Source organism: Coptis chinensis, chromosome 1, assembly GCF_015680905.1.
Source record: "Coptis chinensis isolate HL-2020 chromosome 1, ASM1568090v1, whole genome shotgun sequence".
Taxonomy (NCBI): Eukaryota; Viridiplantae; Streptophyta; class Magnoliopsida; order Ranunculales; family Ranunculaceae; genus Coptis; species Coptis chinensis.
This window is the reverse complement of record NC_141456.1, coordinates 50,736,861-50,808,949: the sequence shown is the minus strand read 5'-3', so window position 1 is coordinate 50,808,949 and position 72,089 is coordinate 50,736,861. Positions and strand designations below refer to the sequence as shown.

The 72,089-nt window shown below is 41.1% G+C and overlaps 2 protein-coding genes and 1 pseudogene across 4 annotated transcripts; all 3 read left to right on the top strand.

Annotated features, from left to right (window-relative positions):
* Nucleotides 1-1,184: 1,184 nt before the first annotated feature.
* On the top strand, nt 1,185-3,711 carry LOC147524450 (squamosa promoter-binding-like protein 17; annotated as a pseudogene).
* A 30,324-nt stretch (nt 3,712-34,035) lies between these two features.
* Nucleotides 34,036-50,770, top strand: LOC147524448 (uncharacterized). Of its 3 annotated transcripts, none has more exons than XR_015196963.1 (5): nt 34,036-34,812; nt 34,976-35,062; nt 35,160-35,275; nt 36,602-36,691; nt 50,539-50,770. XR_015196963.1 is itself a non-coding variant. In XM_086563340.1 (4 exons), the coding sequence occupies exons 1-3, from the start codon at nt 34,648-34,650 to the stop codon at nt 35,232-35,234; spliced, it is 327 nt and encodes a 108-aa protein (XP_086419466.1). In that variant the 5' UTR covers nt 34,036-34,647; the 3' UTR covers nt 35,235-35,275; nt 35,885-36,059. The 3 variants fall into 3 exon arrangements, 1 of the variants encoding a protein (XP_086419466.1); XR_015196962.1 differs by lacking the exon at nt 50,539-50,770 and adding an exon at nt 36,922-37,184; XM_086563340.1 differs by lacking the exons at nt 36,602-36,691; nt 50,539-50,770 and adding an exon at nt 35,885-36,059.
* On the top strand, nt 39,976-40,902 carry LOC147524449 (uncharacterized). The gene has a single exon (XM_086574857.1). The coding sequence runs from the start codon at nt 39,976-39,978 to the stop codon at nt 40,900-40,902; it is 927 nt and encodes a 308-aa protein (XP_086430983.1).
* Nucleotides 50,771-72,089: the final 21,319 nt, after the last annotated feature.

The window sequence follows — 72,089 nt, the reverse complement described above, 5'->3', positions numbered from 1 at the left end:
TTTCTGAGGGGAAAGAGGATATCCCTCGTAAAGACCGATAGATAATAATTTGGGTTGTTGTTGATGTTTTGAGGAGAAGATCACCATTAGTCCTTAAACTAGAGGGACATATATTGACAAAAGGTAAGATTGCTTTCATACTTAGACTTTCTCTGTTCATACATTGCTTTCATTATTTAAAATTTGGACAATAATTTATTAAAATTTGGTAAAGAGAAATAATATCCTTAGAAAGGGATGTGTATGTATTTTATTCATTTTCTCTATATCCTTGATTATTTTTGCTGGTTTAATATATATTAAATAAAATTGGGGGACTTATGTGAGGGTGCATCATGCGAGTTAAACACCCATGACTTTTAATCTTGACTCAATGCTTTTAAGGCATGCATGGACTTGTTCCAAAAGGTAAGACAACAAGGAATCGAGCCAAAGGTAAGAATGTACAAGAGCTTGATTAATATTATCTTTCGGTTTTGTAATCTGGTAGGTTATATAATCTAGATTGCAAGTTATTTCTTGATTCATTTCAGTTAGAATCACCATTAAAACCGGTGTTCTTTGTCTCGAAAGTTTGACATTGAATTAAGGAGGTGTGTTACTAAATTTGGAAATATACAAGACTTGTCTTTGCTTGATGCGCTTCAAAGCGGAGACTTGCCGGGTCTAACTTTAGCTAGAATTTGTCTTAGTTAGAGTGGGTTTTGGGATATAGTGACGTAGAATGAAAAGTTAGTTCTCTGAATCTATTTCTAAAGGTTCGGTTTCATAGTATTTGGATATCCGAAGTCGGGGAGTTACGCGATGTCCAAAGATGGCATTCTAGCTGCCGGGGAAAAGCTGCTTATTTGGTCGGATTCGCTCGATTTTGTAGTAGTTAGAGTTAGATTTGTGTTTTAGTGATCTTGTCAATAAAGTTAGTGCTTTGTATCTACTTTCTAACGGCTCTAATTTCATGGTATTTGGATTTTTCGATTTTGGGAGTTCTGATTATCGAAGGTGGATTCGTTCCAACTGAAATTTCAATTATCTTGGACTGATTTTGAGTTAAATTTAGACATAGTTAGAGTCAAATTTAGGTATCCTCTACGTATGCAGAAAAGATAGTTCAATGTGTCTGTTTTCTAATGCACCAAGTTTCATTGTATTTAGACATCTGTGTGAGAAGTTATGTTTTATGAAATATGGCCTGTAACAAGCAAACAAGTGCTATACGCATAATCTTCACTTGTGTCGAGCAAGTTACTTGCTTTGAACGGGTGTACAAGGGGAAGGTAAGTGGTTACTCTAATATATTCATATACACGGTTTATTAATTGTAGGCTTGTTAGAATGTTGAGTACACTAGGGATAAAAGCCTTCAATAGTTTGGTATGATATATGTCGAATTTCGAATGAACCGAGATGTAGTCTTAAAATTTTATATATAACCCACATAAAATATATCAAACAGGAATACGATTGCAAGAATTGTTTTCTGAATGTGTTTTTTCTTTTAAGGGTCTTAATATTCTTAATGTGTATAAGTTCTATAAGGTATACAACTAGTTTTTTTAGTGTGATTATTTTATTGGATTTAGATTCTGGATCCATAATCACCGGGTTCAAAAAGAAGGTGAATATCTTACTCTTTGGATTTGGTTCTATACCTTGGAAAGTGAAGGTGAATATCTTACTCTTTGGATTGGTTCTATAGCTTTTCATTTGTATTTTAGCGATATGTTTTAATTTTCTGCCGTTACTTTGTTTACTGGTGTCATAGTGTTTTTTGGTACACCAAGTTTATATATCCATTTTTTCTTTGGCTGACTTCTATTTCCATTTTGATATGTAGTGTTCCTTTTCTTATGACTTACTCGGCATGTTTGCTCTTGCTTGTAAATTGTAATGGATCTTTGATATTCAAGGAATCATTGAACCCAATCAGCATGGATGTGTTGTTTATCATTTTTTGCGCTAATCTGATTAGGAAATCTTGATGTTTGAAAGCCCCAATTCACACCCTCATTCATTAGACTAATAATCTTACTCAATGAATATGCTCTTAATATGCTCTTACAATAAACCTTCACAAATCACAGATTTACTCTCTCAATCGCAAATTACTTAATATGTTGTTATCTGCGAATGATACTTAATCGCGGAAATTGCATTTACTTAATAATCATAGATTTACTCTTAATCATAGTTTAAGGAACATAATGCTACAATGAACTATGAATTCGGACTTTAAATTAGTGGTGTTTTTTTTTTTAAAGCTCCTCAATCGAGAAATAGCAAATCAAGTGGCTATTTGTTTTGTCTAATCACCTAAAGCCGCCGTTTGTTTTTGCATGTTCTATAGATGCTTTCAATCTCGATGCAAAAAGTACTACTTGGTTTATATTTTCCTGTCATTTGGAGTTTGTATTACCTTTCTTGAATTCAGAATTTTCACACATGCAATAATAAATGGTATAGTCTACAAAGTTTTGGATGTCTATGTTAATTACTTTCCCTTTTCTTCTCTAAAATTATCTTTCCTGCTAGTATGCATTTGTTCCCTTAAGTTTTCAGTTGACTTTTTGTACCCTTTTTCACTAAAAAGAAACCTTTACTTTTGGATAAGTGTATTCAATTGATTACAATACCCTAGCCATGAGACATGGAGATATTTGGAGAATTTGTTGGTATCATGTGTTCCTATATTGGTGCACTTATTTTACTGGTCAACTTTCATATTTTGTATATCAACTTATTTATCTATTTATTTACTATTATTTATAATATTCTGAATTGAGTTATTCTTATTGCTAGCGTGTGTTTGTTTACAAGTATGAAGTATGTGGGAAAAAAATTTACTTTGAAGATGTTGGTATTGGAGTTTCAGCTAATAAGCCCGGTGGTGGCTCATCTACTTACCGTTTTAGCTCTTGAAGGTGGAGGTGGGGCACCGGTGATATCGAAGAAAGGGAGAGGGTTTTGCAAGGAGGGCAACCACCTAGATGTCAAGTTGAAGGGTGTAAACTAGACTCGAAAGTGATGTTAAGGCTTATTACTCAAGGCATAAAGTCGTGGTATGCATTCCAAGACTCCTAGAGTTATTGTTAATGGTTTGGAACAAAGGTTTTGCCAGCAGTGTAGCAGATTTCATCTACTCACTGAATTTGACCAAGGAAAGCGGAGCTGTCGTAGACGTCTAGCTGGTCACAATGAGCGTCGAAGGAAGTCACAACCTGGATCTTTATTTACTTCGCGCTATGGTAGACTGTCGCCATCTTTCCAGGAAAATAGCAGCAGAGGTGGAGGCTTTCTGATGGACTTTACAAGACAGCCAGGAAGGGATGATTGGCCAATCGTCAAAACTGGCAATTGGGCAGATGGCAACCAGCCCACTCCTACTGGAAAGCTTCTTCCACACCAATGGCAGGGCGACCCGAGAAAATCCTCCAGCTATTGTCTATTTTCTCGGTCGTCCGACCATATGCGCAAGGTCGCGATAGGTGGGACCGATCTTCTCGATACTAGAATACCTTTCGGTGAGTGTTTTGCAGGGGGTCTCGACTCGGTACCGCTCTCTCTTCGTCAAATCAACCATGGGGACCTCGAAGCCACACATCCAATCTTGTTGTCAATAATTTGGTGAGCGGTGAAGGGATATCCATGGCTCAATCTACGCAACTCACAAGTCTTTGCGGTGACCAATTTCATGAGCAATTCGTGGAGCTTTAAGGGCAATGAAGTTGGTGGCAGTTCGTGAAATGCCACATGACTTTGGTCCGGGTCGGGTTTCACAATCCATGAACAATCATTTCTCGGTGAGCTTGAGATAGCTCGGCCAGGGTGAAGAAAAGACGTGGAACTTGGAAACTCCGGGGCTATGGGTCTTCCCTCGTCAGCGACCGGTCTCTTTAAAGGCTCTTGGCTTGCGGGATATATATCTCCCGATCCTAAGGGTGGCGTCTTCCATGCATTAATTTGAACTCTATCGTAGTTTATTTTCTCTGAACTTGGCATTACCCATTATCTTTTGAACTCGGTGTGAACTCCTAATTTGTGGGTTGTTTATAGTTGCTTAGGATCGATAATTAAGCAGCTAGCCTTGCCTTTTGAATGACATAACTTGCATTTAGGTGTTTAAATAGTTGTTTTCTCGTTGAAAAACTGAAAAGTGCATGTGTAGTGTCGGGACCAAAATCCTTATGCATCCGGTTATTAATCTAAACTTTTAAGTATGTGTTTTTTCTTTGTATGAATTATGTATTCTTTGGTAACATGGTCTATTTAATGAGCCATGTCTTGATGATAACCAATTTTGGTTTTCCTCCTAATAACCTATCCGTGCATTGACACCTTATAGGTTGATACTCAAGTTTCTATTCCTATAACAATGCGGGTAAACGATTATATGGGTTAGATGGCTCTTTCTCTAGGCAAGCTTTCCAGTTTGGAAGGTTTTGTGCACCAGGTATCATCATGATCTCACCCGTGGATTAGGTTCGATATACCTATTATTGAAGTTAACATTGCAAATTCTATGTAAGATGTATTTCAGCGTAGCATGCCATAAGTAGTTGGTGTGTCATGCATTGACTAGTTTTGAGATGGCCATCAAAGAAACGTATATATGCACTACACCAAAATTGGATATTTGTAACGCGCACATTTTCTGATTTGTAACAGTTATTATGCGTGATGCAGAATACAAAGGTACATTATGGAAGAATTATAGGAATCTAGTTTATTGTTGGATATTTTCTTTGAGTCTAATCCTTTAATATTTTCATATTGTTGAACCATTTACAACTCGTTATGTTTTTGTTTTGGGCGTTTGAAATTTAAAGTATCATTAGGTTGTCTCACTTTGAAATGGACTTAAACTATGTCAGGATGCAGGAGTCAGTTGGTGATAAAGATCTCACACCATTAATCGACCCTTGATACAACTAAGCAGTAATTTAAACACTAGCCTAAGACTCCAAGTCCACATTTCTTTTCAAGTAATATCTCTTTTGTGGGAATTGAATTCTATTTACTTATTTGAAATAGGGTAATAAACTATACGATGTTTGTCCTGAATGGACTATATTCTACAGGTAATGTGATAATTTCTCATAAGCTCATTATACTAGCTATGGGCTCTGAGCCTCTGACCAGTCTTAGGCTATGGGCAAGAGATAAAAAATATATGGTCTGATGAAAAGCTTTAGAGGAAGCTTCCTATGAGGAGAAGCGGAGTAAGTCGTCTTTGCAATAACTTGCTTTCAGCAGAGAGGTGAATACATACATCCATTTGTAATCAAGTTTATAGTTTACATCCATTTTGTTATTTTTCCTACCTTCTAGACTTTTTAGAAGCTTGTGTGCAGCATTTGACTAGTAGCATAATAGCTAACATGCAGTCCAACGGCTTGTAGTCAATTGGCTTCTTTGGCGGCACTTTTCGGATAAAGGTAAATATTATTCTTATTGCTTTTTACATGGCTGTTCAAGCTCATCCATATCATTTGGTTGGCTTCTCTTTATTTGGTGGTGCTTAACAAGATTGGGATGGGCTGCGATGGTAGATTTAATGAGTTATCTTCTTCTCAACAACTATAACAATATATAGAAATGTTTCAGTTCAGTGAGAGACATAATCAGTTTTTAGGACAAGTAGGGTGTTGATCCTACAAATAGTGATAGTTACAGATATAGTGATGTTCCTTTAATGGGGTTTTCTCAATCTTTATTAGCAAATTAGCATTGTGTTTTTGAGTTTTGTACTTGAATTTTCTTAACCTAGTTGTTGAAATATCTATTAGGGATAAATTCTGACAAGCCTTTAGCCCCTCGTGCGAAATTTCTTTTCATTTTCGAGTACAGAAGGCTTATATCTGGTAATATTATACAATGTTTGTTTTTGTATCTTTTTATTTTATTCACTTTGGTCCAAGAATAGATCTATTCAAGGGTCTCGTTGTATATTTGAACGGATGCATCTCTGTTTGGTGATGTATTGGAACGTAAATGGAGAGCAGCAACAGGAGACCTAGCAGTTAATGAAAGGTAAGGTCCTCGTGTGGTTTTCTTTCGTTTCATATGTCACAAGTGTATGCGGGTGTTAGAATATTCATGAGTTTTGTTTTGGAAGATGAGTTCTTACATATGAGTAGTGTGAATGTATGGTGTATATATATTCAAGTGTGGTATCTATGGTTGGAACTAATAGAGGTGTATAACACCGATATAAGTCGGAAGTGATGTATATGTTGTTTTCATTTTAATTTTGGTATATAATTTATAGTGTCCTTATGATTCGAGGATTGGTTATTTGACTTAACTGGCATTGGTCGAGATGGTTAAGTAGCTGGTTCTACGAATCAATAAATATTTGAGTAGTTGGGTTTACGACCGAAGTATGAGGTTTTAATATATGTTATGAAAGTATATTATTTGATTTTCAAGTTATAACAGGATTTATGTCTATGAAATGTTGAAAATACAGAGGAGATTTTGCCGAAATTTTTATGTTTTTCGTCAAGGTGTCTAACAAAGTTATAGGGTTTTGGGGCGGTACATAAACTTTCGTGTCTATACTATGCTTCTATTGCTACTAGTCTGCTACCACTCTCTTTTTTGAATTATGAAGTTTGAGTATAAGGAGCTACTACTTAAGAATAAGATATATATATAAGTGTATATCTACACATATTTGTTTTCTACTGCCTGACTCTCTTTTATTTATTTCTATTGGTGTATACGATGAAAGGGACTTTTTTGATGATACCATCCCAAAGTCATCCCCTGATGCTTGCAACTATTGAAGGTGGGAGTTCTGTACAAATGACGTGAGAGCTTGAGTTTAAAGACAAGTCCCATTGATTTGGAAAACAATGTGTATTTCATTCGTAGCAAGTCTTATTTATGAAAAGACGTTTTTGTGATATTATTTTAATAAAAGATTATGTGATTGGATGTATTTGTGAGATTTTTTGTTTATGTTATGGACGATTGTAGAATACCTAATAAGTGGGGGCATCTTTATGCAGGCTCAGTAGTCTCCCAGAAAGGGGGGTTTTGGGGGAAATTATTATTTTTTACATATGAAATAGTTTTGTAACGGTGGAAAACCGTAACTAAGCTTTGTAATATGTAACACTTTACTAAACAACAAAACCGTTACCAAAAGCGTTACAAATTCTATAAATTAGTAACACAAAAACGCGTTACTAACTTTACAAAATCGTTATTGTTGTTAGAAAAGAGTAACACAAAAAGTGTTACTAATTTTATAAAACCCTATCTTGTTGTTAGAAAAAGTAACGGTCAAAAAACGTTACTAACTCTATAAAAACCGTTACTATTGTTAGAAAAGAGTAACACAATTAAGCAAAGAAAACCGTTAGCAAATATTTTTAGTTATGGAAAAAACCGTTACAATAAATAATTATGTAACGGTTTAAAACCGTTCTTAATATTAATAACGAATTAGAAACGCCAAAACTGTGACGCAAAAAAACCGTTACTAAAAATTTTAGTAACGGTTTCTGGCCGTTAGGAATGTCCTGTTTTGGTATAGTGCGTCCTGCCATGCCATGATAATTTGCCATGCTTCCCGCCATTTATCATCTATTATTGCTAACCTATTAAGCGCCACTTGGTCTGACGGGGTGTAGGGTGCAACTTGATGAGGTTGTATCCTCCACCCTTGCCAAGTCATTGCACGGAAAGATTGAATAATACTATTGGTGGGTCGTATAGTGTCGACCGTAATCCAATCCGTGAAACGTGTACACAAAACAGGAAAGAAGCATAACATAATACGGGAAATTAGAACAGGCATAAGAAGATACTTATGCCTCATGCTATGGGCTCGTGCTAAACTAGACATCAAGGTTTGGGGAAGGTCATGGCACATACGTCCCGTGGCTAAAGCAAGGAAGACGCTGCAAGTGGCATCATTCACAGAAGAAAAATGTCATTCCCCTAAAATATTTAGCATGATCCAAAACATAACAGTTCCTATGTTCATGGACAGGCTACCAAAGGCGACGTTATATTCCCCTTGGTCCTCGATACGGAAAATGCCTGCCCCATAGGACTCATGCAAAAACTCATAAGTGTAGACATAAATATTATCTACCCAATAGCACCATAGGTCTTGTATTTCAGCGGGCATAGCAAGTCCAAGAACAAATGCTATCAAGAACCTAGTAATTTCCATTGGTTCATCATCAATGTTGATGGAGAACACTTGTTCTCCATTTGGTCTCTCAAAGAAAATGCAGTTATCGTAAAAATAAGATGCTAGTGTTGGAGAATAAAGTGCATTGGGTCTTACCATAAGCGGTTCCCAGCCAACGTATGTGATCGCCTCGCGAAACCAAGCACCATAAGTAGTGCTTTGGAACAAATCTTCGAAAGACTGTTCCGGTATCAATGTAGGAGATGTCATCTCAAAATTACGCCCGAATAGCTACTTAATGACCCGAACAACCCATAGAAAACTGGAATTTTTCTGGTCCACGGAAGTCGGAAAAGTCGCTCCACTTGAAGCGAAGCGCCTCGATGATTTGGAATTCCAGTGTTTGAGCGAAGTCGCTCACCTTGGCCTTGAAAGCGCCTGTACAAAATTCGACAAATGTGTAGAGTAGGCGAGCGCTTCCTCCTCCTCAGCGCTTCGAGGTCCTGAAGATCGAAAAATGAGACGAAACGTGGGAAACGTGGGAGTGAAAGGTGAGTGATGGAAGTTAGGTGTAGTGTGGGTTGTGAGTGTAGAATGAATGAAGTTTATATAGGTTTTAAGTTGCTAAAACGGATTGGGAAGTTGCCAAAAAGTTTTTACTGCAGTTTCCGGAAATACTAAAATTTCCAAACCCGAAAACGGAAACAACTCATTTTCTTGATTCTAAAACAAACCTAGTATCTTTTAGGTTGAATTTAGGATAGAATCTACCTATTTTATCGAGATTTCATCCTACCATGATACTTATTCATAGATATGCCTAAACGGCCATATTTTCACCCTGACTCCGCAATAACTTCTAAAACGAAGGTCATATAAAAATCATGCTGGAATAGATAACACCACCCCCAAACAATTTGGGAAGGTGGGATCAATATTAAACAACCACGCACAATAAAAATAACGACATTATATTAAAATTGGCATTAAATGCCCTTTTACTACAAAATCCAAATTACGGAATTAAACCTTACATTAAAATAACTAACAATAATAAAACTACAAATAAAAAACATCAAACTATACTATCCCTAACCACTTCGGTACTGGTAGCGGAGGGCACACGCTCAAGAGATGGCTTCCTGAGCTCCGGTGGGCCAGCACCATTTCGGTCTTTCGGCGACTACGCTCGTGCCTCGATGGTGTGTCCTCAGAAGGAGAATCCCCATGAGGTGGGAATCGTGCAAGCATGTCGGCCCGGAACTGGCGCTGAGCTTCTAGCTCAGTCCTCATCTGTTCCCACCGCTCGTCCTCCCGCTGGGATCGGATCTCGAAGTTATGATGGATAGTAGCCTGTCGAGTCCGGAGGTCTTCGCAGATAGTGTTGAGTGAACGCATGCCACGATGAATTACGGCCATGCGTTCTGCATCTGACCAACACCTCTCCAAGGCATCAGCATCAAAACAAGTCAAGTCCTCCTCATCCTCCGAGGCATTCTCATTTCCACCATCCTCCTCATCCTCTTCCCTATCCTCAGGCAACCTCCAAACTCGTTAGACACAATCCTTATAGATACGAGGATTTCGCATGTGGTGAGGTAAATCCTATCGACGGAGCTGCTCTCAACTTCAAAGATGATCTTGGTTATCAACACAGGGAGAGGTGCAATAGACTTCCCTACTCCCCTAATCATGTTAAGCATAAACTCCAAGATCTGTAACTCGTACTTCGCTCCCCGAGTATCCATAAAATGTGGAGGCAGTTCAGTCTGATGTTGCTGACCTTCTCCTTTCCTAGGACGTTCCGACCAATCCACTGAGCTGCAGCCAGCTGGTTGGTTCTGAGGGATGACTGGCGAACACAATGAGAGCTCGCATTGTAGTTCCCATCGGTACCTGTCACGTTCATCAACGGCTCTACCCCATTATATTGGGACTCCTATAACATGGCGTCCAGATGGATTCTAGGCGGAATGCCTAGAATCTTAGCCAACAACCCAGCAGTTATTTCCTTCCTCCTCTTCGCCACGATAACAAAAATTCTACTCCCCTCCAACTCCCTCGTATTGTAAAACCGTTGGACAAAGTCTTCGTGGTAAAAGGCTTCGGTCGAGTACCACAAGCTATTCCAGTCTCTACTAATCATTTCATCACCATAAAACGGCGCAAAGTGGTCGCCAGTAAATGCTTGTCTCGCAAAATTCGACGTTGTTGAGCCATTGGAGTGTTAGGAATGTAGTGGGGGTTTAAATGGGATGTGGGGTTGGAATTTAAGTCAACCAAATGAAACAAACAGTGGTGGTGGCGCGACAGCTTGAATTTTTGTAATTTTCGGTGGTTTTTGGTGATGTAAGTTGGTGGATTTGGTGGTGGTTTGGTTTTAGAGAAGATTTGAAGTGGATTTTTGATGGTTGGCGTAGTTTAGGTTTTTTTTTTTTTATTTTTTTAGGTTTTGCAGCTTTGGTGGTGGATTAATGGCGGTTTGGAAGTGAAGAACGCCGATTTGTTGGTGCAAAGGTAAAGGAAGGAGGCTTGGCCGGTGCTGGCTTGGTTGGGCCCAAGCCTAATTCGAAATTTTCGAATTTTTCGCACAACTTCAAACTAAAATTGTCGCTTCGTTACCGGTCTGATTTTTGCGAATGAGATATGGAAATGATCAGGAGAGAATTTCCAATCCAATGATCCATAAAACACTCTATTCCGACCGTAGATGACATATAAGATAGTGGAAAATGCCTCGAAGTGCATGCATGACATACGTTATGCGAACGAATGAACTATAAATTCATAGAATATGTCAACCCGAATCAAATTACAATTAAACGGCCTAAACAACTCTAATGGAACATAAAACATTCTAGGACGGAAACACGACCACCCCACCCCCAAACAAATATTTTACAACAGAGTTTAGAAAATTTGTTTTTTAAGTGGGTCTTTTAAAGTCAGATTCCCGAGACTTCCTAGATTACTATGTTTATTCTTTAATATATATATATATATATATATATATATATATATATATATATTATATATATATAAGGAAAAACAATAAGCAAGAAAGACATAATTCACCCCATAGAGAAACATGACTCAAAATCAGAAAACATGCAAGAGTGGAAAAGCGTGAATTATGTTAAAGCGTGGACTTAGGATCCGGTACTTACAGCCACACACTCCATAGGGAGGGCCCGGTTACCTTAATGGTGCACTCACCAATATCTGGAAATGAAAGGAATGCACCAAACACAAAAAATTGAGTCATTTATAGTCAGATACTCGAGACTTTATCTAAACATATGTATGAACATGCAGTTTATCATATATCAACAACCGAAATAGTTGTGGATCATTCCATAAATAAATATCACAGAAAACATATCCAAACACAATCAAGCACTAATATTTCCTATGACGCAACCTAGTGAAATGAAAGCGAAGTCGGATAACCCTATAACGTAACCTAGCATGCACCTTCTTTTTCATTTTTGAACGAGAGGGTGTCCTAGTGAATAAGTGTGGAAAAGTGAATGGTTGTGGAGAATATGGTGGATATGGATAAGTTGTAGAAGGAAAGCATGTAAACAATGAGGATGTGGGTTTAGCACAAAACTAATTCATGGTGTAGGTAGGGACTGTCTCAAGTCTGAAAATGAAGGTGTCAAATGGTTTGTTCTTCTGAAGTATTTGTTTACTAGGTGGATTTAAAAAATTATGAAGCATAGGAGAAACAAAAGGATCGAGTGCAAACTCGAGATTCCTTTGAAAGGGTGGAAGGAGGGGAGTCGAGGCGAATGTTGTGCAAAGTAGTTCTTGATAGGGTGACTCATCACCTGCTCTAAGAAACTCATCGAATTCCTCATCTAGCTTGGTCATATCCACCTTACTATGGTCTTCCTCTATATCTTTGAGAAAGTCATCTATCTCGTCCTTATCCATAATATGTGTATCGACTAGTGTAGGGATGAAAATGTTGGAGTCTAAACTTCCAAAGGAAAGAAATTTGGGCATATGATTATCGGGGAGCGTGTTGTTAAAATAATCTCGAGCGAAGCTCTCGATCATGCTAACCTCTCCATCCATAGATGAATCGGGTAAATGTTTCTTTGTTTTAAAAACATTTACTTCAACAGCAAGATGGCCAAAAGACATGGACATCGAACCATCGCGCAATTAATGAGCGATTGGCGGTTTGCCGGGAAAGGGCGCGCCCTAAGATGATCGGACGAGTCGTTAGCGACTTTCGTATCGAGGATGACAAAATCAGCCGGATAGTAGAAATCTTGAACTTTTGCCAAAGACATTTTTCGACCACACCCTTAGGATACTTAATAGACCGATCAGCGAATTGCAACGTCATTTTAGTGGGTTGCATCTCGTCTAGACCTATTTGTCTATACAAATAAAACGGGAGTAAGTTAACACTAGCCCCCAGGTCTAATAACACGGTTGTCGTATAGGAATCTCCTAAGGTGCATTGTACAGTAGGACGACCAGGGTCCTTGTACTTAAAAATTCCATTATGTTGAGATAGAGTTGGGAATTGTTCTGTTAAAAAGGCGTCTTTTGGTATGTTGATCTTACGCCTAGTAGTACACAACTCCTTAAGAAACTTAGCATGGTGTGGTAGCTTTTTAATAGCTTCTAGGAAGGGAAGTTTTATAGTTAAATTCTTGAAAACGTCCCTAATCTCCTCATAATTTGTATCCCTAGTTAACATGGCTAATTTTTGTGGAAACGGTGGTTTCTCTCTATATTTAGCAATTGTATCACCTGGATGTTTAACCTTGGCTTTCTGTTTCTTAGGTTGTGTTGTAACTGGTACCTCTACAGTGGTTGGCTCTTCAGTTTCTATTTCAAAATCTAGTAAAATAACAGGTGTAGGGGCTACTGGTGGGGTAACTATAGGCATAGTTACTTTGTTATCAACCACTCTGCCAGAACGGAGAGTGGTGATGGCATTTAGCTCACCTACATTTGCATATTCATTACTAGTATTATCGGTTACTTCAAAGGCTGTGTTTGTTGTTTTAGGATTAGGTATTGCGTGACCTGGAAACACACCTTTGGGTTAGGCTTTATCTTGGGCCAACTGTTGGCTTAAATTATTAACGGATTGTAGAATTTTGTTGGTTAGATTGAGCCATGGTTTGGAAAAAGTTTTTGGCTCACTTGTATGAAGGTGTCAAGACGATCGGTTGTGTGGGTGTAGTAGTCGGGTGGTGTGGACTGGAACTATCTCGTGAATTATTTATGGGCGGATTTTGATAGTTATTATTTACGGGACGATACCTCTATTAGCATTATAATTATTATAACTACCTTGACCTTGTACTTGACCATGTCGAGGTTGCACTTGGTTGTTGTAATTATTAAAATTACCCCGACCGTCCTTGTCGTGGTGGAGCTTGGATAAACCGTGCGTTGGCCTAACATATTGATTATTGTACCACGGAGGTGTGGCGTGTTGGTTATTTCTCCAACCGAAGTTGGGATTTTGTCTCCAAGGGCGTTAGGTTCACTATTAATGGAACAAGCCTGTTCATAGGCTATAGGGACGATGGAAGTCGGGATGCTCGGGGCTCCAAAGAAACTACATGGATTTGAATTTACATTCATGACGGGGATAGGCTTTTGTTGAACAGAAATGGCCTCTACCTTTTTAGTGAGTGATTCGATTAGAGTTTTAAGCTCGGATCGTGGTTTAATTTCAAACATACCGCCGCCTTAACTGTATTAGAAGAACTAGTAGAGCGGTGGATATCGTCACTACCCCAGTTGTTGTTATTTCGCTTTAGTTTGATCTTCTAAAAATTTATAAGCCTCAGAGGCTCCTTTACTTAAGAAACTACCCCATTCATTATGTCAAGGACTTCTTTATGGTGGTGTAGAAGTCCTTTGAAAAAGGCAACGAACTAACGTGTCTTTTTCGCTAAGTTATGATGTGGACACTCTATAAGGAGATCGGTGAAACGATTCCAAGCCTCTAAAAATGATTCATGGGGATTTTGTCGAAAGAAATGAATCTTGGAAAGCATCTCATCCGTCTTTAGGGGTGGGTAAAAATGTTCCATAAACAGCTGAACAAGTTTAGCCCACGAGTCCACAGAATTAGGCGTTTGGGCAGTTAACCAAGACGCCGCCTTATCGGCTAAGGTGAAAGGGAATACCCTCAGTTTAATTTGTTCCGCACCAACCGTAGGATGGTGGAATGTTGTTATGACTTGTTCAATCCTACGCATGTGCTGATAAGGTTTTTCATGGTCTAAACCATGAAAACGGGTAACAAATTAAAATATTTGGGGGATTCGAAAAATCCCCACCGGGTCCGCTAGAACGATGCAAGATTTGGGGCTATAAATTTCAAGGCTTTGTAGAAGTCGAGAGAGGAGTCTCTCCTTCTTCAGGCATTATATCAGGTGGTATGTGTGAAATAGTAGCTATAGGTGTAGTGGGTGGTATACTAGATAGAATTGTTTGTTGACGTTGTTGTCTAATTACGTTTGGTGTTTTTGTTCGACCATACCTTAATCTCATACAAGGCTAAGACCAAACTTAGCTAAACACATTAACACTCCAAACAATTCTGATATACTAGTATAAACCTATAACAGGAGATGCGAGGTGTGGAAGAAAGGAATACCTGATTGCGTCCTTGCTTCGCTTATGAATAGCGTCTTGTTTACGCGTGTTCAGTGTATATGACAAGTTAGAACACTGAAAAACTTGAAAAATCGAAGTTCGAATCAAACCTGTGGAAATCCGGCAAAATTCAGCTCAGGGCGCGGGTCGCGCTCAGCTTCCAGTAACTTGAGCGCAAGTGCGCTCCTTTTGGGCGCGAGTCGTGCTCCGTGCAATTTTTTTTTTTTTTTTTTTTTGAGGAAGTTTAATGCTGAAAAAGACAACCACAGTTAGAATCGAACAAGGGTGGGTGGGTGAAATAGGACTTTAAGAAAAGGAGTTATACTATGAAAACAATGCGAAAGTGAAACTAAGATGGTAGCGGCGCCATTTGATAAAACATAAAAATGATAGTTTACCTACGAAATGAACGATAAAACTCAAAACGTAAGTAAACTAAAACTTAATACGTGCCTATATTTATCAAAGATTTCTACTCTCAATCCTATGAGATATAGTGGAGTAGATGATTCGTTCCACTCCTAGTCCTTTCGCATGCTGTGTTTTCTAGTCTAATTACTCTACTCTAAGTCTAATGAGAGATTTACGAAATGGCAACTAGACTACGATGCAACTACCCACAAGATGCAACTAGTCGACTATTAGAACAACTATGGGAATGCTACGTCGATTCTATGATAAGGAGTTGAGGGGGATTGATTCCACCTTAACTCGACTTAAACCTACTAACGATTTAATAAATTAAGTAATCGAATGAATCGCCTTGTAACAACTGGTTACTCCTAATCCCTAATTACACATGGCATTTCTACCAATTCATAACTAGCATGTGAACGATTACACCCATTCTCATGGTGAACTAATCATTTCTAGAGTGGAAAGGAAATTACGACGACTCTACGATAATCGGGATCAAGCTTTTATCAAGGCTTCTCAACCCCCTCAAATGGAGGTTTAGCCGAGAATCATCACGCTATCATTCCCAATGGAATTCAAACAAGACATGATATAAAGATTTGAACTTTACTTGTTTAAACTCAATTCAAAACTACTCATGCAATAATTGAATTAAACTAATACTGACAAATAATTGAATTTACGAATTGAAACTAAACAATCAATGGAAATGAAACTAGATTATGGAGAACACCATTTTATTAATCTAATGAATAATAAAACAATTATTCAAATACTAAATTAATAATCTAACTAATCTAGGTCTAGCTATCTACATAATAAGGGAATTTAGATCTAAACAATTGTAAATGACAAGAATCGAAATTGACAAACTAGCTATTTTATTTATCAAACTAATTAAGAACAATGATTCTAAGAGTTTAATCTAAAACAAGAATTGAATTTAAACTAAACTTAATTTAATTAATGAAAACTAGATCTAGAATTATCTATTGTTTTAGGTCTAACTAGCTACCATTAACAAAGAGCTAAGCTTTGGTTTTTATATGTTCAGATCTAAAAATCGTGCATGGGCTTGGATCTATGTTTTGGGCCAGAGAATCAGGCCCAAAACCCAATTCTTTCAGTCCAAAAAGGCCTCTTTAGCTGCAGTTGGCTTCAACAGACTTTTCGTCCACTTCTGCTCCTCTTATTAGATCAAGGTTTAGACCATTGGAAAGATCTTTCCGAGCCAGTCGTTTTGACATAAGGTAGGCCCCATTCTGAGGTCTGAGTTCAAAGATACGGACTTCGGAAGTTCTGCTGACTTTGTGTGCTGTTTCTGCCTGCGTCGACTTTTCAGCTTTTGACCGGGCTTTAGAAAGGGTTTGTCTTCTTCAATCTTGGCATTTAATCACGGAACTCCTTAGTAACCGACCTTTGCTCCTTTATCTCCCTAAAGTGGCACATTTCTGCACATAATGGACTTTGAAGCCTGAAATACATAAAAACACGTAATCAGTGTTAACTCTTAATTATTACTCACATAATTGGTCTAAAAGTATGACTGTTACAGGGTTAAAACTACAGTTTTGGGCTCTTATCAACCTTATTCACACTATGCCTCATATTATCTCGGAAGCAGATAATGTAGCTCTAACAGCAATAACAACAGCTCAAGAAATAAAGGCAGCAGTTTTTCTTCTGAATGCGGATAGTTCTCCAGGGCCAGATGGTTTCACTGGGTTTTTCTTCCATCACTGCTGGGAAATAGTGGAATATGATGTAGTAAGGGCGATAAGCTATTTCTTCAGGAGGTCTAGTTTGCCCTTTGGTTTTAATTCTAACTTCATAGTCTTAATTCCAAAGGAAAGAAATGCAAATTAGGTGAGCAAATACAGACCGATATGCCTCTCAAATTTTGTTTACAAGGTGATCACGAAGATTCTTGCTTCTAGATTAAGTCCACTAGCTGAACGGATTATCAGCAAGGAGCAGTATGGATTCATCCCGAATAGAAACTCACAACAAGCCATTGGTTTAGCTTCGGAGTTAATCAATGAGCTGAAAGCTCCCAGACGTGGAGGAAGCATAGCCATAAAGATTGATATTTCTCAAGCTTTCGACATTATGGATTGGGAATTCTTATGGGCTGTACTCCAGCAATTGGGATTCAGTGGGACATGGATACAATGGATTAAAGGTGCATTCACAACCAATTCTCTATCTATCATGCTAAATGGTGTCCCCCAAGGTCACTTTACAGCACAACGAGGTCTCAAGCAAGGTGACCCCCTCTCTCCCTTGTTATTTGCGCTAGCTGAGGACTGCTTGAGCAGAAATATCAGCCATATGGTCAGGGAAAAGAAGATTCTACCGATGGTGGTGAATGCGAAATACTCTAGTCCGTCTCATCTTATGTTTGCGGATGATATGTTCATTTTCAGCAATGCTAACTTAAGAAGCATCAAGAATCTGGTTAAGATTTTGAGCAGTATCGAGGATTCCCTCACGGGCAGCTTGTAAACAAGGACAAATGCAAGATCTTTCTCAGTCCTATGAACAATAGAAGAAATAACCTAATCAAGGGGAGTCTGAACATGAATGAAGGTACCCTTCCAGAAAAATATCTAGGGGTTCCTCTCATCAGTGGGAAAGTAACCAAGGCGGCTCTAACTCCTTTGATCGACAAAATCAGAACAAGAGCCTCAGGGTGGGCTGGGAAGATGCTATCATTCCAAGGAAGGGTGGTGCTAGCAAGGCATGTCCTTAACAGTATCCATGTCCACAACATGGCCATTTACAAATGGCCAAAAGCGGTGGTAAAAGAATGTGAAACAATTATCAGAAACTTTATCTGGAGTGGCAACCCAGCGGAGAGGAAGGCTATCACTGTATCTTGGGAGAAATCATGCAAACCAACAGAGGAGGGAGGACTAGGAATAAGGAGGCTCAAAGATATCAATCTATCCATGCTTATGAAACAAGCTTGGATTTTATTGACTGAAGAAGGAGATTGGCCAGAATTCATGAGAGGTAAATACATTAACCGAACTGGAGGTTGGTCCAACTACAAAACTTCAACAGTTTGGACGGGTATTAAATGGGCGCTCAATGAAATGGCACCTCTACATGGCTGGAATGTTGGAAATGGAGAGGCAATAAATATCTGGAGGGAGAATTGGTTGCTGCAAAAACCCATATGCGATTTTTTTCAGGAGGAAAGAAAAGAGATTCTAAAGTATCAGGCTAGACTTAGTGAATGCATTCAGGGGGATAGATGGGCTTTCTCCATTGAAATGACACAAGTTCTTCATCACCTGGGAATTGATATTTCTAAGCTACCACAGCCGGATAGTTCAAAAGAGGACTCAAGAGTTTGGATGGCTTCTACAACTGGGAAGTTTATAGTGGTAGCGGCACATGAGGCTATCAGAACAAAGGCACCGCAGCCAGCATGGAGTGAATTTATTTGGAGCTCCAAAGTACTTCCGCGAACACAAGGTATTGTGTGGAAACTAGCACATGGGGTGGCAAGAACTAATAATCAGCTACAGAAAAGGAAAACCCACCTTGCATCTCGATGCTGTCTATGCAGAAATCAGGAGGAAACTCTAGATCATGTTCTCTTTCACTGCCCATTCGCCAAGAGGGTTTGGAAGTATGCACAGCAGATTTTCCACATTCAACGAGAGATGGAGTCATTTTCAGATGTGCGATAGCAGAGCAAACATTACAGCTCACTCATCTTGGACATGTGGAAAGCGTGTTCATTGACGATCATGATAAGTTTGTGGGAAAATAGAAACAAAGTCATGTACGATAACAGAGTTTCAAGCTATCCACAAGTGCGCTTCCTCGTCAGGAGAGCGATCATAAGAGCTCATCATAAGTCCTCAGGACATATGGAGAATTCGGTACATGATCTCCAGATTCTCAGACACTTCAAGCTCCATCACAAACTTCGAAGAGCCCCAAAAATCTTCGAATGTTTTTGGCTCTTACCCCCTCCGGGTATACTCAAGATAAATACTGACGGGTGCTCGAGGGGAAACCCAGGACGGTCAGGATGGGGGTTTGTGTTCCGAAACTACAAAGGAGAATTTCTAGGAGCAGCTGCTGGAGGAATGGGTACGTCTACAAATTACATGGCAGAAACAATGGCAATTGTGTAGGCCATTAAGCAAGCGCTCGAACTGGGATGGAGATATATTTGGGTGGAATGCGACTCCTCATCAGTTGTTCATGCTTTCCAGAATAACAAAATGCATTGGAGAGTGAAGGAAATATGGAAATCTCTTATGGGACAGGCAAAATGGATAAATGTCACTCTATCATGGAGAGAGACTAATTTGGGAGCGACGGTTTGTGCAAACAGGGGGCTGCTCTATCTCAGGGAGATAGTATATGGTGGGAATCTAGACCCTCTTTTATGAAAAATTTGGAGAACCACTATACTACCTATTTTCGTTTTGTTAACTAGATAACCATATTCTAGTAATGACCTTGTATTCCTTTTTCTATTTCTGTCTTGTTACTTTGGATTCCATGTAACTCTTATTCTTTTATTAATCAATTACCTTTAGCAAAAAAAAAAATGTCTACATAGACCAGCTAGAGGGGTTTGAGGTCAAAGGCAAGGAGCACCTAGTATGCAAGCTGATAAAGAGCTTGTATGGGTTGAAGCAAGCACCGAGGTAGTGGTACATAAAGTTTGATTCTTTTATGGCGAAGCAAGGATACAAGAAGTCTACTTCTGATCATTGTGTGTTTGTTTAGAGATTTCCATATGGGGATTTCATAGTGCTATTGCTGTATGTGGATGATATGTTGATAGTTGGCCCAAACATCAACAAGATATCTAAACTGAAGAAAAACTTGAATAAGTCCTTTAAGATAAAGGATTTGGGTCAAGCAAAGCAGATACTTGGGATGCGGATCACTCGTGACAGAAAGAGTGGGAGGTTGTGGCTTTCTCAAGAAAGCTACATTGAGAAGGTGTTGAAGAGATTCAACATGGATCAAGCGAAGCCAGTCAGTTGTCCGCTTGGTGGCTAGTTCTGCATGACTAAAGATATGTGTCCAAAGGGTGAGCATGAGCAGAGTCAAATGGAAAAGATTCATTATGCATTCACAGTGGGTAGCTTGATGTATGCAAAGAGATGTGTCTAAAGGGTGAGCATGAACAGAGTCAGATGGAAAAGATTCCTTATGCATCTGCAGTAGGCAATTTGATGTATGCAATGGTGTGTACAAGACCGGATATTGCTTTCGTCGTGGGCGCTGTAAGCCGTTTTCTGTAAAATCCGGGGAAGGAACATTGGGAAGGTGTTAAGTGGATATTGAGATATCTCAAGGGCACTTCCAAATCGTGTTTGTGCTTTGGTGGAAGTAAGCCCTTATTTGAAGGCTACATTGATGCAGACATGGCAGGTGATGTTGACTCGATGAAGTCCACCTCCGGTTATCTGGTAACTTTTGCAGGGGGAGCAGTTTCTTGGCAATCAAAGTTGCAAAAGTGTGTGGCCCTCTCCACTACAAAAGCTGAGTATATTGCAGCCACTGAGTATTGCAAAGAGTTGCTATGGATGAAGAGGTTCTTCGACGAACTAGGGCTAAAGTAGAAACAGTTTGTAGTTCTATGTGACAGTCAGAGCGCCATCTATTTGAGCAAGAATCTGAGTTTTCATTCTAGATCCAAGCACATACATGTGCGTTATCATTGGATTAGAGAAGTACTTGAAGACAAGCATTTGTGTATCGAGAAGATCCATACCGATAAGAACGGATCAGATATGATGACCAAAGTCTTACTGAAAGGTAAGTTTGATGTTTGTTGTGCTATTACCAGAATGGCAGCACACTCCTCCTGTTGATTTGGAAATTGCATGGAGGAAGTCCCCCCTATTACTGTTTGGGAGGGGGAGATTGTTGGCGTTATCCCTCATATGAGGAGAGAAAAGGAGTTGATTTCTGCTTGGATAAGTCTGAGCGCGACCCCGCGCCCAAGCGCCTGGACATCGTCCAAGGCAAGAGCGCGCCCCGTGCCCATGCCTATTTTGGCAGGATTCTATTTTCCAGAACCGCGAGTTTTGGCTTATATGTTTGGGTTTTTGGCAAAACCAAACACACGAAAGGCAACACAAAAGTTAGAGAAAATTCAATCTTGAAAGCTATCAAGATTGAAAGATAACCTTTATAGAGAGACAACCCTGTAAAGAGATAAGAGTGATCTAGTAAGGTGAGAGACTGAAAGGAAAGATTGTAATCTTCATTCCCATTTTATAATGAACTAGCTCTTGTGGAAGTAGGTACCATTAGCCGAACCACGGTACATCTTTGTGTGGTGGTATGCGTTTAATTCTGTTTTACATTATTATATGTTAATAATAGTTGTTTAACAAGTTGGACATGTTAGTATATGTTGTAGTTGATATTTAGAATTTGTCTGGAGTTGAATTGTGTTCAAATACAAGTTATTTGTGTAGTGGGGGAATCGATTGGTATTGGTATAAACCCCAACAGGAGCACTTTTAAGTGTTGTCTGTTTCTTTCACTTGAAGTATTTTATAATTCTAAAGTTGCATATCTTGTCTTTATACTTTAGCTATTGCAGCATAATGAACAGCTAACGTAAATGTCTGAACTAACGTAATTGGACATATAGTTTCGTTAGATTTAACTGCATTTAGTTTAGGTTTAGTACCTAATTGGTGTTTGGTAGCAATATCCTAATGTGACAAAGTTAACAATAACTGGGTTCTATGTTTTTTTCACGCACCAAGTTCTTGGAACTTTTTTGCAAAACCAACTAGCCAAAGGAAATTGTGGTAGTAATCGGTGAGTGTTGGCATTGTGGTAGCCAAAGGAAATTGTCGCGGAAGGTGTTGTGGCCAGTACGTCAGGTCGAGGGGAGAGTTCGTCATCAAGTGAGTTGCCCCCTAGGACGGTGGATCGTCGTGCTGCGAGCTCGTTCCCCGAACTGAGGGCAGCTTATGGGATCAACGTTCCCGATCTAGAGATATACGAACCATGGTTGAGTGAAAATGTACGTAGTGAGGAGTACAACCCGCTGAATGGGGGGTAATCATCTGTGAGGGCCAGCTGAGAGCGTATATGCATATACCTTTCTCGAAACTGGTTTGTGACTTCTTTGCTCATTGTTGGAAGTCTCCTTGTCAGTTTGTTGGAAACACCTGGCGACTGTTTAGGGTGTTCGACCTGCTGAATGCGAGTGGGGAATACCACATAGGGGTATCTGACATAATCGAGCATTATGTCGTGAGACGATCTGGTAATCTGAACTTTAGTTTGCAAACGATGACGACGCGTTCTGCTGTGATTGACGGTGTAAGCAACGAGGCTTGGACAAAGAGGCCGTTGCTGCTAGTTGGCAACTACTGTGCTAGTGGATGTAGGTTGCAAACTAGGATTTGTAACATATCCGGTGGGTAGGAATGTCTTTCTTTTCTTGCTTTTCTTGGTGATTTATTGTTGTTCTAACTGGCCCATGTCTCTGCTTTGCTTGTAGATTTTTCTGTGAAAACGCGAACTGATTAGGGGGAGATAGAGAGGTTTGCGCGGCTGACTCGAGCAGAAAAACAAGCGAAGCTTCCCGAATTTGCTCATTCTTTGTGGAAAAGGGTGGGCCTGCGATCCGGGAAAAAAAAAGGCTCAAAAGGACCGAGCTCGAGATCAGACAAGGCGAGGGGTGATGGAGACACGTGTGAGTGATTTGGTAACGCGGGAAGATAGGAATCGGGCTCGTGGTGGCTCAAGACGTCCCTCTGGAAGTGGTGCTTCAGGGGCTGGTGGGTCGAGCTCGCGACCTGAAAGGGGGTCGATTGATGCTCCTTTAGAGCTAGAGACGGTGGTCTTCAATCCTCATGTAAGGAGCAGGTCGGAGAAGAGAAGAAATGACACCTCTGAGCAAGATGCTGCCCGAGTTGCCAAAGTTACGCAGCATGCTCTTGGGGAAAGCTCCAGCGCGGGGGGTGCTTCTGGTGGTGGTCAGACTGGGACTACGGCTACTCGCCGAAATCGGGTGCGATCGGAGCAGGTCATGGACTTGGCCACCTTTGGGGTGGGGTCTAGTCCGTCTCCTGTGGTGCGAGAACCTAGTCCGCTGGTGAAAGCGAAGGCTCCCCGCAAAGTGAGTGGAAAAGCTGTTATGGTAGCTGATGACTTAGAGTCACAGTTTGTGTATCTAGACGACAACGGGGTTCAACGAACTGTGAGGCGAACTGATTGTAGCTTTAGGTCGAGTAAGGTAGCGACCTGTCTGCTAGAATAGATAGCGCTGGACGGCAACCATAAGGAGTTGAATGAGAGAGGGCTGGCTGATAACCTGAAGTGGATGGAAGTCGCGCAATGTCTAGTACGTGGATCTGTTCCCCTTTGGTGTATTTGTTCACCTCTGTATGCTGGTGTGATCTGTTTATTAACATATGTGTGCAATTGCAGCTTGTAAGTGGGTTTTAGAAGTTGAAGGAGATTGCTCAGTTCGCGGAAGCAGATAGAGAAGCTATGGTGAAGCTGTCAGACGAGCTGAAAAATGTTCAAGACACCGCTAAGATGGAACGTGAGGAGCTGGAAGACTTGAAGAAAGCACATCAAGCTCTGAGTCTGGCAAAGATGTTGAAAGATACCGAAGCAGAAGATATGAGGCAAAAACTTCAGGGAGTTGAAGAGAACGTCCTGGCAGCGACTGTGGAAATTGGTAAGCTTGCACTGCAAGAAGGTTACTCAGGACGCTACGAAGGCCTATGACATCCTGGATGCTGACTTTGTTGAGCTGGAAGCAGACTATAACGCTTTGAAGGAGGAACTTGCATGTTGTACGTCTCGCACCGCAGTGGAACAGGTGCAGGGAGATGTCGGTAGTGTGCCCGCTTCTTCAGTGATCATTCCAGAAGCCGTGGTACCGCTTGAAATGAAAGCTATTGCGTCCCCGATGCTTATGAGTTTGGATTTGGATGGAGTGTCTGTTGTGGTTGATGGGAGGGATGCTGAAATTGATGAGTCGCTTGTGGCTGGAGAGCTAGTTGTTGTGCCTGGAGATGGCGAGCTGTAATTTCGTCTTGTTAATCTGTTTGCTTGTAAGCTGTGATACAATATAGCTAGTTTCCTGGGGTAACCTGGGCAGTTCTCCTTTCTTGTGTTTATGTGCTACCACTTTGAACGATCTGGTACCCCGTACTGGTTTGGGGTAACCATGTGATGATGAATATTGGTTAGCCGGGTTGGATTTCCTGAGTAGGCTCAGCAACTCGGCTAAAAAACGAACTGTGGTTGGGGCTTGTCCGAACAGGTCGTTGTCTTGCTTATGTGCTATGTTTATTTCTTGTTTCCCTATCGTGTGTGTGTCGTCTGCTTGATTGAATGTATGAATGGTGATACTGCTATATCTATGCCGGTCGGATGCACTGCAGTAATAACTGACCTGCAAGTAACTTGTAGTCTTGAATGAGCGTCTTGTTGTTAAATTGTGCTCAGCTTTAGGTGTCGCTCGTAATGATGTTACCAGATCGCTGCGATCTTGTCCATAGAGTAGGACGTCTGGTGGTCTATTCATTGCCGCGAATGGGAGTATTTCCTCACGTGTGTGACACGTGTAGGAAGATGAGCGGTTCAAGGAGCGTAATGATGGCGGGCAGGTGGTCTGACGTTTGGCGTCTCAAGGTAATTATGATATGCTTAGGGAAAAGACGTTACCTAATAAGTAAACTATTCGTAGAATACCAAAGGTATTTGCTTGGCTTCTTGTCTTAGCTCCTGCGCCTTTTTTAATTGTGCACTACCTTCGTCATTTGCGTCCCGCGGGTATGTTTGCTTTCATTTTTGAATGCTATCTTTCTGAGAAGGAGTTAGTGTATAGTTTTAACTCATGCGGTATTGTCTATGTTTGTAGGTTTGATCATAGCAAGGTGTCACCCATATGTGAGAGGAGAAGGAAGCATGAGAGAAACGTCACCTCTGATAATGGAGGAGATAGAGTTCGATCCTCATGTTCATGGCGATCGTGGTAAGAGGAAGGCTGTTTTGTAGGAGCCAAAAGCAACAAGCGACCTAGGAGAGCTGGTCGTCCGGCTGGTGGCATTGTGTTTAGGTCGCCACAGCGGGTAGGTGACACTGATCGTCATGCTGGGGAGCGTAGCGACCTGAGGCAAGGTCGCCAAGTCGCTGGTGAGAATTCATCCCCGCGATGTGGGGATGTGGAGAGCGAATTCTACTACCTGGGGAAGACGGGGAAGAAGCGTATGGTGAAACGCTCGGACTGTAGCTTCCAATCGGCACCCATAGCGACTAGCGTTTTGAAGGGAATCGTGTTAGATGGTGACAAGGCGGAGGTGAAAGATGAGGGCATGGAGACGCTGTTGGGGACGATGGATATGGCCGCTTGTTTGGTGAGCTCCTGATGCGCTAAGTTGTTGTGTCTATTTCCAAGGCAATTTGGATCTTTAACTTTGTTCGTGTAGTTTCTTGCAGGGTATGATAAACTAAAAGATGCTGTGCAAAACGTTGAGACTGATGATAACCCTCACGTCGAGCTGGGATGTATGCGAGCTACGTGGGGGGCTGACAAGAGGAAGCTAGAAGTGATGACGAACAAGTATCAGAATGTTGCTGCCAAGAATGTTGCATTGGTAACTGATATGACTGATCTAGAGAAGGAATTAGCTGAGGTAACTGCATATGCTAAAAAATGTCAAAAGGTGGCAAGCAAAGCACAGGAGGCGTATACCAAGGCCTGTGTCGCATATGTCGCTCTGGACGAGAAGTATGACGCCCTGAAGAAAGCAACTGCATGCGAGGAGCAGGGACAAGGTGTGCGCGTGATGTTGAGATCGGCACGGAACACTGCTTCTACTAGCGCTGCCCCAGAAGATAAGCATGTCTTGACTGATATTTGATGATGCGATCTACCTTTGTCTATTTCAGCGAAATATTGTAAGTGTTGTTTACGTTCTCCTCTCTTATATAAGAGTTAACAATAGAGCTGTGTCTTCAGGTTTTCCTGAGCAGTTCGCTATTTTGGTACAGAGAGCTGGTTTCCACGGAAGTGGCAGTTCGATGCTTTGTTAAATTTGTAATAGACACCGATCTGGATTTCCTGGGTAATCCCAGCAGATCGGTGGATCTAGTTGTTGTGGATGTGATCAAGTATTGCTACGGATTATGCTCAGAATGCATGTTTCTGCTTAATTGCTTGTAGTTAGCATCCTGCTTATTATACATGTGGCTTGAAATAACTGAGGAGCTTGAGACTTAGATTAGAGACATGTTTTGCCTGTGATTAGCGCTTTCTTCCTTGTTCATCATGTTATAAGAGAAGAAACGTTAGGAGCATTCTAGATAATCTGCGTCTAGAATTAAGAGTTCTCCACTAGGTGCATTGATCTGAGCTTAGAAGTAATACTCAAGAGAGTGTTTTGCTCAGGTGGAGCGTGTTGGCTTATCAGAGCGTACTGCTCATGGAGAACGTTCTCATATGGTCAACCTTAGAAGTATAGGTTCTTCGTCGAGCGAGGTTCGGAGAGGCTGTAGAACCTGTAAGCTTCAGGGAGCTGTCTGCTCACAGAGAGCGTTCTTGTTTGGTCGAGCCTAGAAGTATAGGTCCTCGGCTTAACAAGACTTGGAGAGGCTGTGGAGCCTGTAAGCTCAGAGAGCGCTCCGCTCCGCGTTCTCGCGTTCTCGTTTGGTCGATCCTAGAAGTATAGGTCCTCGACTTAACAAGACTTGGAGAGGCTGTGGAGCCTATAAGCTCCGTGAGAGTCATCTGCACGGAGAGCGTTCTCGTTTGGTCGATCCTAGAAGTATAGGTCCTCGACTTAACAAGACTTGGAGAGGCTGTGGAGCCTGTAAGCGCCAGAGAGCTATCTGCTCATGGAGAGAGTTCTCGTTTGGTCGATCCTAGAAGTATAGGTCCTCGACTTAACAAGACTTGGAGAGGTTGTAGCCTGTAAGCTCCAGAGAGCTGTCTGCTCACGGAGAGCGAATTAGCTTATGATAGCGTATGGCTCGCTGAGAGTGTTGAACCAAGTAAGTGTACTGGTCGTTCTCCCGGTGTGAATTGTATGACTTTTCAATGCAAGTAAATGGAGTAGATTGTAATAGGCAACATAAGAAATTTAATCTTGAGTTTATGTTAAATGAAAAACATAATATACAACATCAGTGGTTTTACTGATAAAACTTTTTCAGCAGATAAGTATTCCAAGGGCGAGGCAACAATTTCCCCTCTTGGGTTTTTATATAGTATGCTCCATTGCCAACAACACGTTCCACAATGTATGGGCCTTCCCACGTTGGTGCGAATTTCGAGTCATCTTGCATCTTCTTTAGCACTAGATCGCCAGGCTAGAAAGATCTAAGATGCACTCGTTTATTGTAGGAGTTCTTCAGAGTTTGTTGGTAAGAAGCGACTCTGATGGCGGCTAAGTCACGCCGTTCTTCTAGCAGGTCGACCTCTCGTGCTAAAACGGAGTCATTGTGTCCCGTCTCTACAAGTTCTAACCGAGTCGTAGTGACTGTCAATTCGGTGGGAATTACGGCCTCTGTGCCATAACACAAGGAGAATGGAGATTCGCCTGTACTGGACCGAGCTGTGGTGCGATGAGCCCACAAAATGTTCTCCAACTGATTCGGCCATTGGCTCTTGTTCTTTTCAATCTTTTTTTCAAATTTTCTAAGATTGCTTTGTTGCTGGCTTCTGCTTGACCATTACTCTGAGCGTATTATGGAGTAGAAAATGCATGAACGATCTTCCACTTGGCTAAAAATTCTTTAACTGTTCTGCCTTTGAATTAGGGGCCATTGTCCATCACTAGTGTATGTGGTAAACCAAATCTGGTGATGATGTGAGTCCAGATGAAGTTTCTGACATGTGATTCTTTGACATGCGCTAAAGGAATGGCTTCGACCCACTTAGTGAAATAATCGGTTGCAGCTAAAACGAAGCGGAAACCGGTGCTTTTCTGTGGAATAAATGGTCCCATGATGTCCATGCCCCACATGTGAAATGGCCATGGACTTGCTATACTGATCAGCTCATGAGCGGGCTGGACGATGTTGTGGCCAAATGTTTGGCATCTTATACACTTGAGGACATATGCTTTGGCATCGATCTGCATACTGGGCCAAAAGTATCCTTGGGAAATTGCTTTATGGGCTAAAGAGCAACCTCCAGCATGGTTTCCACATTCTCCTTCATAGATTTCCGCAAAAATCAATTGACCCTGCTCTGGAGTAATGCAACGCAAGTGTGGGCCACCAGCAGATTTCCTGAATAACTTGTTATGAAGTAAGCAATAGCGACGAGCTTGATATGGTATTGGCCTGGCCTTGGTACATTCTACAGGGAGCGTGCCATGCTGGATGTAGCCTATGATGGGTTGCATACATGTCTGACTCAACTGATTAGCGGAGAGAGGGAACAGATCGCTTATTGCTAAGGCGTGCTCGACTTGGTATGCAGGTCGGTCGACTACTTCGATGAGTAGTTGTCTTGGGACGCAATTCGGTGTTTGAGTGGCTAAGTAAGCTAAACTGTCTGCGTGACGATTCTCGTCATGCAAAAAATGATGTATGGTAGCTTTCTTAAAAGAAGGCAGTAAATGATGTACGACTTGAAGATATTTCAAAGGTTACCTTCATGGGTAGTGTACTCTTTTGCAATCTGGCGAACGACTAGTTGCGAGTCACTAAAGACTTGAAGTTCCTGTACACCGAGCTGTAGCGCCATACGAAGTCCCATGATCAATGCTTCGTACTCTGCCTCGTTGTTGGAAGTTGCGAAGTCGATTCGAACTGACTTCTCTACCATAGCTCCATCGGGTGACACTAAGACGACTCAGATGCCACTCCCTCCAGGGTTGCTAGAGTCATCTACAAAGAGAGACCAGATTGATTTGATATGTTCCTTTAGGTGCGCGGCTCAACCACGGTTCCCAATTTGGGTCATCGGCGGAAATCTGCTAGGAAATCTGCGGCGACTTGACCTTTTGAGAAGTTCAAGGTACAAACTCCATGTGGTGTTCGCCGAAGTTCTTCGCCCATATCTTGCCATCTGAGTAGTCTTGTTTTCTTTGTGGAAGATTTTCTTCAAGGGGAGGTCGATAAGTACTTTGATCGGATGTGCTTGAAAGTACGGCCTGAATTTTCTTGCCGAATACAACAAAGCAAGTACGACTCTTTCTAGGAAAGAATAATTCCTTTCGGCTGGCGTGAGCATCTTACTTGTAAAGTAGATCGGTTTTTCTGAGTTGTTCTCCTCTTTGAAGAGAATTGAGCTGATGGCGAAGTCTGATACTGCAAGATAGAGCCCCAGTGTTTCGCCATCTGTGGGTTTGGCTAAGACTGGAGGCGTGGTGAGGTACTCTTTGAGAGTGGCGAATGCTTGGTGGCATTGATCGTTCCATGAGAACTGCTCGCCTTTTTTGAGGAGTTGTAAGAATGGTCGGCACTTTGTCGGCATACGGATATGAATCGATTAAGTCGTTGACCATGCGGCGGCTTACGTATTTGTTTCTTTGTCTGTGGATCGGGCATGTCTAAGAATGCTCGGATTTGATCTGGATTGGCTTCGATCCCTCGTTGTGACACCTGATATCCTAGAAACTTTTCGGAGGACGCTCCAAAGAGGCATTTCTCTGGGTTCAGCCTCATTTGAGTTCGGCGTAATCTGGAGAACGCTTGCTCAAGGTGAGTGAGGTGGTCGCCTGCTTTCTTGCTTTTGACAACCATGTCGTCGATGTAAACCTCCATGGTATCTCCTAACATGTCCTGGAACATGTCAGTTACTAGACGTTGATACGTCGCTCCAGCGTTCTTAAGGCCGAATGGGAGAACGTTGTAGCAATAAATTCCTTGCTCGGTAATGAACGATGTCTTCTCTTGATCTTCCTTAGCGAGTGGGATCTGGTTGTATCCGCTGTACGCGTCCATGAAGGAGAGAAGTTCATGACCACAGGTTTGGTCGACAAGTCGGTCAATGCGAGGTAGGGGAAAACTATCTTTCGGTGTTTTTTTATTGACATTCGTGAAATCGACGCATAGGCGAACTGTTCCATTCTTTTTGGGGACCACCACGATGTTGGCGATCCAGTCGGGATAGTCCACTTTTCTGATGAAACCGACTTGCTTGAGTTTGTCGACCTCGTCATTAATGGCTTTCTGAAATCGCAGGGATAATCGGCGAGGTCGTTGGCAAACTGGTCTAGCATTGGGATTTACATTTAATCTATGACATGCTACATTAGGATCTATTCCAGGCACGTCGATATACGACCAAGCGAAAATATCTTTATTCATGGCCAAAAAGTTTACAAGTTGGACCTTGAGTGTGGGGTCAAGGTTAGCCCCTACATAGACGAACTTGGGGTCATCATCAGTTCCTAGCTTCACTTGCTCTCTGTCTGCATGCTGAGGTGTTGTCTTTGGCGCTGATACTGCCTCAGATGGTGATAAGTTATCGATCTGAGGGAGAGTGAAATTGGCCGCAAGAGCTGGAGCTATATCTGTGGTGACGACAACAGGGGCTGGAATGGCTTCTGTGGTCATGACAACAGAGTCTGGGGTGACCTCCGGAATTGATATTTGTTGCGCGAAACATGACGACGCGACTTTTGGGGTGCTAACTGGTGGAACAATAACAGTGGAGGTGACTTCTGGGGTCTTGACTGTTAGATCGACAACAACTTATGCGACTTCTGAGATCCGATCTGATGGATCGACAATGGTTGGATGACCGGACTTACGGAGTTAAAGCGGGCGGATCGAACCTTCTTCTTTGGAGCCCCGACATCTTTGTTTCGATACTTTGGCTCTGACCTCGGCAACCAGGTCTTTGGCCATTGTGTAACTGGTGGTCTCGTTCCTTATATGGATTGGTCCACTGTTGGTCTTACTTGCTGACAGTATTTGGTTACAATGATACGCTTCAAGTTGATTGCTACGCAGTTCCATCATTCTTTTAGGGCCTGGAAAACGGAGAACTTGATACAATGTTGACGGTACAGCTTGCATTTGATGGATCCACCGCCGACCTAGTATGGCGTTATAGGACAACTTGATGTCCAGAACGCTGAAGCGTGTATTGCAGCTAACTTTGTCTTCTTTAAACCCTACCGATACTGGGAGTATGATGTCACCGACGGGGTCGGCCCTTGAGCCATTGAATCCATAAAGGGGGGCAATCGGATCTAAGAGGACTGATTTGGGTAAACTCATCTCTTGAATGGTGTGATAAAATAAAATGTCGCACGAGCTCGAAAGTCGTCGATGGCGCTTTACATCGGTCGCTAATCTTGACGTGGACAACAAGTGCGTCATTGTGAGGGAGGCAGACCTTGTTGAGGTCGGCCTCTGTGAAAATGATATCTCCTGAGTTGCGGCCCGAGCCGAGGGCGTGTCTTTGCACTGGGAAGTGAAATGATACACTTTCGAAGAGCGCCCGACACGGCGTCTTTTTCTCCGGAGGAGGTTCTGAGAATCATCGGGGAAAATAATCATATGAATGGTTCTAGCATTGTCCGCGATCGATGAGTGTTGTCTTCGCCGTGGGCGAAGCGGTCTCAGGATGTCCTCTCGCTTTGAGGGCGAGCTTGAAACTCTTGGTGGTTCTGGCGGCGGGGATTATTTGCGTACTTTCGGCCGAGACATAAGTTTTTATGCGCAAATCGCCCGTCGGGAATATTAGTGTCTTGTTTAATATGACCCGGCTTCCACAAGGTCACGAAGATAGTGCTTAAGCCCCCAAAGACGCATTGGTTTCATGGCATTTTGCTTTGTGGAATCTTGCGATAGGGGCTTGTCAGGTCGATCTATTGGTTGCCTCACATCTGGTAAGAAGTATGAGACGCGCTGGATCTTGTCCAGTATGTAACTGGGGGAGCATGTCAAGACAGCGAACTCTCTGCTGTTGTCTGGTCGGATAGCTGCCTTTGGTGCAAGTGACCTGGATCGCTTTTTGGTACGCGGGGTATGATCAGAGATCGCTGCCAGCTCCTGGTCCTCGGCTAAACCACTGGACTTCAAACTTTCTTGCAACTTAATATACTTGTCGACCCGTGCATACAGTTCGGACAACATTTCTGGGCGCTCTTTCATCAACGATCTGGAGAGGTCGGTATTATGCACTCGACAGGCGTTAGAAAATGCCAGTGTGGCAAAAGACTCTTTCAGGCCATTTTCCAAACATAACAGCTCGGCCTTGAACCATCCTAAGAATTGGCGAATGGTTTCGTCTTCCCTGAATGATAGCTGGAACAGTGAGTCAAGATCCGCTTTCTTTCGTCTGTTGTGCACGTATTGACTGGCAAACAGATCAGTAAGCTGTTCAAAGGTTTTGATAGAATCAGGCTCAAGTGAGAAGAACCAATCAAGTGCGCCATCCTTGAGACTGGCTGGAAATAATCGACAGTGAAGGTGATCAAACTCGGGGGAACTGTAAAGCACCAGACTTTGGATGTAGAGAGTCACATGCTGACCGGGGCACGTGCTGCCATCATACATTGGGAAACGTGGCTGGATGAAATCTTGAGGAGAGGGTTTACTGAAGACCTCGGCACTGAACGGAGACGCGCGGTATGTCTTGAGCATTTTTTGAACAATCTGGGTCGCATCCTTTCTTACTGCACTCTGGCCGATCCTTTGCGATAATTCGTTAATCTGTTGATTAACTTCGTTGATGCCGTTCTCGGCGACGTTACCGACTGGTTGCTGTTGGTAAGCATCTACTTGTGCTCGTAAAGCGGCATTTTCTTGCGAGCAAGGAAATGCTCGTTGTTAAACCCGGTGATTGGCGAGGTTTTGAACCTGAGCCGAGGCTTGCCATGCTTCGTGGGCTTGAGAATTGTTGGTTTTTGAGTTGTGTGAAAGTGATTTCTCAAGTAATTGAAACCACAGACGACGCCAATGTAAAGGGGTGTTTAGGTTTTTCTTTAGGTGTGATGAAGAGAGGAAAATGGTTGAGGTTTTATGGAAAGACCGAGTTTGCTGAGGAGCGAGCTGCCTACGTATCCTCTCTTGGTTTTTCAGGGGAGAGAAGAATCAGGTCTCACGTAGTTCAAGCAGGTGGTATTTATAGGCCTAAGGGAGTGTTGATCTTAGAGACACGTGTATCTCTTGCACATGTGTAGGGTGGAGATTATGAATGTGTGTTGGGCTGGTTTTGTATGAGTCGTGGGCTGATTGGAGGTTGGTGCGGTAGTCCCTATTTCCCGGTGGTGGGAAGTACAAGTAAGATATTGGTAATGATTACACCTAGTGGTGACTTTATCTCAGGCGTTCTATCTCCAGCTGTTTGTTCGTCCTGAGACATCCTTGAACGAGCTTAGGTGTACCACCTACATGAAGGGAGCTGCTCACAGATCGGTCTTGGAGGTCGATGTCCTGAGTTTGCTTATGCTTCGCGCGTGCTCTATATTCCTTAATGAGGATATTGCTCCCCTACACTGATAAAAGTTTTTCTTATGTTTTTTTGTTTGTTTGTTTTTCAGAATGAGAAATGGTGGTAACTTGAAAATTACTGTATATTGTTCTCATCAATGTTCAGGATGTGAAAGTCTTGCCAGTGGTACAACTGGTCTTTGAGAAAGACAGGTTCATCATTTTGAATTTCATCATATTATGAGGATGTATGTTGCTCCTTTAGGTATATTGCTTGAATTTGATGTAAAAACATAAAGGTTGCTTCTTAAATGAAATTAGCTTGTGGGTGTTCAATTTGTTGGTGTTGGTGTTGATGTGTTTGAAGGGCTGATAAATTATTGTTGTGGGCTGTTTCCGCACTGTTAATATGGTGATTGCATTGTCTAGGTGTGCTTATTCCTAAGGGAGTGTTTGTTAGATGTAAGCAGATCTTTATATGCTCTTTGAATGTATAATTTTCTCTTACAAAAACGATTCTTGTACTTACCAATTCTCATTGCTTCCAATATTTGATGATATTGTTGATCAGGTGATGGTCATCTGATTGATTGAGAGCTAAAATGTGAAGGACACACACCAATTCACCTGTTTCACAAGCTCGGTGGCATTATTGGAGCTGATTTGGTACTATTAAATCTCCAAGTAGCTTAATGTTGAAATATTTTTGTGGGTACTGATTAGTCAATGTTGTGCTAAATCATTTTGTGTTTTCGTTCTACTTATAATTCTATTAAGTGGAGGAACATCTATTTGATGGATAGTTTGCATTTTGGTTCTTAGCAAGTTCATGAGTTATAATCTCAGCTATGGTATATACTGTTCAAAAAGTTCACTATTAACAAGTGTGAGTGATTTTTTTTTTGTCCTTTTGGTTTTTCTATCCAGTGAGTATTTTTCTGTCTAGTGAATATTATTGTACTAATGTGTACCTCACTTTTGTGTTGTGAAGCTTAGTGCGCATTAATCTGGGGACATGCTACCGTTTATGAAAGTAGACATTAACCTGAGTTTGTGATAACAGCTAGTATTTGATGGATTTAATGAAATGCACTCTTAGGCCTCTCTTTCTTTTCCTCTCATTTCTGATCCTTCAGGCACTTATAAAATTGGAGGATAATAGGCTCATTGAAACTGTTGGTATACCTGTCGAAGATAGTAAAGGTTCTTCCCGCCTCACTGCCTTTGTCTCATCTCAGGTATAATAATTTTTTTGGTGAAATTCAATTCAAAAATGTTGTACATGGCAGGCTTTATGGTTCACGTTTCTTTTCCTATAAATCGGTTTCCGTGAAAATGCTTGTCTGCCTTGTCTGCTGTTCACAGTAAAAATTCTCTTTCTTTCTTTTTGTTTTCTTCAAGGTTGGTTACCCAATGCGTTGCTCATTCTGTGTTACTGGCAAGGGAGGATACTTGAGGAATCTAAAGCGGCATGAAATTGTTGAGCAGGTCATCTTGTGGGTTCGCTTTGACGAATTTTCTTTTAGAAACTTTGTTTATGATCGATTACTTTATATTTGTTGCATATCTTGTTTTATTTATTCAGGTCTTAAGTGTAGAAGAGCTCTTTAAGCATAGGTTTCAAATGTTGTCTTTATGGGAATGGGCGAGCCAATGTTGAATCTAAAATCTGTTTTAGAAGCGCATAGATGCTTAAATAAGGTAAACTATCAACTCTGTCATACACTATCTTGAAGTATTTATGGTTCAGTCGATCGAGGATTTTAACCATGAAGTCAAAAGACCTTTTTAATGAACATTGACATCTGGAGAATTTTTTTTTCTATCAACAATTATGATGTATATATGATGCTCTAAATTGCATGCTTCAAATTAGTGAAGGGCTGTTGACTCTATTAGACTTGATTGTTCTTTAATTGTGTAGCCAGAGGCCTTGTGAGTTTACTTTTAATTTCATTATGATCCTCGAATTACCCCAAATATTAGGATTGTTAGCACAGATAATGTTTCTCCATTTATCACTATATTATATATTTTGAACAGTAAAACATTATCTTGGTATGTTTTTATACTTCCTATTTTTAGTCCTTCCTACTTTTTCTACATAAATTTTAATTCACAATGTTGATGGCTATTCTTGAGCCACCAATCAGGGTGATGGTGATGGCTATCAACGGGTTGAGCACAATGTTGGAAATGGAAAGGTTGGCCATCAGGGTGGGATGAGCCAGACTGCTATTTCTGCATGACACAGTCTTGTCTGACTCTTAGGATCCTGTTTCCTTATATCTTTCTTTTTTTCTTTAATAGAGCAAGTAGCAGGGTTCCCAAGGTCAGGGCTTGACCCTTGAGTGAGGTTATAGAACGTCAACTATGCATGGGAACTTATTCTTTTGGCTTGACCCTTGGTGATATTCAATGGTTAAGTCTTTCTTTTGGCTAGATATGACTTGTGAGAAGTTATGTTTGAAGGTAAAAAGTGGTATGTTCTAAATATACAATGAGTCGTTGATAGAGGAATCTATTTGCTTTTGTGTCCTTCTCTCCTGATTTGTTTATAAAGTGGCTTGAGAACTAGGGTGTGTTTGATTGCATGAGGGAATTTGCACCACTGAATCCCACATTTTAGGTCAATTCTTAAGAGATAGGAATCATATATAGGTAGGTATGGGAAACTTTTGACATCCTCGAGAACGTCTGCGGAGAAGTTGTATGGGAATTCTTACATTATGAGGGCATGAAAGACTTTTCTAAGGGAAATGATCCTTTGGTAATCTCCTATTTACTCGTTAGTTTTTCTTTTTCGATCGATAAAGGTCCTGTATGTGAATCACTATTGAATCAGGTTCATTTGTATATCTGATGAGATTTGCGTAAGTGAGCTAATTCATAATATATTTATGTGGACTTTCATAAATCTATTTTTGAGTCATGGGTACAGGACCCTTTATATGTAAGACCTATCACTCGTGCAAGTTCTTTCTTAGCTTGATAGATCATTTTGTTGTCGTTCGGTGTATTGTGTAGGGTATCGATTTTATGAAGGGAAAAACAAGAAGGCCAAAAGAATTGCTTCCCAATCTGATGAGTCATGCTCACCTCAAGCTCCTCATTAAGGTAAAAACTTAAACCCCACTCTCTATTTTCTTAATTTTCAACTAGCCAAGTTACTACAAGGTTTTCTTTTTATGCACCGATTTTATGTAATCATTGTTTATGTCGTCGAGATATGGGAGTAAACAACAAATGGTCTATCTTTGGGGGGGTCAAGTATTTAATTAATTGCATGAATTTAATTAGTATGTTTTCTGAGTTCATTATTTGTTTTGTGATTTTTTTGGAATTAGATGGGCTTTGTGGAGTAGCACTAAGATTTATATTGAGTGAAGTCATCGTCACTAATGCTTGTTATTGCATTTTGAAGATTCGGAATTGCTTGGATCGAAAATCGTATAGAAATTTGTAACCTTTAGTAAATCTAAATTTGTAACCCTCAAAACTCTTTTGAAGTTATATATATGGTTCGATGAATATAATATTTTTTTTCAGGCATTTGCTTTTGTTTATTTTACTTGTCAAATGGTATGAAAAAGCATTGGTAATTTTATTTGCTTCTATATGAAACCAGGAGGTGCAGATTTAGGGCAGGAAAAAAATTAAAATAATTTTTTTTACCATATCAACACATTAGTAACGGTTGTAAACTGTTGCAAAGCAAAAAATAAATATTAAAGCATCCATCAATAATCGTTACAAATCAAACTACGCAACGCTTTTTAACCGTTAGTAATTGTCACTTTGCAACGGTTAATAACCGTTGGAAAATTTGGTTTGCTACTCTTTTTAACCTTTGCAAACATTTCCAAAACTGTACCCACGCCCTATTTGCAACGCTTAAAAAGCGTTGCAAAAATTATTCGCAACGATTTTTTGCCGTTAGTAATAGCCTATTAAGGGATTTAAACTACACTTTTGGGTGCTTATCACACCACCCCCAAATAACATTTTGCTTGTCCTCAAGTAAAGATGTGAAATAAAAATAGATAATTGGCCAAAAATGTGGTCCTAACTAATCTCGTTTTGCAGAGTGCGATTGCATTGACCATATGCAACAAGACCTTAAACCACTAGGAATTCCCTAGTGGATAAGTTATGCCTCATGAGAGTTTTCCTGAGAAGGTACTCACAAACTTCATTTATGCTACAACGACTAAGAGATAAAAATTAAATTTCCTAATTTAATCTCAGATATCTATACATCTCTATAACAATATAATAAGAACAATGCAAACCTTTTTTTTCTCTCATGGGGACCCTTTAAGGTGCGATGGGTCTCGATATAACATAAGTTATTGAGGGTTGATCTAGTGGGCCTTTCTTTCCTAGAATAGAAAAAAAAACGATTAGGAAAAATCTCCCTATCTACAAACTTTCATGTTTCTTTCTCACTTTTGGTAAAATCCTTCATTGTCAACAGTGAGAGTTCATAGTGGAAAGCAAACATGAATTCGCCTCTAACAAATCCCCAAGAGTTTCCACCGCTCATTAACGATGGAGGGAGAAGACAAAGTTCCGCTGAAAATGAACCACCAGCTGTTCGAGCAGAGGCTTGTGAAGCCGCATTAAATCAGCACAAATCTTGGAGTTCCCTGTTCAACAAAGGCAAAGCTGTCGCCTTTAACATTTTGAAAAAACATAATCCAGAGTTTATCAATGGGGTCAACGTTATCCCAAAGGAAATCATTGAAAATGGAGTTAGTTTGTGGGAAGACTATCTAGTGGGTTTTTTTTTCTGGAACAATGTATGTCATTCCCGTATGTGAAACAGTATCTGACAAAGAAATGGAGAATCAAAGGGGACTTCAATATGATAGCAGACTCAGATCTGTTTTACTTTAAGTTCACAAATGCGGAAGACAAATTGTCTGTCATGGAGGCAAGGCCTGTGTACATGGATGGAAACTGTTTTATAGTTACGCCATGGACTCAGGATGTGGAGAGGAGGAAAACAATCAAAGGCATTCCGATATGGGTCAATCTCTTCGATGTTCCAAGAGAATTATGGTCGGAGGAGGGTTTAGGAGTGGTGGCTAGTAGCTTGGGAAAACCTCTGCTCATGGATGAGGCGACTGCTTCAAGACGAAGGATTGCGTTTGCCAGAGTATGTGTTGAAATAGAGATATCTTCAGAGTTACCAAAGGATTTTGAGATAGAAATGGAAAAAGGCAATGTCAGAATTGTAAGGGTGGAGTATTCATGGGTCCCAAAGAAATGTGACAGCTGCAAGGCTTTTGGACACCTCACGGACAAATGCTACAGAGTTCCAAGGAATACATAGACAACTACAACTACTGTGAATGATCAGAGAACTGTTTGGGTTCCGAGGAGAAGAGTATTGGCAATAGACAGTGTTACAGAAACAGAAATTGGTAATAGAGAAACCAGAGATGAGGAAATAGAGAATCTGGAGGGAGAAAATCATGAGAGGAGAAGTGAAATGGAAATCCCAGCTCAAATAAGCACAGGGCAAGAGGAGAATAGGGAAACTAGGGATAGTAGTCCTAGGACTGATATGGGAGAAAGGGATGGTACTCTAGTGGACAGTAATCAGCCATTTGAGGCAGAAGGGGAACGGGTTGAAGGGGATCAGGTGGAAGGGGTTGTAAATGTTGAAGTAGTGGAACTAGCACTAGTGTCTTATGTGGAAGTAGTGGGGTGTGCCCTTATGACAGCAGAACCAGTTTTGTTGTCCGAATTCGAGGAGGCGCAGTTTGGGTTTGATAGTTTACCGGAAGATATCAGGGAAGGGGGTTCAACTGAGGATGATGTTGTGTCTGTGGAGGAGACTCCATATTTCAGTGACAAAACAGAAGGGGTATTGGCTATTATGGATACCCCAAGACAACAAAAGGATATCCATATGGCTAAGGAATCAAAAAGCAGAGGAGACAAGGAGCTGCCAAGTAATGAAAAACAAAGTCACAAACAGAGCTCAGGTAGTAACAAAAAGAACAAACATAGGAAGAGGAGTAGGGGTAGGCCCAAGGGTTTCAAAAATAAGAAGTATTAATCAATGATAGTGCCAATAAGTGTGTGGAATGTGAGAGGTATAAATGACCTTCACAAAGCTGCGGAGATTAATAAGGTTCGAGTAGATAAGAAAATTAGTATTTTTGGGTTGTTAGAAACGAAGGTTAGTTAAAGAGCAGAAGAGTGAATCCATTAGAGATATTTGTTGTCCTCAATGAAATAGCGTTGATAACTATGCTCAAAGCCCTGCTGGCAGAATATGGGTATGTTGGGACCTGCGAGTGGTGTATGTTCAAAAACTGAAGGAGTCAGATCAGTTTATCCACTGTAAGGTGAAGTTTATGCCGAGTAATGAAGTTTTTTGTCTGACAATGGTGTATGCAAGTAACAGTGTCAAAGAGAGAATGGTTTTGTGGGCTAACCTTATCAAACTAAGCAGAACTGTTCAGGGCCCATGGTGCGTGGCAGGGGATTTTAATAATATCTTAGAATCAAATGAGATAGTAGGAGGTGACCCTATGCATCCTAGAGAAGTGTACGATTTTAGCCTTTGCTTGCAGAACTCAAGATTGACAGATATAAACTCCATTGGTTTCTTTTTCACTTGGTGGAATAAATCAGTGGGTATCGGAAGCATTATGTCAAGGATTGATAGATATTTAGTGAATAAAGCATGGTACACTGCTTATCCTTATTTTTTTGCTGAGTTTCTACCATACGGCATATCTAATCACTCTCCAATGCTCTTGAGTTGGAGTGACTATAAGAGGAAAGCTCCCCCGTTTAGGTTCTGTAATTACTGGGCTTTACCGGGCGAGTTTAAATGTATTTTGGAAGAAGTGTGGAAAACGCACATTTATAACAATCCCATGTATGTTTTGGTCGAGAAGTTAAAGATACTAAAACAGAAGGTCAAACCATGGGACAGAGCAAATTTCTCCCACCTTCATGAAAGAGTGGAAGCTGCTAAGCAAGAACTGCATGATGCGCAGATTTTACTACAGAGTAGCCTAGGGAATACAGTATTGGGGGATCGAGAAAGGTTCTGCATGGATAGATACAACACTTTAGCGAGAGCTGAAGCTATGGATATGGCACAGAAGAGCAAAGGCATGTGGACGAAGGATGGGGATAAGTGCACGAAATACTTTTTCAGTTGTATTAAGGAAAAGGTATCAAGAAGAGGTATATGGGCTCTGGCAAATGAAAATGGACTCACAGTCAAAGGGCAGAATGAAGTAGCGAAGACAATAGTAGAGTACTATACTCAACTTCTGGGTACAAATGCAATGCAGTGAGTAATGCAGAGTTCTTCCTAAACCTGAAGATAAGGAATGGCATCTCGGAACCTATGGCAAGAAATCTGGAGGTAGAGATCACTGATGAAGAGGTCAAAGTAGCACTTTTTGATATGGATTATAATAAAGTGCCTGGGTCTGATGGCTTCAATCCTTTTTTCTTTAAGGACAGCTGGGAAATAGTGGGGAAAGATTTCACTAGAGCAGTAAAGAATTTTTTCGGCAGTAACAAGCTTCCAAGGGCGGTAAATGCAACCTTTCTGTGTCTCATACCAAAAGTTGATAACCCAACTAAGGTGGAAGATTTTAGACCTATAGCGCTGTGTAACACTATTTGCAAGTGTGTTACAAAGGTCATCACCAATAGGCTCAAAATATGCATCAATGATCTAGTTCATCTAAATCAATCTGCATTCACACCAGATAGATACATTCAAGACAATATACTCTTATCACATGAGTTATTGAGAGGGTATGAACAAAAACATGGAACGCCTAGGTGTTCAGTGAAGCTAGACATCAGGAAGGCATATGATATGGTTAGCTGGGAGACTATCGAGTTCATGATGGAGAGATTTGGTTTTCCAGAGAAATTCAGGAAGTGGATAAAATTGTGTATAAGTTCTCCTACTTTCTCCGTATTAGTAAACGGGGATCCAGAGGTCTTTTTCCAGGGAAAAAGAAGATTGAGGCAAGAGGATCCAATGTCTCCGTACCTGTTTGTGCTTGTCATGGAAATATTTAAAAGTATTGTGAAAGAGAAGATAGAAGCAAAGCAGATCAAGTACCACTCCAAATGTAAAAAAATTAGGTTGTCCCATCTGGCGTTCGCAGATGATGTCTTGTTCTTTTGTCGAGGGGAAGCGGAGTCTATAAGAAGCCTAAAAGAATGTATAGAGGTGTTTGGACACAAGACTACACTGATGACAGGATCCATTAGTGTTTATGAGGCTCAAGAGCTGGCAACAATCTTGGAAGTTGAGTTGGTTAGACCCCCGGTCAGATATTTGGGATTGCCTCTCTTTGCAGGAAGACTTGGGATCAAAGAGTGTCAACCGCTGGTGGATAGGGTTACAGCCAAGCTTAAGGATTGGAAAGCTAGAATGTTGTCACACGCAGGAAGACTTCAACTTATTCTATCCGTTCTCACTGCTATGCCCATATATTGGTACAGAACCTTCATTATACCAAAGACAGTGATTGAGCAGATAGAAAAAGTGTGCGCCCGATTCTTATGGAGCGGAGTTGAGATTAAACGATGCCATCACCAAGCTAGTTTCTCTACCTTATGCAAGTCAAAGGAAGAAGGTGGTTTGGGTATCATGAATATGGGTTTGTGGAACAAAGGGGCATATTGCGGCCTAGTGTACAGGATAGCTGCTAGGGAAGAAAGTGTGTGGGTTAAGTGGGTTTGGAGGAATCTGATACAACAAAAGTTTTTTTGGACTATGAAGATTCCAAGTGATTGTGCTTGGGCATGAAGGAGTATTCTTAAGAGTAGAAAAGAAGTACAATAGTTTGTCCTCTACAGTATCGCAAATGGTGAGTCCACTCTTCTATGGCATGATATTTGGTGTCCACTTAGTCTATTGATACATAATGCTCAAGCAGCAGCAGAGTTGCACTTACCTTTGGATGTTGGTAAGCACTTTGATTGGGAATGGAAGCTGGAATAGTATAGTGGCCGATATACAAAGCAACAATATAAGGGAAGCAATATTGAGTATTTATATCAACTCTCATTTGTCGGAGGATAGAGTCATTTGGACGCCGCACCCTAGTGGGAGATTTACAGCCAGTAGTGCATATAGAGTTTTGGCTCCAGCAAGACCGACAGTTAGATGGCAGAGATTGGTCTGGGGCAAACTAGTGATCCCGAGACACTCATTTACTTGTTGGCAGCTGTTCTCGAACAGCTTACCCACGCAAGATCATCTAGTCCAAAAGAAAATTCTTAATCACTCTACTTGTTGTCTATGCGACCAAAGTCGGGAAAATTCAAATCACCTCTTTTTTGAATGTGGATTCTCGTGAGAAATTATTGAAGGAATCAAGACAGCTTTGGATATTAAGTCGGACACAAGATCGTCAAATAGGGAGTGGTCTTCGCTGCTGAAGCTCTGTAAAAGGAAAGAAAAGATCGGTGAGATATATAAAGCCTCCATTTGCACTGCAGTGGATGCGATATGGAAAGAGAGGAATGCTAGGAGGTTCAAGAACTCTTCAAAGCCTGTGCCAGTGGTCTTGGGAAGAATTATGAGGGACATGAGGACCTATATCCAAACTCAAGTCTATGTGATGCCAGACACAGCTGAGAGTCGAGTACTCTGTCAGAGAATAGGTATCCAAACTCAGTTTAAGACTCTAGAAAGGAAGTGGTGCAGATGGCATGCTCCGGCAGAACCAAGGATAAAATTAAATGCCGATGGGGCTTTGACACCACTAGGAACAGGGCATGGTGGTTTGATCAGAGATAGTAAAGGTGTAGTGATTGAAGCCTTCACAGGCTCTGGGGGGATGCAGTCGGTCATTTTTCAAGAACTTAAAGCTATCGAGATAGGAATGATCAAATGTCGTGCACTAGAGGTTCAGGAGGTGGAAATCAAATCAGACTATCTCTGGGCGATTCAAATTATCAAGAGAGTTGTTGATATACCTTGGTATTGTCTGAACATTGCCACTCATATCCAAGAACTAGTAACAAATTTTGTTTTTTGTACTTTCTCTCATGTTTACAGAGAGTGCAATAAACCTGCTGACTTGCTAGCAGGTTTAAGCATCTCTAATTGTATTAGTTGCATGCATCATTGGAATCCTCTAAGTAGAAAGCTCCATAAGCTAGTAGAGGATGATCCAATGGGAAAAATGTATGAGCGAGTTTAATTAATACAGGTGAGGGTCTGCCTAACCCTAGCTTATTTCTTAAAAAAAAAAGAACAATGCTTCTGAAACCTAAGCTACTAATACACATATAATAATCAAATCATCTAAAAATATATATGCATGCAATGAGCTATGCTATGAAATGCAATGGCAGGTCCGTTTCTGAAACTTTTGGAATAACGTCCTTAAGTAGGTCCTCACAATTTGTCTAGACAAAAATACTCTGATTTTTCCACTCAAGTTGGCTCACTCCACTGTGTAGTGGGCACACGTTTCCTCACAATCTCAATGACGTCCAAAGGAGCGAGGTCGATCAATCACATCTACCACTTACTATCACACCAAATTAATCCTAATTGAGCTAGAGGTTTTTATTAGGTGATACGGGGCTGAGGTAATGGTTTAATAAGAAATGGAATGGATATTCAAATAAACAAGTCTGAGATAATAGGGTCTTCAATTACATGTAACTAGAGAAAACCTTGTTCTTACTTTGCTTCTATATTTACTTAGTTTCTATCATTAGAATTTTTATTTTGGCTTTTTTACTCATTTTATTCTATTTTTGGAGTTTTTGTTTTTGTTTTTGTTTTATTTCTATTTTTGTTTTTCTTTTCTTTTCTTTTCTTTGGATGGAAACTTTTTTTCTTTTTCTTTTCTGAAGCAACTAACTAATTTTTGGTTTTCCATAGGTCTTTCTCTTTATTCTCTTTACTCATCTTATTCTCAGACTCATTCAAAGACGAGTATGCTTATTTTTATTTTTATTAGTTTAAAAGATAGGTAAAGGATTTGTGGTAACAAAAAGGCTAATGAAAGGCTCAGTGGGGCGACTAGCGGATAATTACTTATAGGTATAAATTTTTAGCTATATCGATCTAAAGAGAGCCTAAATTCTCGCTTAGGATATGGTATGGTAATCAAGCAATTGGATGTGTGATTTCTCTACTCTGATTATATGTCTCCTTTGTGTCATCACTCAGATACTCACTCATATGAGGCTTTTAGGCTAGAATCTCACAGGATATGTAAAATTAAGTAGTCTAACCTAGGTTTCAGAAAAATACTGCCAAGTACACTCATACATGCTCATGCAAGATGTTAATGAAAAGATGTAATGAATATTACCTACGTATTAACCTAAGTTTTTAAGAACTACGCTTAATTCTATTGCTACTTGAGATTTATAGACTAATATCATCATAGAAAAGAAAATAATATCATTATCCTAAGTGCATAGTATAAACTATTTTTATGTTTTTTATATTTTTTTATACAACAAATAATACATAATATACAACCTAATATGTGTTTAAACATTTACAACGTGTTTCAATACCACCCCCAAACAGAATCATGTTTTGTTCTCAAAGTATGGAATGAAAATAAATGATAGAGAGTACTATAAAAACGTGCATGTAAATGGGAGCACCTATAAAAGAAAGTTAAACAATACAAATATAAAGAATTAAAATATAGATGCAACTCCTATATGAGTTCCATCCATAATGGAGATAACTGTAAATAAAAAGTCGCTTGGGACATAAGCGGACTATAACAGAAAAATAATAAATATTACCATATATAGTTGTTTTTAATCATGCATTCTCCTCCGGTTGCTCCTCACTTGTGATATGAGGTTATTTTAAATCTTGCATATCTATGACTACTTTCCAAGACTTCATCTTGTTTTCATCTACTCTAGCCAACCTATTAAAAGCAATTTGGTTGGACGGGGTGCATGGGGCTACTAGGTGAGGTTGTAGGCGCCATCCAGGCCAAACCATAACACGTAAAGAACGGACTATAGCATTGGTCGTGCGTATTGTGTCAACCTTAACCCACTTAGTGAAATGTGTACATAATTCAAGGAAAATGAATCGCATTATGCGGCAAACCATAACAGGCATAAGAAGGTACTCATGCCTCATTGTATGGGCTCGTGCTAAACTAGACACTATGGTCTTGGGAATATCAAAATGCATACACCCCTCAGCTAAAGCAAGGAAGGCGTGACAAGTGGCGTTATTAACAGTTGAAAAACGTCATTCCCCTAATATATTTAGCATAATGAAAAACATAGTAGAGCCTATGTTAAGTGACAGGCTCTTAAGTGCTATGATATGTTGGCCTTGGTCTTCTAAACGGAAAACTCCCGCCCCATAAGTCTCTTGGAAGTATGCATAGTTATAGTAGGAAACATTATCCGACATATAATCCCATGTGTCTTGGCCAGGAGGCATAGAAAGTCCTAGAGCCAATGCTAACAAATACTTGTTTAAATCCATTATTTCAATGTTTATGGTGACATTTATCAAAAAAAAAAATGTTTATGGTGACAGAGAACACTTGTTTTCCATCTTTGTTATTAAAAAATTTACAATTATCATAGAAATAAACAGTAAGTTTATGTGAATAAGTATCATATGGATACACCAATAGAGGGTACCAACCTAATTGACTAATCATTTCATCAAAGAAAAAGCCATAAGTGTCACTATCAAGCAAGCCATAAATAAAAAGATTGTTCTGGTATAATTTTTGGAATAAACATAACAAACAAGTAATGAATTGAGATACTGGAAATTAGAAAAGTGGAACCTAGAAATCCGAGCCTGTTGTGTGGCGGTGAGGGCATGCGCGCTTGGAATAACCCTTTGGTGGGCGCGGTGTGCAAGTAAGAATGCTGATACAAGTTTATATGAGCGTGGTGCGCGCTAAGTTTAGTCTTGTGTGAGGCGCGTGCGCGCTCTAAGATGCAGCGATGTGTTTAGGGGTTTCTGTAATGAAACTACATGCTTAGAGATTGTTTTTATAGTGTTTGGTTGCTAAGTCTAAGGCTGAATTGTTGTTAAAATAAAAGATGTGAAAAAACATATTTTTAGAATAGTTTAATACACATGAATTCTATATCAGTGTTTTTTTTTTTTTTTGAATTTCTATATATGATTAACTTTCGAAATTCCCTGAAATTTTGACATTCCACGAAATTTAAGGTTCCTAATTACATTATGGATCCCAATTGATTTTAACAAGACTCATGGGTTGCATATAATGGGTTTCTCTATTAAATTAGCTTCTGAAATTTTGTGAAACTTTGAAATTGCTTGAAATATCAGGTACCTAATTACATTGTGGTCCCAATTAAATATCAGGTTCTTAGAGCATCTCTAGGTGGTGGTAGTATCTTCTTCAAATTTGAAGTTGAAATTTGAAGAATTTGGAAGCAAATTTTGACCAACTCTAGGTGGTCGCAAATTCCTTTAGCAAAAAGCAACCCATGCGACATTACCACTGTCGTGCGACAGTTAGAGTGTCGCATGTACAATTCCAAAACAACCCACGTGACATTAGGAGTGGTGCGCAACCATTCCAAAAGTTAAAAAAAAAAAAAAACATAAGATATTAGGATATTGGAGTGGCGATTGTACCCTCGGGTATGGTGTTGGTCAAAGTCAAAAAAAAAAATTTTGGTGACATTTGCAATGGCGCGCGACATTACCAATGTCACTCCGCATCCGTATCCAAATTGCCAAATTTGCAAACAAGAATGTGAACGGACAGGTGATGTGACCGAATATACTACCACATAGAGTTGAAATTCCGGGAAATTCCAAATTTTTTCTTCAAATTTGAAATTTTGACAGGTGATAGTGTGATACTACCACCTAGAGATGCTCTTATATTTTGGGGCAAAACTTATATAAATGTTATTAAGGCATGCAATTTCATACGTTCACATATATTAAAATATACTACCCCCAAATAATTGGAGAGGGGGTTCATGACATTGATCAATTATATTTTCTAAACATACTTAATATCAACAGAAAAACTATATGGTAAAGAATATGTGATTAATCATGCATTAAATTTAATGATGCGTTCATAGATAAATAATCACATTAACAAATAAATACTAACTACTTAACTAAAAATGAAATTAACCAATAATTAAACTAAAATTACTTAAACAAATATAGAATTTAAATAGTTATTACAAAACAAAAATAAATCAAGTTCCACACAACAAATCAAAAATAAAGCAGCTATCCCTGGGAAGAAAATGGATAGAACCATTAGCAGGACGACAACGATGATGCTCACATCTCGAGTCAGAAGAAGAAGGTGAACCTTCTGGCTGGGGCAAACGTCTCAAGACCTCAGCCTGAAAAGCTGCCTGCGCCTCTTCCATGTTCTCTATAGAATTAAGCATGTCGGCATGGTTATTGGCTATGGTTCGAATGTTATGCTCTAGGCTGCGCTAATCACGTTGAATGGAACCTTGACGCTTCTGTATCATTTCACAGAGTGTAGTTAGGTTTCGCTGATGATCATAAAGTGTATGCATCCCACTATGGAGTAGTGAAAAATGTGCAAAATCAGAAGAAGCACGGTCCGTAGCATTCTCAGAAAAACAAACAGGATATTCATCCTAATCCTCATCCTGATCTATCCCATCAGCTCTCTCTTCAAGTAGTGTCCAATTCCTTTAAACACACTCACTATACGCCTTTGCATTTGAGTGAATCTTAAGATGAGTCCTATGTGACTCAGGCACGTAACCCTAAAATAACATAATCTTAGTAATTAGAATAGGGAGGGGTGTAGTAGTAAGGCCTACAGCCATAAGCTCATCACACAGAAAATCAATGAGGCAAAAACCATACCTCCTATTCTGCAAAACCCAAAGAACGTGCAAGAAAGACAAGCTGATGTCACTCGGCTTCAAAGTGCTACAGACATTCTTGCCTAGCCACTGCGTCATAGCCAGCTAGTTAATCTTCAGGGACTGCTGCCTGGCACAATGAGAACAATCATTGTATCGAACCTCAAGTAGCATCTCTAGCATCAACTGATGCACTCCATCAAACTGAGATCGCTGTAAGGTCAGGGTGACCTGTTTCGATGGTATCCCAGTGATGGTAGTGAGCAAATCATGAGTCACATCCAGGTGAACACCGTCCAAATGCACAAACATCCTCCCTGAAGGAAGTATCCTCTTATTCCAATAAAACTTCAACACCAAATCCTCATGGTAGTACCCCTCAGTAGAGTACCACATTCTATCCCACCCCTAGCACGCATCTCCGTACCGTAGAATGGCTAGAATATCTCCACGTTAAATGCAAATTCCGATAAAATTTTTACTGGTCGGGCCATTTTATGGATGAAATTTGAATACGGGTAGGGGTTTAAGTAGTGGTTGATTAGGGGAAGGTGTTGTAAAAATTTGGAGAATGTCTGTTTCGATGGAGGCGTGGTGCGCGCTTGAATTTAGTGTCTGATAGGTGCGGTGCGTGATGGGATCGATTTAGGTCAGTTTTAATTTTGGTTGGGAAGATGAAGTGAATGGGGCGATGTTGGACTTTAAATGGGATGGTCGGTGGGGTGTAAATATCGTGGGTTGGGTGGAAAAATAAATTTTGACCCAAGCCCAAATCTTTTCTAAAATACCGACCCTGTCCTGCTTCCTCGTAAACTTAAAACAAAGATTCCTGATGCGTTTGTGATCCAATTTTAGCGAATGAGCTATGAAAATGATTAGCATGAAAAATGCTATCTAATGATCTAGGAAAAAATCAAATCTAACCGTGGATGACATATGAAATGTTGGAAGAACGCCTCGAAATATGTAAATGGCATAGGTGAGGTCAAAGGAAAATCTAGAAAACTAGATTATGTCACACGAATCTATACAACTTAAAGCAGCATAAACAAAGATAGGGAATTAAGAGAATAAGGTGGGGTGATTACTGACCAGCTCCCAAATGTGTGTTTTATTACCCGTATATTGCTGCATTACAGTCTCTCTTATGCTTAACGAAAAGACAACTCATAACTTTTACTGCATTTTTTAGGTTAAGGAGTATTTCAGACAACTTATCATAAAAGTTGCATCTTAACACCAAAAGAAGCCTTAATTACGCTTATTATGAAGACCAGTAGCTGCTATGGAAAAGTACTGAAAAAGTCAAAGTCAACGGTCAAAGTTAACTAGTAAAAGTCCTCAAATCAGAAGACCAAAAATGGAAGCCCTTATTTCAAATTATGAAGACTTTATCCCTAAACCTACATTGGTCAAGAAGGCACCAAAAAGCAAAAGCAAAAGTAAAGGAGTGAGGTGTCTAGTTTGTAATAGAGAAGGGAAAATCTATAGATGACAAAAGTAGGGGTATATAAACAAAAAGCAAGGGAGAGAGAACTCATCCATTGTCTTAGGATCCAAACTATTTTGTTTGTTTATTTTTCTTATCTTGTTTTTCAATTCATGTTTTTAATTTCTTGTTGTTCTATTTTCTTTTAATCAACTTGTTATTTCATTTTATTTATTTCAATCAATCTTGTTACTTGTTCTTTGTTTTCATCTGTAATCTTGTTTGTTGCTTTCATTTCAATGTTTTAATCAATCTTCCCTTCATGTTTTCAAGTTATTTCAATCAACAATCAAAGCTTTCAAGTTTATTAGCTTAAACCATTCTAATCCTATAAGAGTCTACCTTTCTTCTTCATATCTCCCTCACTCAAACTCTAAACAATTTAGGATGAACCTCAACTCTTAATCGAACTCTTTTGAAGTATACTCACTACAATATTAAAGCTTCAAATGGTGCCGCCATCATGGATTGAAAAAGTGAGAGTGATTGGTTGAGAATCTAAAAAGGGAGCATCATTCTCACCTCTCCATTTATTTTATTTTTGTAATTTTATTTTTATTGTTTCTCTGTACTGAGATACTTTTCTACAAATCAGGTTTCGGGACAACAAAGGTGGAGAGGAGCTGATCAAATAGGCGAAAGACGACCGCCATCTACCGACGCGGGCGGGCGATCACACGGGAGTTGCTAGGGTGACTGCCCAGCCACCTTAACAGAAGTGTGTGCAATGTTTTTGTAGTACAATTCATTTGCGACACACAGTTGTACTCTGAGCCCGGATTTTGCAATAGAGTAGGAGAAAACAGTGGAACTTGTTTGTAATAGTTAGTGATAATAAAAAAAAAAAAAAACTTTGTTTTTGATTTATTTCTTATGATGAACAGGAGTTAAACTTAGTTTAAGTTTAATACTTACCAAGGGATTAGAGTTTTAATTGCCTTGGATAGTTCAAGTGTGTGAGGCAAGTTGTGGATCATACCTCACACACTTTGGATCAACTTGGTAATCAACATTCTAAGTCCATTTGACTCTAGTTAATCTAGGTGATTAATCTAAAACTAGTTAATTAGATTAGTATAATTTTAGTTTAGTTTTAAGTTTGAGCCCTTGAAGGCAAAGTTGTATAAATTGTCAAAAACCCAACTTGTGGGCTTTTTAAGTGGGCCTTTATTTGTAACTTAAAACAGGGTAAAGCTCGAAAGGTTGGGCCTGATTCTCAGATCAATCACCAACCAATGTTGTCTTCTCCTCAAGTAGCGTGTAAGCACAACTTCAGAGGTAAATGCTAAACCTTGTCGAAGCCCAAGTAAGAGGATACTTGTGTGTTCAAGCATGCTTACGTGATTGTTTGAAATTTACTTTCGGCACTACAATTTACATTCGCGCATAAGGCTGAACCCGAGCCATAACAACCATTGGGAAGTCATTACCCAATGTAGGTAAAATTAGTCGTTGCTTGATTCTTGAAAGCCCTATGTTACAACACAAAATAGTAATGGCAAACTCTTCTTTAGACTACGGATTACAAACTGCTATCTTCCACTCTCCTCACAAGACTCTCTCTTTCTCACTCTTGGCCGCCTCCTCCTCTCTTCCTCTTCTTTTTTCTTCTTTTTCTTCACCCCTTTTCTTCTCTTCTCTTCTCTTTTATATCCCCTCTCCCTTTCATCTCAACCCTCCACCTGTCTTTTCATCTCCTGGTCCACTCCCCTCCATGTGTAGGGTTTCCGTACCGCGACCACGTTTCATCTCAACCCTCCACCTGTCTTTTCATCTCCTGGTCCACTCCCCTCCATGTGTAGGGTTTCCGTACCGCGACCACGTGCTGCCATCCCAATCTGGTGCAGCGCGGCCCTGTAGGTTACGCTAAGTCCGGCCCAAATCCCCATGCTATTTCAAGACGGTATCATGCCACTACAGATGCCCCCTCTCGAGTCCGCGATGATATCTTGATCGTGGAGTCGAGAGCTCGCCCCCTTCCTCCTTCCGACCGTGGTCTTCCCTCTTCCCCTCACAGCTGGGTTCATGAGTGTTCACGCGGTTTCACCTTCTGACCCTTCGTTTCGCGTGCATCCACGTGTCTTTCGTTGGCTGGTTCTTTTTGGTGTCCCCTCGATTTCAGCACCCCTGCAATTACCCCTTTGCCCTCACCCTCTTATAAAAAGCCCGCTCGATTTCTCTTCTCTCTCTCACTTAGCCCTTCTTTCGCCTTCCAGTTCCTCTTCCCCTCTTCTTCCACCTTTCTTCTGTCTTCCTAGCTCCGGTCGCTTGCTCGGTCGATCTCTTCAAATCCTGTGGCTGACACTCTTGCTCCGGTTGCTCTCTCTTTTCCTCAGGTTGGTCTCCTTCTCTCTTTGGCTTCCTTTAATTGTTATAGTGCGCATTTCCCCTTTGTGTTTGAAACTGTTCATCTTCATTTCCCTTTTTGCCTTTGTTGTGATTGTGTGTGTCTTCCGCCCGTACTTTCGATGTCGTCTCTAGATTCGCCACCTCCTCCCTCCTCCTTACACCGCGCCTTGCCCCGACTTTTGACGGACCGAGGCCCCTCTACCTCGGGCAAGCCTTTACCCTTCCGCCACCACCACCGTAGTCGTAGACCTAATCTTGAGGCTGTTAAAGCGGCCTACGGGATACCCGCTGACGTCATTTTAGAGCACGTGCCTGACTTAACTTATTACCCACATTTGGTCCCCCACAAGCCAGGGTGTCTCGTGGCCACGGTCGGCCAGATTGTCGCCGGCCTTCGATTGCCTCTCACTTTCGTCTTGATGTCGAGGTGTGCAATCATTTTAACATCCCCATGCCAAGGTATTGGCAACCACGGAGGGTCATGTATGCCGCGAACCACTACAACCGCTCGGAAGTACCTCGGATAACGGTTCGCGACATGGCCGCCCACTTCTACCTCAAGAAGAGTACCAAGGAAGTCAGTGTGGGCTATCACTCATTCTGCCTCCGCCCTAAAAAATAGCACTTTATCCTTCGCATCACTTCCTCCGACAAATTGTGGCACCATTACCCTCTCTATATATCCGGGAAATTGCTCTCCGTGGATCTTCCACCTGAGTTGAACCTCCGTCACCTGGCTTTCCTCCCCAGTGGTGAGTCCCGCTCTTTATCTATCCCCATTGAACTATGTCTTTCGGCAATAATCCAACTTGTTGTTTTGTCTTTTTCAGGTTGGCGGCCCGACTCGATATCGCGACCCTACGACAACATCTTTTCCACAACATTCCAGAAGATTCGTGATTTGGGCGCGGCTCAGTCCGTGATACTCGGCATTGACCCTGCCACCGCTACTCCCCTACTCTCTGATCCTGAGCTGGCATCCATAGGAAAATATAGCGCCCCATTCTTCCGTCCCCTCCCCTAAAGAAAAAGCCCCGTGTCACTTCCCCCCCTCAGAAAAAGCGCGCCGCCTGGCCTCTTTCACACCGCGAACCCCCACCGCTTTCGCCCGTACCGCTCATAGCTCCGCAGCCCCCACTCCGTACCGCTCTCTGAAGACTTGGGAAGACCAATACTCCCCATCTCATTCCTCTTCCACCTCTTCTCCCCCTTCAAGCATGGGCGCTAACAAACGCAAACTCTTTGATAGCGACTCGGATGAGGACGTGGTCGCCGCTGCCCCCCAATCCACCATTGTTCCCCCACCTCCTCCCCCCGCCTCCAAACGTCCACGGCCATCCGACTCTGGAGAAGGCCCTCCATCTAAGGCCGCGACCCCACCTACCGCGCCTTCTCAAGTGGAACAACGTCCCGGGAAGGAGGTGGCGTCCCGCACCGACAAGGAGGCCGACGAGCCCATTCCTCTATTTTGCCCCTCCTTCAAGCTCCGGAACCGGCTCCACGGCATCAAGGATTACGCTTTGAAGAACCGGCGATGGCTTCTTCCCTGTTCTATGGGTCTCACCTCCCGGCAGATATGGCATCGCCCGAAGGTGGCTCCTTTGAGTCCCACCGGACTTCTTACACCGGGTGGGAGAAGGTACTACTTTCTTTACATTTGACCTCCTTCTTCTCTCTCTTTGAGTGTTCTGACTTTTGCTATCTCCTTCAGATGAGTTTGGATATATCCTTCATGATCCGCGGCCTATTTGGTGCCAGGGCCCGGATCGATGAACTTGATAAGGAGGTGGCCCTCCTAGCGAGAGAAAAGAACTTCGGCGCAGCGGACCTAGACAAGGTCGGGCCCAAGACTGGCGAGGACCCGCAGAGGCCGCCCCATCGGCGATATATGAGCGGCCGCCCTCGGTAGCGAGTCTCTCCAAGAAAAGCATGCTGCCGCTCTGGACTCCCTTTCTCAGAAGCACCAGGAAGCTCTTGCAGCAATCCATGCGCAGCATGAGGCCGACATGGACGAGCTCCGGGATATCTACCGGGCCCAGGCCGAGAAGAGGGTGGCCAAGAAGGTCAAGGAGGAGATTGACCGTCTCACCAAAGAAGGCCGCCTTCTTCAGGAAGCTCCCACCGCTGCTCCGCTATCGAGGCGTTGTGCGGTCACGGGGACTCGGCTTCGAAGGGAGGGGGCCCATTTGAGCGGGTAGCGAGGCTATAGACACGGCTGCGGACCTAATCATAGAAGAAGCCGCCGATTCGGTGATTCTGGAAAGTACTGTTCCTTGAATATAGCCTGTTTGTGCCCTGGCTAGGCGTCTCTTGATGCTATGTGTTGTCATACTCTTTCCGCTACTTGTTACTGTATTTTCGTTCCCACCAGTAGGGATGTACATATTATGTTTTTGCTCCTTTCTATCAGATTGTTTCCGTTCCTTGTATTTTCTGCTATCTGTGTGTGTATTTGCCCTTGTAAAAACTGGCCTCCGTTATCGCATCCCTCCCCGTCGGTTGGGGATGTTGGATTTGTCTGCCCCATGCCCCGATTGGAGCTCCGCGGCTCTCTCTACCTCTGGCAGGCACTCTGCCCGCGGCATGCGGAAGCCTCTTTGCTTCCGCTGCCCTAATCTCCCAGGGGTTCGCGGTGACTCCTCTCACCCCGGCCCTGAGAGACTTTACCCTAGGGGGGCAACTCCTTTTTGCCCCTCTAAGGTTTGGACCTCTCGTCCTTGGGGGGCTCATCCCCCCCCTTCCCTTCACTCTAAGGGGTAATGAAGACTCAAACAATAATAGTTCACCTCAAAAGTGCTACGGTTTTATATATGTACAAATAGCTCATGCAGTTTTCGGTCTCTCGTTACATTCACTTTCGTGAAATATTTTCAACAACCTTACATTCCCGGCTTATCCACGGCTGTTCCCTCCAAAGTTTGTAACTTGTAGGTGCGGTTCCCCTACCCGACCACCCGTAGGGCCCCTCCCACGTCGGGCCCAACTTCCCTCATCGGCTTTTTGGTGAGTCACTCTCCGAAGCACCTTGTCTCCCACCGCGAATCTCCTCACTCTCAGCTTTTTGCCGTACTGCCTCTGCAGGCGGCGGTGATATTCCTCCAATCTGATGCGCGCTGTGTCTCTCCTTTCCTCCTGCCGGTTCAAGTCTGCGGCCAAAATGCCCCGATTTGACTTATCCTCCTCCCCGGCCAGCGGTCCTAGTGGTCGCCGCCACCATCTCGGTTGGTATCACGGCCTCTACTCCATATGCCAATGCGAAAGGGGTCTCATCGGTGGATATTCGTGGGGTCGTCCGATAGGCCCAAAGCACCCGACTTAGTTCGTCGGCCCAGGACCCTTTCCTGCCCTCCAGTTTCCTCTTGAGATTGTTGAGTATGGTTTTGTTAGAGGACTCCGCTGCCCATTTCGGCCGAGGGGGTTGTATGGGGCTGAGAATCCCTGTTTGATGTGATACATTTGCGGAAACCCTAACCTTTGAACCAGCGAACTGGGTTCCATTATCCGCGATTATAGCATAGGGCAACCCAAAACGGCAAATGATGTTTTCCCACAAAAACTTGATCACATGCACCTCTTTAACCTGCTGCAGCGCTGCGGCTTCAATCCACTTTGTAAAGTAATCAGTCGCGACCAATAAGAACCTCCTCTTACCGCGGGCCATGGGCAGCGGTCCCACTATGTCGAGGGCCCACATCGCGAATGGCCATGGGCTAGACACACTGTGCAGCGGCTCTGCTGGGGCCCATATCAACTGAGAAAATCTCTGACACTTCTCGCATTTTTTGGAGAATTCCACAGCGTCTCTCTTCATGTGAGGCCAGAAGTAACCCTGCGTCAGCAAGCGGTGTACTGTCGTCCTGCCTGCCGAGTGGCTCCCGCAATCCCCTTCGTGTAACTCACTGAGCACCTCCCGAGCCAGTCCCGGCCCCAAGCATTTCAACAAAGGTCCCTTGAAATTCCTCCGATATAACTCTCCCCACTAAGGTGTATCTCCGGCCGCCGTCGTTTCCAACCTTCATCTCTCCCGGGATCAACATTCTCCGCTTCTGTCAAAGCGCTTGATGGGCAACATCCACCCTAAATTAAGCTCTCCGCGATTACTCATTACTCCCAGTTTGGTTCCCTCATTGGCAGTGCGTCGGTCTTCTCACCTCTATAGTCCTTCGCCCGGATCCGGCATGGCTGCGCCACATATGCGGGGCATCGGCGTATTGAGTTCTCTCCACGGTTCAAATGTACAAACCGAATCTCCGCGAACTTCGACGCTCTACCCCGGAGGACCTCCAAGTATCTCGCCATCCGGGGACACCGTGCCGCGAATCCGCCATTCGCTTGACACACCACCAAATTAGAATCGGAATACACAGTGAGTTCCTTCACCCCCAAGCCCTCTGCCATTCCCATGCCTGCGATTACCGCCTCATACTCTGCCTCGTTATTGGATGCCGCGAACCCCAATCTCATCGTCAGCTCTAGCCTGTTATTGTCCGGCGTAACCAATACTACTCCTATTATTCCATTGCGCATCGTAGGTGACAATTCGGCAAACACTCTCCAACCGTTACCTTCGTCCCATGGGTCCGCGCTATCAGGTTCCTTTGCTCCCTCGTTTTCCAACACCATATCCTCCCCCCAAGTAGGGTCCTGGGCGGGGAACTTCGGCGGGGCACGAGCTTTCTCCGCTGTCCTAAACCGATCTTTGGATCTCATATGCACTCAGCATCACGGCCCATTTCAACATTCTCCCTGATTTCTCTGCCCTCAGAGCCTGCTTAAGGGGCAAGTTCGTGACCACGATCATCGAGGTGTGCCGAAGTAGGGCTTTAGTTTGGGGGCGAAAATATCAAAGGCGGCTTCTCCACGCGACTATACCGGGTTTCCGCATCCAACATCGTCTTGCTCTGAAAGTACACCGGTCTTTCTATCTTATCCACTACTCTCGAACGAGGAACTGAGCTTTGCGTAATCTGTGACCCCTAGATACAGATACAATTTCTCTCCCTCTTCCGGTCGCGACAACAAGGGGATCTCCCCCAAATATCTTTTGAGCCCCTGGAATGCCTGTTCACACTCTGCCGTCCATGAGAAATCCGCGGAGTTCCTCAACAGTTGGTACATCGGTACAGCGCTGCCTGCATTTGTCAGACGACCGATATGAATCTATTGAGAGCCGCAACCCTTCCAGCCAACCGCTGCACCTCCTTTACTGTCTGCGGCGAGGGCATCTCTACCAATGACCTAATCTGCTCTGGGTTTGCCTCTATCCCTCGCCGCGTCACAATATACCCTAGAAATTTCCCTGTGGTCACTCCAAATGTACACTTCTCGGGGTTGAGCTTCAAATTGTGGGTCCGCAGTATTCGGAACGTCTCCTCCAACCCCTCCAAATGTTCCTGCTCCGTCATGCTCTTTTCCACCATATCATCGATGTACACCTCAATGCCTTTGCGAATTTTGCCCTCGAACATCTTCTCCGCCAGGCGCTGGAACGTGGCCCCTGCATTTTTCAACCCAAACGGCATTCTCGTGTAGCAGTAGGTGCCTCCTTCCACTACAAAGGAGGTCTTCTCCTGGTCCGGGCCATACATCGCCACCTGGTTGTACCCCATCGATGCGTCCATAAATGAGAACACGCTGAACCCCGCCGTCCTGTCTACCAACTTCGTCAACTTCAGCGGCATCGGATAAGCGTCCTTTGGGCACTCCAAATTCACGTCTGTGAAGTCAACACACACATCGACCTTGCCATTCTTCTTTGGGACGCGACAATGTTGGACAACCGGTCCGTGAATTCCACATCCCTTATAATTCCGCATTCTTTAACGACAACCTCTTCTCCAGTTCCTTCCGGCGTATTTGGGCCTCACACCCTCATCTTACGTCTCACTGGCCCGGCGTCCTCCCTCATGTAATGCGGGCGATGACAAGCGAAGTCTGGATCTAAACCCGGTGATATCCTCTATCCCCACGCAAAAGGCGTCTTTGTTTCTCACCAAGCATTGTATCGGTTTCTCCCTCCATTCCTCGGCTAAACTTCGACCCCTATCGGCGTGAACTTCTCTTCCTCCCCGCCCCGGGTTTTACCGTCTCTATCTCATCAAAGTTTTGGGGTCACCGCGGCTTGCTCCCCTCTTCCACGGCCCCCTTTATAATAATTCTTCTGGCGGCCCTCTTCTTGGGCTCGCCGGCTTATCCTCACGGTCAGCGGGACATCCTTTTGATTGTATTACGGTGACTATTTTTGGATGCCACCGATCTCCGCGGACCTCATATGTGCCCGTTGGGGTAGGGAATCGAATAACTTGATAGTATGCGTCGACCTTTGCCGCCTCATCTCATGTATCCATCTCCTTCCGGGATTGCGTTATCTTGGGGCTGGAATCGACCACCATAAACCTTGAGAACAACATCCTTTGGTCCCGCGGTTCTTGGCGGCAAGAGTTCCCCATAGGCTCGGTGGCGGCTCCCATTGAACCGTACAAGTTTGTCGCGGAGGTCTCGGTTGCCGGGTCGATTCCCATCTCCTCTAGAGCCCCCCTTGAACGGTAAATCCGCGCTATTGCGCCCGATCTACCGAAGAACCCTTTTGACCACATAATTACCCATCGCTCTTTGTAATGACCAACGCATCCTCATGCGGTGTGTCCACGGCTCGGAGGTCTGCCTTGGAGAATGTAATTGTCTCTTCCATTGTCTCCTCTCTGTATCTCTGTCCTCGGTGTGACTCGTTGACCTGCTGGATACTCGCGGTCCTTCTGACCTTGTCTCGGTGGGCATTATGGCTCAGTGCTTCCCCGCTGAAAATAACATTTATAGTTCCCAGTATTCGCCCGGCCGCTGCGCCCTGCTCCCTATTTTGAGGTTCACCCACAAATTCCCTCAGCATCCCCTTCTCCACCAATCTCTGGACTAACCATTTTAAGGCATAACAATCGTTGGTCTCGTGATTGCGCACCTGGTGATAGTCGCAGTATGGCTTGTTAGGCATTTCGGCCGGAATGGTTCGCGGCCCTTCATATCCTTGCACATTTTTTATCAACGGCAATATCTCACTCAGCGGTCTCGTCAGCGGGACGGTCTCCAATTCGTGGTATGGCTTCCTCTCCCTCTGTTCTCTTCGAACTATTTCCCTCCCTCTTTCCGGCCTCGACGATTGTCCGCGGTATCTCTCTTTGCCCCGGTCTTTTCCCCCAGTCTTACCGCGTTCCCTCTCTTTCTCCACTGCTGATACTGTCTTGCCTCCCCTCTTCGATTCCTTCTGCATGGTATCTTCGTACCTGATGTACTTTTCTACCCGCGGGTATAATTCGTGCAAGTTCAATCTCGTTCTTAGCCACCGGTGATGGACATTTGTTCGGTCGCGACCCCTTTCAAAGCGCTATTACCGCCGTTCTCTCGTCCAGATTCTCCACCTTTAAGGTCTCGGCCTTAAAGCGACACAGATACTCTCTGACCGACTCCGCGGATCTTTGTCTAACATTGAATAGGGCCGCGATGTCTACCACCCTCCTCTTCTGATGTATAAAATGGTCCACAAATGCCTGTTCTAGCTCTTGGAAATTCGTTATGCTCTTTGAGGGTAATCGATAGTACCCGTCGGAGGCCCCACCCTTAAAAGGCTAGCGGGAACATCATGCACCATGAACCATCATACCTCGCCTCTTGCAGAGGCATCTGCTTTATCTGAAGTGATGGATGTGATCTGCGGGTCCCCCGCCGTCATACCCTCGAACCTCGGCTGGTTGAAGCGTTTTGGTACCTCGGGACGTCCATATCGGCGTCCGCCCGAGGTTGCGATTCAAACCTGCCACCACCTGACTGGCCGCGCCCGTTTGGGCCCTTGTCTGTTGAAGATTCGCCTCTCTGTCGCTGTTAATCATTTGCTGGACCTGCTCCATTGTTAATCCGGTCACCGGATTGTCCACCAAGGTCGGTCCTTGCTCCTCCCCCTCCGCCTTTTCTCTCTCCGCTTCCTCTTCTGTCTCATCCCCAGATTCTTCCTCCCTTCTCTCTTTTTCTCTCCTCAGCTCCTCATTTTCCTCTCTCAGCCTCCCAATTTCTTCTCGCATGAGCCGCGCTTCCTCCTCCGCTCTTTCCTCCTCCCTTCCCTCTCCTTCTTCCACCGCCGCCTCGGCGTTTTGCTCGATGCCTCTCTCTCTTTCGGGGCCTACCCACCGCCTTCTTTGGTGCCATTTCTATCTTGTCTTCCCCACAGGCGGCGCCAAATGTTACAACACAAAATAGTAATGGCAAACTCTTCTTTAGACTACGGATTACAAACTGCTATCTTCCACTCTCCTCACAAGACTCTCTCTTTCTCACTCTTGGCCGCCTCCTCCTCTCTTCCTCTTCTTTTTTTCTTTCTTTTTCTTCACCCCTTTTCTTCTCTTCTCTTCTCTTTTATATCCCCTCTCCCTTTCATCTCAACCCTCCACCTGTCTTTTCATCTCCTGGTCCACTCCCCTCCATGTGTAGGGTTTCCGTACCGCGACCACGTTTCATCTCAACCCTCCACCTGTCTTTTCATCTCCTGGTCCACTCCTCTCCATGTGTAGGGTTTCCGTACCGCGACCACGTGCTGCCATCCCAATCTGGTGCAGCGCGGCCCTGTAGGTTACGCTAAGTCCGGCCCAAATCCCCATGCTATTTCAAGACGGTATCATGCCACTACACCCTAGACCTCAAAAAATTAATTAAAATCAATCAACTAGAGCTCAAGTAGTCACGCTCCTCCAGAAAAGAAAATGAAGTGCTTGGAAAAGAGGGAATACAATCTATGGTAGAAAGGGATTACAATTTAGTTTGGCCATTCAAGACTTATCGATGGAACAAATTTGTAACATCCTTACCATTGCAAATATGAAACACAATCTTGTCAAAACACCAAAACTAGATGAAGAATTCTCTGAGACCTCGAGATTATGTAAAGAACCACCACCCAACCATCACCATCCCAAATTAACACCTCTTGAAATCCAACCTCCATGCATAAAAAATCTACCAATTTCTGAGGACAGCACCCCGAATCCATTTCGAAGAAACCTCAAATTCACACTTAAGCCAATTGCCTTTGAGATCATTCATAATTTTCTAAACCTTCCCAGTAAAGAAACTTTGTCCAATATACAAACACAAAAGTCCATCATTTCAGTAGCTGAGAAACCTAGTATGTCCTATACCGCATCATTTGAGCCTCATGAAGGACATCTACTACCAATCTCTCATTCTTTTGGACTTTGACGGGTTATTGCATAAGTTACATGATGGGTTACACAAACATTCTCTTATCATTCAGCATCGTACATTCCAACTACATCATTTCATTCTATTTGGGGGTGTATGCTTTCATATGTTTTTTATAAAGAGCCCCAACTGTTTAGATTATTAGTATATAGCTAATAACATATCATCCATCATATGCATAATCTTGGGGAATCTGACTTAAAACGACCCCACATATAGTCTTGACTATAAAAGACACATCATGTTTTCTTGATGCATTCCATGGGAGTGCATCCTTAAGATAATTGGACCACTCCACTTGGAGTGTGTGGTCGTAAGTGCTACAACCTTAGTCCAAGTATATATCGCATATTCTTTGAAAAACATTTTTTACTCGTCGTTGGAGTAAGTGTGATCCTATGGAGCGAGTATACAATTTTCTTTTTCTTTCTTTTACATTTCTTTGTCAAAATAGTGGTTTTTCTCCGTTCTCATTATAGATACATCAATAATGATGTGATTTTCTAAAACCAAAAACAAGGGCAATGGATTCCACATAGACCAACCCTTAGAAGTATGCAATCTCCATTCTTCTAAGGGCGGTTTGAGGATCATTTATGTGTTACTAAGGGTCGCCCATTTCACCATGCACTTTCTATCTCAGCTTAAACCACATAGATACCAATTGTCCTTTGCTCACCAATATATCATCACTTCAACCAAAAGAAGTATGTGTTTTCAATGTACTAATACACCATGGAGGCGACACCCAAATCCACAAACCTGACCACCTCCAGGGTTCGTCAAACCACCAAATACATTCAGACAAGGACAATGTACCTACAACAATCAGAACAGAGCATCGGTTCTTATCCCATTTTAACCAGAACTACCAAAATCCACCAAAGAGACCTAATTCCACCACCCACTAGTGTCCAATCAGCTAAACCCTTCCATTATGTCTTGCATAGTAAACCCCCCCAACACACATAACTGAAGCCACAATCTGACTTGATTGGGTTCAATAAAGAGCCGAAGCGAAAGTTGCCTGAGATTACTTGTTATGATTTGTTTTCAAAAACTTAGCATTTAAAATCATAGCTTTTTGAGTACGAGTATCTTAAAATATCTTTCCATAGTTTTCAAAACTAGAGGATATAAAACTGAAAAGTATACACCCGGAGTAACCGAAATGATACCAGATCAACGTATAATTTTATCTACTTGTAAAAACCTCTATATGGTTATAGATACCTTTAGATTAAGAAAAACAATTATTCATAGTAGACATTAGAGGAGCAGGGATCGTATCTTTGTTCCCTTCATAGTAGATTGGCTCGAACGGAGGAAACGCTGAGGAGATCTCGTGATAGTCTTTTCTCATAGTCTTCCATATAGTATCGATTCTCTTGCCATAGAAATAATCCAAGAACAGTTGCTTGGAGCCTGCCTTTCGTTCTTCAATCCATTTGTTCCGGATCAGTATCCTCTGTTCTTCAGTGTAATCTGTGAGCCACCGTTGTCTTCGAGGATCGTTGAGATACAGATAGTGTTCTGCATCCAACTCTCTCTTCAATTCGATCATTTAAAAAAAAAAAAAAAAAAAACTTATTTACATACTTTACGTATGTGTCTGTATAGATAGTTGTTTACATACTTTACGTTTTGCATTTTTTTCCATCGTAGTGTAATCATAGTCATGCATGCATGTTAGATTTTCTACATTTCATATATGTTTTCAAAAATACAAAAACCCAAAAAGATTTTATAGTAGAATAAATATCCTTAGTATAATAAATCATGTATTTCTCGTTCTATATCAAACAACCCACGGCCCAAGCTTATTTGGGGGTTGCGTATTTTCATCATGAAGAACATAATACAGGTGTATCGCTGTTTTTGCTCATGTTTCTATGGTAATCTCTTTTCTTATCTCTCCATACTTTGAGGACAAAGCATACTTCTATTTAGGGGGTGCTATAGTAACATTTTGCAAAAAACTATGCATTTTCTATATAGTAGATATAATAGTATATTTCTTCCTTTCTAAATTTTTTTCGAAAAATACCAAAAATATTTTTCCGTTTAGTATTAAAAAGTCTTGTTTCCTTTTTCTATGATGAATAAAAAGTTTAGAAGTCTCATTTTAGCAATAGAGTACGTAAGGACTTGTTCTACGTACTTAAACTAATATACGTACAATAGTTTCTGCATCTTTTCATGAGTGACATGCATCACCATTTGTGTGTATATAGCAGTGAGTTTCCGAAGCCAAGGTTAGAACAATTAAGTTGCATATCCTGTGAGAATCTAGACAAAAGCCTCATCTGAATGCTTATTGAGTGATGACATAAAAGATGTCCGGATAAAAAGACCACACGTCCACTTGCTTGATCACCACGCCATATCCTATGAGGGAATTTAGGCCATTTTTGGATCGATATAGCCAAATAAACGTTAAAACCCCAAAAAGATAGTTTTCCTCTAGTTACCCCTTTTGAGCCTTCACCCTTTCTAAAACCTTTTTATTCTTCACTAATAATTCCTAACCCATCACAACACACAGTAAAAAGTTTACCCAGCTGATGAGTTGAGAACTGGATGGTTATCAGAAAAAGATAAGAGAAGACCTTGTACAAAAACAGAACAGTTATTTGCTTCAAAAAGAAAAAGAAAAGAAAAGAAAGACCATCAAAAATCAAAACTCCAAAAATCCAAAGGAGTAAAAAATCGAATCTCCCAAAATAACAAAATCAAATGAGACGATATCAAAAACAAAAAGAATCAAAAGCAAAGTTATAACTCCCCAAATTCAAAACCATATGGAGTCACAAAGCCAAAGGGCTAAAAGAATGTATCACGATTTGGTAGCAAAAAGACAAAACGAGGTTCTTCTCTGGTTACAAGTATCTTGAAGACCCAGTTCTCGACTTATCAAATTTTGTTTTTCCCTTCCTTTTTTCTTTCTAAACCATCACCCTAGCCCCGTAACTCCTAATAAAAGACCTCTAGCTCGATTAGGAATAGGATGGTGTGATAGTAAGTAGCAAGCATGATCAATCGACCGCAGTTTCTGTGGACATCATTTGAATATGCGAGGAATATAAGCGCCCGCTGCACTTGAGAGAACGAACCATGAGTTAATCTATCAGAGAGTTGTGATTACAACACACTACTGTGAGGATAAACCATAAAAACTCAACTAGATTACTTTAACTTTATTCTTACGGTATCAATTATTTATTTCCTACTCTCACATATATATTCATGTAATATATAGACTACGGAAGCATTCCACCACTACAAAAGAAACGACTTTACCCGACTGATAATGACTGTCGCCAAAGGTATTACCCGATAGACCAAAACTGTCACACGACTGTCGGAAAATGCTCGGTTGGCATAGGCTTCTGACAGTTATTAATGGTCAGAACAAGCCGTCGGGTTTGATGATCTTTGCCGACGGCTATTCCCACTGCCTTGGACCGTCGGGTATGCCTGCGGTTGTGAACCGTCGGATATGGACTGCTGTTGTGAACCGTCGGATAAACCTGCTGTCACTAGCCGTCGGATTGGACAAGTGTTATAGGCCATCGGGTAGGTCAGGTGCTAGTGACCATTGGGTATTCCAACAGTTGTTGCTGCTGTTAATGACTGTCGGGTATTGCTTCTACGCAACAGCCTTTGTCCGTTGGATATTAGTTTTGTTTATTAAAAAAAAAATATTGGCAAAAAAAAAAAAAAGATTCTTTCAGGTATCCCAACATCACAATTATTACAAAAAAAAAACTCTTCAAATAATCCATCCCAACATCACAAATATTACAAAAGAAGCATCTCCAAATAATCCCAAAAGCCACACTTGGTATCAAACTTGATAAGCATTTCTTAGTACTGCGTGAATGTTGAATGTCATCTCAAGTATCCCTGATACCAAATCAATATAGAATATACTCAGTAATGTATATCTCAAGTTATACTTCGCTTAAATTAATAATGTACTTGGGATCTTCAAAAATCATTCAGTGATCACATCACTTCATGCACAATTATGTATAACCATGTGGCAATGCATCTTAAGTGTACCAAATGATCATATATATGCACAAAATGACAAGTATTAAAAAGGTACATGATGCCTAGAAACTATATCATTTTAAAGATGCCACAACGGCATGGCTCCTTTTTTGCAAACTCAAAGAATTTGAGTAAGAGACTATTTTATTACCAAAAAGGCTGAAACATTCCAATATAAATACTAAAATATATTTTTTTTGTTAAAAAGGTACAGTTTATTTGAAGAAAATAATTGAACTCAACAAACCAAGCATATTTCTAAGATGATAATAAATAATAATAGTTGTGAAATATTTTGCTACAACGTATTGTTTATGTGCTAATATTTGCATAGAGAAGATTGTCAATAATCCCATGAATGCTCCTAACAGGTAGAAAAACCACTCTTGCATAAAAAGGAATTAGTAACTTTTTTCTTCCGATGAATTAATTTGGTCACAATAGAACTATAGAATCTAGTATCAGGAAACAGAATTACCAGAGCAAAGGAACAAAGCTCTTACCAAAAGTTGTGAAGCATCAATCCATTGATAAATAAGAGCATTGCGAAACCATGTCAATTGCCTTTTTGCAAAATTCCTGTAATTTAATATCAAAAATAGTAATAACCAAGTTAACACCAGTTCTGCTTGAATAGACAATATTATTACTAAGACTGAGTTTATAAAGTAAAAGACTAAACAAGCATGTCATGTTTATGTAGTATATTGTATGATATGTAAATGATTCAGGATCAGATACAGTACATGAATAGACAGTGGAAATAGCATGCACTATTTGATTCTAGGTCATGCTCATGTTTCTTGTTTCACATAAACCCGCAAATTCTTGGGCCACCCTATATTTTGGCCACTTTTGCAATTTCCATCCTTGATTGAAACTGACAACTTTGCCCAACAATTAATTGACATGTTGTATAACTAGAACAGCAAGTATACATCTCGCTGTTTGGAAATGTTTCTTTCACTTTACAGATTTCTTGGCTTAATTTCAGTATACAAGTATTAAAGTACGGTAAAGGTTTGTGTTCCATGCTTCTCAGGGACATATGAAAACTTTAAGGTTTACTTGTTGCATAAGTTTTTACAAAAGAATTCGCAAACCAATAAAAAAAAATATATTAGATATTCCATACTTGTAACCAATTGCTCGAGTTGCAGAATTTGAATTTGGAAGAAGGCCTATGTCAAGAAGGTGTGATGGTCAAGAAGGTGTGATGCCTCCGACAGAATTCCCTCCCCTCTTGCAGTGAAAGATCGATAAATAGATCGTTTAAGTTCATGATTCTGACAAATCAGGTATATCATACAGATAACAAATTAAGGAAGAAAATTTCCTACAAACCGTCTTTTTCGTTTTTTAATACTATTAAATATAGTAAAAATCTTTAATATATGTATTGACCATAGCAAAAGTTACAATGACCAAGGACTCGGACTAAAATAAGGAGAGAACATGACACAACATATTCCATTGATTTTTGTTTTTCAATATACTTTTACAGGTTTCATCGAATATCGACGGCTGCTTACATACACTTGGAATATACTTACGGTTATCCTCCCCAGTCCCCATTCCACTCACAAGTTCCCATTTGCATATGGTTTCCCACGTTGTACTTAAGGAGCTCATTCTTTGCGCACAGAAGATTTATTCACTTCATATCCCAATATTATGGACCTAAAGTTAAGGCCCATGACTATTCCTCTATAAATATGATATAGTTCCCCCCCCCACCCCCCCCCCCCCCGCTACTATATAAATATGCTATAGTACACAGATCTGTACTATAAATATGCTATAGTATAGATCTTACATTCCGTTTTTATATTTATCTAGTCATTACTATTTTTGTATAGATTTTTCTATTGCCCTTTCTAGCACCATTTATGTTTATTTCAAAATATCAACATATATATTTTAAATGAAATGTATAAACACTAAAAATTATAAAAATATAATATGAAGAACAATACCATTACAAGTATAAATATAAAAAAGGTTACCTAAAAGCATAGATTCGCACCCTCATCAATTAGTCTGTACGGATCCGTTCTTCGACTTGAAAGGAAAAAGCATTTGAAGTCATAATCCAATTCCTTAGAAAGTTTTTCTTCATGTTTGTTCACAGAAAAGGTGACATCAAGAGAATTTACTACTCCAAAATCCAACTGATTCCTAAAAGACTCATAGGGTACTTGAAAAGCAGATGGTGGCGATCCACGAAACTGGTGTGATAGAAAAAATAAGGCATTACTAGTTTTGTAGGATACCATGTTATAGAATGTACAGTTCTATATTATCTAGGAAAATATCCTACAACATAAGAAAGTACAAAATAATTTATAAAGAGAATGTTAAGGAGTGAATAACTCCACATACTCTTAAGAGCATGAATATATGAAACCCAGAACTTTAGACCTTAAAAAGAAATTATCTCGAAATGAAATTGTTAAACTAGATAAAATCATGTTATACATAAGGAAAATGAAAACTTTCCCATTTCAACATTCAAACATAAGACTAGAAAATTAACACAGTCAAACTTACAAAAAAAAAGAGTGAAGCTTGTGTACTTGGGCAAGTTACAATCTTTGGGTTGCCAATGCCACTTAGTATAGAAACATCAGGTCCACCATTCTCATAACACCTAAAACTTTCATCCAAACACAAACAATCTCTTTCCCGATACAATGCATTTGTTTCTAGAGAGTAGTATTACTAGTATAGCAATACTAATTACTAAAGCAGAGTACCTACCTGACCATGCACATCTCCGCTTACAATGAAGTGATTTCCATCAGGAACATTAACATCAACCAAAGAAGGAAAAGCTCGAAGTATCTCTCTTGTTTGCAATACTATCTGACAAGCATACCTAAGAGGGAAAATTCAGCTTCAGTTGATAACACTAAATATATGGCGTATAAATCACAATTTATACACAGGCCTTCGTTTTTATCGGTAGGAATACTAAAATGAGATTTCAGTAACAACTAAATACACATAAAACCCAAAAGAGTGTGTGTTTTTTGGAGGCGGGGGTGGTGGGACCAATACGCCCCTTAGCCCAAAAAGGTGTATAGAACTAACCGATAAGTATTTGCATGTACCGCCTATGTAAGCACTTTTGATTCTTGAAGTCCTCCATCATTTTTTTCACAAAATCCAAGGTCACAACTTCACCCTCAATCCGCACACCAGTATATTGTGACTCCACTTCTGTTAGGCAACAGAAGAAATCTTCGTTAGACAAGATGATTTAACTAAAAAGTGTTAAACAGTAGACAAGATGGAAATAGATACTTACAAAATTAAAATTCTATTTACTTCCAGTGATAATTTTTTAGCCCCTTTTCTTACAGAAGGTTCCTATGCAGCAAAGTCTATTTGCAGTCACCAAGAGCCCCTAAAGAGTAATAGAGGACGAGGATAGCATTTCCGTTGCATAAATTTCTCAAAAATGCCAATATTACCTAGTTCTCTCAATGTGGAGCAAGATGTGCCGAAGAGCCTAGAAGTAATCTTTTTGGGCATGTTATCAGTTGGAAAGACAATTATGAGAAAGACAGCAACAGCATGATACATTGCCTTCTATTGCTTTCCCCTATGGCCCTATACCTACGTTGTATGTTTTATGAATGAAATTAGCAGATTAACACATACTCTTGTAATTTCATTCCAAGTGTTACGAAGATGAAAAATAATATAACTTCTATTCAGAGAGGGATTCAACACGTTCATAAGCAACTTGGTAAAAACATGAATTAATGTTTCTGGGGAACGTTTTTTTTTAGCATTAATTTCTAAAAAGTAATTATATCCCAAATAAACAACACCGCTCAACAAATAACTAAATTTAACATTTAATAGTAAGTCAAGTCATTACAATCCAGTATAAAGCAGCCATCCATGAGGTAGAACTAAATAGCTTAAGAAAATCACGTAAATAATACCCAATGCCGCAGACAAGTCATCCAAATCAACTTAGGATCAGGCAAAGAAGCTAGAGACAGCCCACTTTGGAAGAATTGCTAGAGACATCAGTCAGAATGGTTTTTGTCAAGTTGTCCAACAATAAACTTCATCCAAAACATGCGACCATAAAAAGGATGGTTTGAGTTAAATGAGCTCACCCATTTCCCTTAAACAAATCACACCCTTCACCACCATTTTCAACCCCCATTTCTTAAATAACCAAACTTTTTTAGAAAATAATTATATTAACCCCAATTACTTACCTTGATGGCTTCAACCTGATGAAGAGTTATAAAACAACCTATAAAATCACCGAAACAAAAGAATAGTACATATGAAATTAAAACTTGATTTAAAAAAATAAGTGATTTTGTGTTTGGTTGAGTGTGAGAGCAATTGAGTGTGAGAGTGAGAGATTTGAGAGTGATTGTACCTTCTTGGAGTGGGAATGAGAGAGGGATGAAGCGGCTACGTACAGCAAGGCTGAGAGAGGGATAACAGTTTTTGGGTTATATTTTTTGACTATTTGTTTTTTATTTTTCTAAAAAATTAAGTGTGGGCAGTGAAATTAGTTTGGGTAATGCCGTATTTGCCTATTTGGAAAAGATATGCCGACAGCCCAAACTGGTAGGAGCAAATCTGACAGTTCGAAAACATTGAAAAGTATTAAACCAACAGTCGAGAAATTACTCAGTTCGTCGGAAATTAACAACAATTAAAAACTGTCGAAATATCTGACGGTCAATAACTCTCCTACAACCGTCGGCCACATCTAAAACAAATGAAGTACCTAGGGAGCTTACTCGACAGATGGAAATATTTTACCCGACAGACAAAATATGTCAAGCACTTCCTGTAGATGGAAACCGTCGAATATTTTTTATGGCTTCTGTCGGGTAAACTTGTTTTTTTGGTAGGCACTCTTAAACTAACAAGACATAAGTGAATTCAATTAATCAAACACAAGGAAACAATGGTGAAAACAATGAGAGTAGTGTTGTGATTTATTTAAACTAAAACTAATTATAAATTAAACTAATTTAACTAAGCAATTAAAAGGTAAATTTAATGAATTTGAAGAACATAGAGGAGGGAAATTCCACCATGCAATTCGATTGGCTATTAGTTAGTCATCGAATCAAATATTGATCCCTAGTGAATACCAAGTCCTCTCGAATCAAGGTTCTACTAGCATGAGAGTTTAGCTCCACGACAAATCTCTTTGATGGTGGCTCTAAACTCTAGTTCATCATTATGAGGTTTATCTCTAAACACTCGTAATAATGAACTTGAAATTCTATTCTAAATAACAACTATTCTAACAAGTAATCATCCTCACATGGCTTCTTTAACCTCCTCTAATGGAGTTTTTAGCCTAGTTTCATTAGATTCATTGACAGTAAACAATAATAGGAAGACATAATTAAATTAAACTAAACTTGATTAAAATAAACTTGAAATAAACTTGATTAAACGAATAGAACAAATAGTCTAAGAATCAACATGAATTAAAACTAAAATTAAAACTAGTGTAGAACTAAGATTATGAATAACTAATTATAAATTTAAGACAAAATAAATCTATGAATCAAATATTGAATTAGAAACTAAAACTTGAAATACAAACTAATTATTGATTCTAAGAACTAAATCTTGTTCTAAACACTAATTTGATGCTAATTAACTAGATCAAAAACTAAGTATGGATCTAGTTAATAGAGTATAACCTAATTTTCTAATCTAGATCTAGATAATTTTAAGAGTTAAGTCTTCTCCATACAAATGGAGGAGACCAGATTCACTTTTTCGTGCATGGGATGAGGAGCCATGTTTTAGGTCAGAAAATCGAGCCCAAAACCCAATTTCTTCATTCCACAGAGGCCTTTTCAGCTAGATTTGACTTCCATAGACTTTTCTCCCATTTGTGCTCCTCTTATTGGGTCAAGGCTTGGACCATTGAAAATCTCTTTCCGAGCCGGTCGTTTTGACGTAAGGTAGGCCCAATTCTGAGGTCTGAGTCTAAAGATACGGCCTTCAGAAGTTCTGCTAACTTTTATGCGCTATTTCTGCCCGCGTTGACTTTGACTCTTTAGCTTTGACCGGGATTTAAAAAGGTTTTTTCTCTTTGAATCTTGGCCTTTTATCATAGAACTTCTTAGCAACCAACTCTTGCTCCTTTATCTCGCAAAAGGAACGCATTTCTGCACATATTTGACTTCAATGCCTGAAATACACAAGATCACGATAACAGTACTAACTCTTACTTATTAATCACATAATTGGTCTAAATCAATATTGTTAAAGGGGTTAAAACTACAGTTTTGGGCTCTTATCAAACCCACCTTAAAGAAGATCTTTAAAAGCCTCAAAAATAGCTCTACTTTTGTATTTCATTGCTCATATTTTGTACACTTATCTTTAGATGCTTAAATTACTGTACATATGTTATTCTGAGTTCAAAGGAGATTGTCCTTATTTACCGCTTATGAGATGTATGAACTTCTAAGAATAAATAAGGAA

What these genes read in the sequence shown, in the direction of transcription:
- LOC147524449 (XM_086574857.1), top strand. Translation starts at nt 39,976, where the DNA reads ATGGTGTATGCAAGTAACAGTGTCAAAGAGAGAATGGTTTTGTGGGCT.
- LOC147524448 (XM_086563340.1), top strand. Translation starts at nt 34,648, where the DNA reads ATGGATTTAATGAAATGCACTCTTAGGCCTCTCTTTCTTTTCCTCTCA. An exon ending in CTGCCTTTGTCTCATCTCAG is followed by an intron (nt 34,813 to 34,975) that starts GTATAATAATTT and finishes GTTTTCTTCAAG; the next exon opens with GTTGGTTACCCAATGCGTTG. An exon ending in GGCATGAAATTGTTGAGCAG is followed by an intron (nt 35,063 to 35,159) that starts GTCATCTTGTGG and finishes TTATTTATTCAG; the next exon opens with GTCTTAAGTGTAGAAGAGCT.